The sequence below is a fragment of the Caretta caretta genome, chromosome 2 (assembly GCF_965140235.1).
Source record: "Caretta caretta isolate rCarCar2 chromosome 2, rCarCar1.hap1, whole genome shotgun sequence".
Taxonomy (NCBI): Eukaryota; Metazoa; Chordata; order Testudines; family Cheloniidae; genus Caretta; species Caretta caretta.
In genome coordinates, this window is record NC_134207.1 from 137,069,071 (window position 1) to 137,140,993 (window position 71,923).

At 49.0% G+C, this 71,923-nt stretch overlaps 1 long non-coding RNA gene across 1 annotated transcript; it reads right to left on the reverse strand.

Moving 5' to 3' along the window:
* Nucleotides 1–3,265: 3,265 nt before the first annotated feature.
* Nucleotides 3,266–28,897, reverse strand: LOC125631042 (uncharacterized). The gene is made up of 3 exons (XR_012666752.1): nt 28,659–28,897; nt 4,615–4,751; nt 3,266–3,933 (listed from the first exon to the last, which is right to left on the reverse strand). It is a non-coding gene; the product is annotated as an uncharacterized LOC125631042 (long non-coding RNA).
* Nucleotides 28,898–71,923: the final 43,026 nt, after the last annotated feature.

Consider the following 71,923-nt stretch of genomic DNA (forward strand, 5'->3'; position numbering starts at 1 on the left):
TACAGATTATATAGTAAAACTTGAGTTCTGCTTAGCTATACCTTAACCAATCATTTTCCTGAAATTTAACGAACCAATCCTAACATATTGTAACATGATTATGTAACCAATTATATCCCACCACCTTAATTAGTTTACACCCAGCAAAATTAATTATACAGCAGACAGGAACAATCACAGAACCAGACAGAGATTATACAGACAAACAATAGCGAAGTGGGAACTACAATGACAAGACAACACAGAAGTGAGGATTTCACATCCCAGCTATTGATAAGTGAGTTCTTGCCAGACAGGATGCTATCAAACTAAGTTTCCTTTTACATTTTCTAGGCACTTCCCTTTCTCTGGAGGTGATAGGAATACAATCCTGTCCTGATAGTGCCTAACAGCCCAATAGCACTTTATTTCAATGTGACTAGTTTGGAATGTGAGGATGTGACCGTTTGCTTCCCAGCTTATGGCTGCCTCTGCTGCTTAGCCAAAGGCCTTAGCCTAAGAACAGGGCCTCAGACTGTCACAGTAAGAGAAGGCCCTTACACCAGCAGATAGTGATTTTGATTCTTTTATACCTCTATAATTAGCCAAGTGATAAGAATACACCTAAATTCTTAGAGTATAGGCCTTTACAGACAGGCATGAATATCTATATCCTAACACCAGGGACCTAGCAGGGTATGGAACAGCCAAACTGCAATGAATGGGAGCCAGGCGCCCAGACAGAGTCCAGACAGCAGAGGACAGAATGAGGAGGAAAGGAGAGGATCTGCCAAGGACGGGAAACACTACCCCCTCTGGAGGGAAGGGGCCCTCCCTGCCATTTTCTTAACCCCCGGGCCTGTTCCCAGCTCTGCTCACCCCTCCCCTACTCTCAGCAGTTCCACCAAACCAAGGGAGTAGGTCGAAACCACAGGCCACTCCTGCTCCTGCAACAGAGAAGTAGGATGGTGATCTACCCGGAAGTGGGCGGTGTCCTTCCCTGGGCGCATGGTAAAAACACTGCACAGGACAGCTCGCAGGAGGCCTGAGTCCAGCTCCAGGTCCAGTTTGCTGGCAGGAAAGAGGAGCCTCGATTCGACTTTGCAGCACCAGAGTGGTGGTGGCACCACCATGGACATGAAACATGAGGGAAATAGGCACCGGCCAGCAAAAACGGAAATGAAGGTGCCAAGGAGCGCAGTGACCTGGCTGAAGTCACAGACCCAATCAGTGGCAGGGCTGCAATAGGGCCCATTCCCCTGATCTCACCACTGGACCCTGCTGCCCCTGTTATCTCTGCCCCCGCCCCCCCGGTGATCCTCTCCCTAAGGCCACTGTAATGTCACTGGAGTAAAATCAACCACACAGCCAGGAAAGAGTGAACATTCCCGCCTCCTCGGCCGGAGGATGAGAACACCCACAAATAACCTAGGAGTGGGGGGATCTGTGAGTCCCAGGTCTCAGCCTGAACAGCACCAGGGTTAGGGAAACTGGACGGGAGGGTCCGCGTACCTGGACGTGGCAAACCGAGGCCATAGAGCTGGAGAGGATGGAGCTTGACTCAGAGCCCAGCGGAAGGTATTCAATCAGCTCCTGGGAGACCCAAAGGAGACAAAACAGCAGGTGGATTCTGGCCCTGATTACCCATAGGCACTTCCCAGAGAGGAGGCCAAAGTGCGCTGCAGACACAGCCAGCATATCCCCCCGCACACACACATCCAGCTTCCCAGTATTCAGCCCCAGGAATCCCTGTCCTCTGCTGCCCCCTCCAGCCCCACCATCTCCCCACACTGGTGCAGGGGAGGCTTCTCTTCGTCCCACGTCTGGCCCCCTCCCCCAAGGGGCTGGGCACCGGTCTCGCTCACAATGCTCTCCACAAGGGACGCTTTGGAGCTGTGCGGCCGCAGGGTGTCCTGCCCCTGCTTTTGTGCACGGAAGCACAGAGTGGGGATAGCGTGCAGGAAGCGGAGCTGCTTGGTCCTCTCCTGCACCTACTAGGAGTGGGGATGCGGGAGAGAGAGAGCCTGTTAGGTAGGGACCTCCCCACCCCACCCAAACTGGCTCCAGGGCTCAGGTCCTCCATGGGTTGGATAGGAAAAGCCCATACCACAGGGTCCTCCTGCACAGGCAGGGTTTGTAACTGGGACAGTGTCTGTGGGGAGAGGAGACCCTGTCCTGCGTGGGACAAACACCCCCTCTTGAGGGTCCCAGATAACATGGGAGAAATGCTAGGCAGAAAAGGAGAGAGGGTGACTTCTGCTGCTGCTGAGGGGAAGGACGGGGTGCAGTGGAGAGAGAAGGCTTAATGTGACCCCCTCCTCTGTAAAGAACCCCAGGGCAGAAAGGGCCTCACCCTGCCCCTCCCAGAGATGCCCTCAGCTCCATCAGTTTCAGGGCACCATGGCAGTCAGGCCACCCCCGCAACATCATGAGGGGTCCAGGAGGCTGGAGCCCCCCTAACTCCGCCGAGAATGCCCTGCACCAGGCATGGCTGTGCCACACCCACTGGTGTCAGTGGGGCTCACGTAGCTGAGGACTGACAACTTAGTGAACCAATGGCACAGGGTGTTACAAGCCCCCCCGCCCCAGTCACTCTCCCTTTCCCTTGGGTCTCCCCTCACCAGTACTGTGGGAGCCTCCAGCCTCAGGGCTCTCACACTCCTCGGAGGTGCTGCTGGCGCCTTGGGTGTAGGTGGAGCTGCTGGTGCTAGAGCAGGTGTCAAGGTTCCTCCCCCACTCTGAACTCTAGGGTACAGATGTGGGGACCTGCATGAAAACCTCCTAAGCTTACTTTCACCACCTTAGGTTAAAACTTCCCCAAGGTACAAATTAATTTTATGCTTTGTCCCTGGATCTCCACTGCCACCACCAAATTCTAACTGGGTTTACTGGGAAACGTAGTTTGGACACGTCTTTCCCCCCAAAATCCTCCCCACCCTTGCACCCCACTTCCTGGGACAGATTTGGTAAAAATCCTCACCAATTTGCATAGGTGACCACAGACCCAAACCCTTGGATCTGAGAACAATGAAAAAGCATTCAGTTTTCTTACCAGAAGACTTTTAATAGAAGTAAAGAAATCACCTCTGTAAAATCAGGATGGTAGATACCTTAGAGGGTAATTAGATTCAAAACATAGAGAATCCCTCTAGGCAAAACCTTAAGTTACAAAAAAGACACACAGACAGGAATAGTCATTCTATTCAGCACAGTTCTTTTCTCAGCCACTTAAAGAAATCATAATCTAACACATACCTAGCTAGATTACTTACTAAAGTACTAAGACTCCATTCCTGGTCTATCCCCGGCAAAAGCAGCATACAGACAGACACAGACCCTTTGTTTTTCTCCCTCCTCCCAGCTTTTGAAAGTATCTTGTCTCCTCATTGGTCATTTTGGTCAGGTGCCAGCGAGGTTACCTTTAGCTTCTTAACCCTTTACACGTGAGAGGATTTTTCCTCTGGCCAGGAGGGATTTTAAAGGGGTTGACCCTTCCCTTTATATTTATGACAGCAGGGGTCGCCCATCTCCTCCCCTAGGCAGGCTGGGGCCTCTTCAGTGGCCAGGCAGGGGGGTGGCTTCTCCTGGGCCCTGGCGCTGGGCTCCTGGATCTTCTGCTTCCTGGAGAGGAAGCCACAGAGTCCCCTTGCCAAGCTTCTGTCCCGTCCTGGCTCCCTCCTGCACAGATGCACCCTGGGCCACCTCCATTTTGCCCCAGAAGATGCCTCAGGGCCTCCTCTGGGAGCTGGTGTCTCCCTCCTCCAGAATGCCAGGCACATCCACCGCTTGGCCTGGCCACAAGCTACTTCCCCTCCAGTGGGGACAGAGGGGCTGCTCTCCTCCTGGGGAAGCTGGCAGCTGCTTCCCACTGGCTCTGGAGTGAGCTGCACAGCCTTCTTCTGCAGCATTTGCCTGAGCCTCTCCATCATCGGCCTGAGCCTCTCCATCCTGGAACTGAGTGGGGAGAAGCCATGAGTCTGGGGTCAAGGCAGGCTCTCACTAACGGGCCTGTCTGCTCTGTCCCCCTGTTCCTCCCCCCTCACTGCACGCCCCACCATGGGGCACAGGGACTACAATCTACACACGCTGGCAGCAGCTCACAGCACAGGCTGCTCCCAAAGCTCCCTCTCCCTTCTGAGGCACTGTGACACAGGGGGAGTCTCATCCGTTCAGAGCAGTGGGGTTTTCAGTCTGTTTGGACAAGCAGCTCCCTCCTCCCGCCCAGGCTACCTGCCCTCCCTGGCTAGAGAAAGACCAGAACCCGGGAAGGAGTCTGAGTTTGGCCTGGGAACTTGTCCCCAGCTAAACTTCACAAGGTCCCAATCATATGAGGCATGAGTCCCCCTCAGTTCCCACAGAGTTCAGTGCAGTAGTGGGTGGTCAGCAGCTGCTGGGGTCTGACCCCCCAGAGACTCCTACAAGGGAAGAGCTGGGAGCTCTATTGCTGGGCTGGAGATGGCTCTGGAGAACACCCTGCAAGAAACACGCTGCCCAGGCCCAGAGCAAACGGCTGCAGGGGGCTGTGTTAGCAAATCTAGTCTCACTGGGAGGAGATCCCCCCTCCTCCTCCCACCATTTCTGCCTCTCCCCAAGCAGAACGGGGAAGCCTCTGAAGAAATGCTACCTGCCACTCACTCGGTCTAGATGGTGCAGTGCTGGTTGGCAGATGCTCAGAGTTGGTCTGTTCCTGGCCCTCTTCCTCGTTTTCCCGCACCAAATTGGGCTGAAAAGGGAGCTGCACAATGCCCTGCCAGCAGGGAGACCAACAGCGGCTGTGAAAACAAAAACATGTTTTATTGCCAAACGATGGATAAACTCAGGCTAGCAGCCAGGGTCCAGAACTCTGACATACTGTGGGCAGGACACCTCCCATCTCAAGGTCTCCTAGCACCTCACACACATTCCTGAAGCCTGACAAGCCAAGGGCTGTAGGGGAGGGACTCCAACACCACTGATAGAAAACTGTGGCCTGGGCAGGGGAAGCCACTGCCTCAGGGTCACACTGGGAGTCAGTGACAGAGCCAGGGGTGGAGCCCAGGAGCCCTGTGTCAGGCCCCTACACTAACCACTAGAGGAATGTTCCTTTCCAGAGCTGGCAGTTGCAAGTAGGACCCTGTTCCCAGTCTCCCTGGCTCTGAGAGGGAGTGTGACCGGCTGGAGGGACCGAGGCAGGGGATTGGGAGTCAGGACTCCTGGCTTTCAGTGACCATTTTCCTATTGACCTATGGGACCTCGGACAAGCCATTCCCCCTCTCTGTGTTTCAGTCCCCAGCAGTAAAATGAGGATCTAATACTTACTCACTTATTGTAAAGTGCTGAGATTTACCCAGGAAAAGTCGTTCTGTAAGTGCTATGCAGCACTGGACCCTCATCGGTCAGATCCAAATTCCTAGAGTTTAGATTTGGGCTTTCAGTTCAACCCCGTACAGAGTGAGGAGCCCAGCTCTAGACCTTGGATTGAGGATCAGCCCTTCTTGGTGGGAATTGAGCTAGGAGGCTTTTCCGTCCCTCGCCAGGTGGATTAACAATAGAGGGTTTTTAAAATATGAACCGGGTTTTTCAAATTAAACTCACCATGGGTTTTTTCGTTAAAAATAAGCCTGCTTCAAATTCAATTTGAATTTGACAATCTATGTTAAGGACTAAATTTGTTATCATCTCTTAAAATAATTTCAAGAGACGAGAAAGAAATCCATCTTAAGTAGGACATGTTTACTGCCAAGTTTTAAGGAGAGTCAAACGACTGAAGCACCCGGAAGCAGAGTTCGTGGAAGTGCTAGAACAGCTTTCGACAGCAGCAGCCCTTCCTGTGAAAGTGCAGAAGGAATCGTTTCTTCCTTTCAGTTTATCCATCTCGTTCAGTTCAATGACTAGTTAATGGAATTTGAAAAGAACACTGGGAGTTGGCAAAGAAGGCAAACTTGTTTGCTTCCTTCAATCGAGGAATAAACACTGGGTGTGAGGGGATGAGATCTACCCATTGAAAAATCTGGAAGAACATGGTGACCAGAATGTATCAATTCAGTTCACTAACTACAGCTAATATTTCCTTTCTTTAAGAAATCGGGTAGTTTTAAATGCAAAACATTTTTGATGAATGTTTTTTTCTTATGCTTCTCTTTCTGGCTCGGCCACAGCATTGCTGTGTAAACACCTCTTGCTCTTTCCCTCAGTTTCACCACCTCTGTTTGGGATAGAGACACTTCTCTAACTCCTAGCAGAAGTGCGATTTGAGTAGGTCATGAGTGTTAGACACCTTTGAGCTCCAAAGGACAATGGGTGATTTGTCAAGAATCCCTGATGATTTCCTGCTTCTCCCCCATCCAGAGCCAATATCACATCTTTGGGTTTTGAAATTCTCAGCACCCCTCAGTCTCCTGCTGCCTTCAGTTGTTCCTCAGATTTAGAGGCTTGGATGCTAGCAGGACTGGAATTTGTTCCTGGGTTCCTGTCTGTGTCTAGTCAATGAGGGTCTCAGTCTGGTCTCCTAAATTCAGAATCCCAGAAGTAGACATCTGGGTGGATTGATTTAAATCATTGATTTTAATCATGTTTTGCATTTGTACTTTTTAGTTATTTTCCTCATGATAGGTTGATTCTCATTAATTGAGAATCATTCAAAAATGTTGGTTTCAGAGTAACCGCCGTGTTAGTCTGTCTTTGCAAAAAGAAAAGGAGTACTTGTGGCACCTTAGAGACTAACCAATTTATTTGAGCATGAGCTTTCGTGAGCTACAGCTCACTTCATCGGATGCATACCGTGGAAACTGCAGTAGACATCATATACACACAGAGACCATGAAACAATACCCCCTCCCACCCCACTGTCCTGCTGGTAATAGCTTATCTAAAGTGATCATCAAGTTGGGCCACTTCCAGCACAAATCCAGGTTTTCTCACCCTCCGCCCCCCCCCACACAAACTCACTCTCCTGCTGGTAATAGCCCATCCAAAGTGACCACTCTCCTGAAGGTCGAAACAGCAGACTGGACTTCTATATAGAGTGCTTCCGCCGACGTGCACGGGCTGAAATTGTGGAAAAGCAGCATCACTTGCCCCATAACCTGAGCCGTGCGGAATACAATGCCATCCACAGCCTCAGAAACAACTCTGACATCAAAATCAAAAAGGCTGACAAAGGAGGTGCTGTTGTCATCATGAATAGATCGGAATATGAACAAGAGGCTGCTCGGCAGCTCTCCAACACCACTTTCTACAAGCCATTACCCTATGATCCCACTGAGAGTTACCAAAAGCAACTACAGCATTTGCTCAAGAAACTTCCTGAAAAAGCACAAGATCAAATCCGCACAGACACACCCCTGGAACCCCGACCTGGGATATTCTATCTACTACCCAAGATCCATAAACCTGGAAATCCTGGGCGCCCCATCATCTCAGGTATTGTCACCCTGACAGCAGGATTGTCTGGCTATGTAGACTTCCTCCTCAGGCCCTACGTTACCAGCACTCCCAGCTACCTTCGAGACACCACTGACTTCCTGAGGAAACTTCAATCCATCGGTGATCTTCCTGATAACACCATCCTGGCCACTATGGATGAAGAAGCCCTCTACACCAACATTCCACACAAAGATGGACTACAAGCCGTCAAGAACACTATCCCCGATAATGTCACGGCTAACCTGGTGGCTGAACTTTGTGACTTTGTCCTTACCATAACTCTTTTACATTTGGGGACAATGTATACCTTCAGATCAGCGGCACTGCTATGGGTACTCGCATGGCCCCACAGTATGCCAACATTTTTATGGCTGATTTAGAACAACGCTTCCTCAGCTCTTGTCCCCTAAAGCCCCGACTCTACTTGCGCTATATTGATGACATCTTCATCATCTGGACCCATGGAAAAGAAGCCCTTGAGGAATTCCACCATGATTACAACAATTTCCATCCCACCATCAACCTCAGCCTGGTCCAGTCCACACAAGAGATCCACTTTCTGGACACTACAGTGCTAATAAACAATGGTCACATAAACACCACCCTATACCGGAAACCTACTGACCGCTATTCCTACCTACATGCCTCCAGCTTTCCCCCTGACCACACCACACGATCCATCGTCTACAGCCAAATTCTGCGATACAACCACATTTGCTCCAACCCCTCAGACAGAGACAAACACCTACAAGATCTCTATCAAGCTTTCTTACAACTACAATACCCACCTGCGGAAGTGAAGAAACAGATTGATAGAGCCAGAAGAGTTCCCAGAAGTTACCTACTACAGGACAGGCCTAACAAAGAAAATAACAGAATGCCACTAGCCGTCACCTTCAGCCCCCAACTAAAACCCCTCCAACGCATTATTAAGGATCTACAACCTATCCTGAAGGATGACCCAACACTCTCACAAATCTTGGGAGACAGGGCAGTTCTTGCCTACAGACAGCCCTGCAACCTGAAGCAAATACTCACCAACAACCACATACCACACAACAGAACCACTATCCCAGGAACCTATCCTTGCAACAAAGCCCGTTGCCAACTGTGCCCACATATCTATTCAGGGGACACCATCACAGGGCCTAATAACATCAGCCACACTATCAGAGGCTCGTTCACCTGCACATCCACCAATGTGATATATGCCATCATGTGCCAGCAATGCCCCTCTGCCATTTACATTGGTCAAACTGGATAATCTCTACGTAAAAGAATAAATGGACACAAATCAGATGTCAAGAATTATAACATTCATTAACCAGTCGGAGAACACTTCAATCTCTCTGGTCACGCAATCACCGACATGAAGGTCACTATCTTACAACAAAAAAACTTCAAATCCAGACTCCAGCGAGAAACTGCTGAATTGGAATTCATTTGCAAATTGGATACTATTAATTTAGGCTTAAATATAGACTAGGAGTGGCTGAGTCATTATGCAAGGTAGCCTATTTCCCCTTGCTTTTTCCTACCCCCCCCCCCCCCCGACGTTCTGGTTAAACTTGGATTTAAACTTGGAGAGTGGTCAGTTTGGATGAGCTATTGCCAGCAGGAGAGTGAGTTTATGTGTGTGTGTGTGTGTGTGTTCCCGGGGGGCGGGGAGGGGTGAGAAAGCCTGGATCTGTGCTGGAAATGACCCACCTTGATTACCATGCACATTGCAGGGAGAGTGGTCACTTTGGATGAGCTATTACCAGCAGGAGAGTGAGTTTGTGTGTGTATGGGGGTGGGGGGGTGAGAAAACCTGGATTTACGCTGTAAATGGCCCACCTTGATTATCATGCACATTGTAGGGAGAGTGGTCACTTTGGATAAGCTATTACCAGCAGGAGATTGAGTTTGTGTGTGTGGTTTTTGGAGGCGGGTGAGGGGGTGAGAGAACCTGGATTTGTGCAGGAAATGGCCCACCTTGATTATCATACACATTGTGAAGAGAGTGGTCACTTTGGATGGGCTATTACCAGCTGGAGAGTAAGTTTGTGGGGGAGGGGGGGTGGAGGGTGAGAAAACCTCGATTTGTGCTGGAAATGGCCCAACTTGATGATCACTTTAGATAAGCTATTACCAGCAGGACAGTGGGGTGGGAGGGGGTATTGTTTCATGGTCTCTGTGTGTATATAACGTCTACTGCACTTTCCACGGTATGCATCCGATGAAGTGAGCTGTAGCTCACGAAAGCTCATGCTCAAATAAATTGGTTAGTCTCGAAGGTGCCACAAGTACTCCTTTTCTTTTTTTAAAAAATGTTGATTTGCAACTAAATATAGTCTTTACACTAAATTTGGTGCTTTTTCTTTTGCTAACCATGATGGTAAAGTATATCTATGTACATTTATGTAAGCAGTTATGTGGCTTAATTTACATTTCTTGTGTCTAATTTTTACATTTTAATTATGTTGGAAAATGGCAAACAATGCATTTATTTCCAAGACTATGATGGATTTTTTACTTATGATTTGTCCACGCACTATTTCGATGAAAATTAAAATGCACTTAAAAATGCACAAAAACAGCATTTTCAATTGGCTTATTAATTGAACAAAACTACCTTAAATGTGCTGGATACATAAGAACAAAAAAATTTACTGAAACATATTTTTCATTTAAAACTAACTGATTTTAGGAAGTATCTGCAGTTAATGAAATGAACTGATTGTATCTGGTCTTCGTGTCTCTCAGATTTTAGAACGAATAGGTCTGACCCCCTCACGTCTAGTTTTTATTTATAGACTGGAAGAGGAAAACAAGCTTTCCTTCTTTTTCCACTCCCAGTCAGTTTCTGAAATTGGAATGAAATTGTTATTGAACTGAACTAGCTGAATCAACTTAAATTAAAAAAATATTCTTTCTGTGCCTGCAGAAGAGGCTACTGCTGTCAAAAGCTGGTTTACCATTTCAATAAACCAAATAAACCATTTCCAGCCAAAGACTGTCATCAGTTCAGTGGTTTGATTACCATTAAAACTTGGCAGCAACCATGGACTTGTAAATATTTATTACTTAATTTAAATGACTTTACTAAGCTATTGCAAGTTTAGGCATTAACATGGGTTGTCATAATTTCAAATTTAATCTCCAATAGATTTGCTTTTCAAAAAATAAACCTGTTTTTAATTTAAATAAAAAGAATCCAATTTAACTTTTAAAAAATCCCTTTTTGGGTTTCTTGGTTTTGAAACAAGCATTGATTTTTATTCATCTTGATTTTAGGAGAACTACTACATTCATGAGAATCATAAACTGCTCATATGCCATTGAAGGAGAGAAGGCAGCAAAAGTCATCATATCAATAATTTGTTATGAATTATTGACTCAGTCTTAAAAGAGACTAACTAGAGGGTTGGACACTTGTTTGTTTATGTAGGGCCAGTTTCTACCTCTGAACCAGTAGCAATTGCACTGGATAATGCTGTAAAACCTACATTTTATTGTCAAATCGTCTAAGCCATTCCTCTTCTGCTCTTCTTGGTTTATAAGTTTCAGATCAACAAAATCTTCCCCTTGACAGTCAGTCACTGCCCATGTGGCTCTGCAGGCAGAGTAGCCTGAGCAGTAACATTGTGACATCCAAGGTAATTCAGCCACCCATCACTCACTCACTCCAATAACCTTGACCTTAAATCCTAACCCTACGGCCTCTGCCTTGGTCATCTCTCCTATTGAAACCTGCAGGATCATTTGCTGATTCCTTTTAACCAATGGGGTTTAATGATGCAAATCATCTGCACAGGATTAGCATTGACTGGCTAAGTTAACTCTGATGTCACAATGTGCCTCTACCTGCAGCACCAACTAAATGGGCACAGTGTGGAAATCAAGCTTTCCTGGTGGTAGTGGTTTCCAGTTGTCACTAAAATCAGCAAAAAGAAAATCAAGTGACTTCAAGTGAGCTCTAGCTCATGAAAGCTTATGCTCAGATAAATTGGTTAGTCTCTAAGGTGTCACAAGTCCTCCTTTTCTTTTTGCGGATACAGACTAACACGGCTGCTACTCTGAAATAAAATCAACAAGGTTCTTTCCACCAATGCCTAGAAATTCCCTGAAATTTTGGAATCAATAGGACGTAGTCTTCAAAAATTACCGCATTACAGACTGACAAAGAAATGCCATTGAATTGTGCTTTAGACCTCACTGCTCTCAGCCAACAATGACTTGAATCTCCTCCCTTTTAACTCAGTAATAATCCCCAGCTCACCCAATCAGCATGGAGACTCTCAGGGACTGGAGGCTGAGCATTCTCAACAGATGGCCAAAAGAAAGCACTAGTCATGACAGGAGATCACTCTGGTGGAGATCTCTGTCAGTGCACTATTCCACCCCACCTCTTTGTGAGGGCCTCCTACAATGACAGCTGGAGAACAGCCCCACCTGCCTCAGGAAGAAGAGCAGCAGAGAGAAATGGAACAAGAGAAGAGAAAAGAAAAGACATGAGGAAGGGCGGAAAAGAGAAGAAAAAAATGGACAAATTCCAAACGCCTCAGTGAGTCATAGATTTCAAGGTCAGAAAGATCCACTCTGACCATTTAGTCTGTATAACATGGGCCATAGAACTTCCCTTAAAATAATTCCTGTTTGAATTAGAGCGCATATTGTAGAAAAACAGCTAATCTTGATTTTAAAAACGCTAGTTGTGGAGGATCCATCACAATCCTGGATTAATTACTTCAAACGCTGATTGTTAAAAATGTTTGCCTTATTTCCAGTCTGAATTTGTCTAGCTTCAACGCGCAGCCATTGGATCTTGTTATACCTATTTCTGCTCAAATGAAGAGCCCATTAGCAAATAGTTGTTCCCTTATGCTCATCTTTTAACCCTCTCTTTGTTAAGCTAAATAGATTGAGCTCCTTGAACCTATCTTTATAAGGCATGTTTTCTAATCCTTTAATCTTTCTTGTGGCTCTTCTCTGAACCCTCTCAAATTAATCAGCATCTGTCTCAAATTGTGGACACCAGAACTGGACACAATATTCCAGTAGTGGTCGCACCAGTGCCCAGTACAGAGATACAGAACCTCTCTACTTCTACCGGAGATTCCGCTATGGATGGGTCCCAGGGTCGCATTTGCCCTTTTGGCCAAAGTGTCTCAGTGGAAGCTCATGGTCAGTTGATCATCCACCATGAGCCCAAGTCTTTTTCAGGGTTACTATTTCCCATGATAGAGTGCCCCCAGGACAGAGTCCTCCTCTTGTACATATAGCCTATATTTTTTGTTCCAAAAGGGAAACTTTACATTTGGACATATGAAAATATATGTTATTTTTTTGTGCTCCGGTAACTCAGCAAGCAAGATGGCTTCATATGAGTGACATGTCCTCTTCATTATTTACCACTCCCCCGATCTTTCTGTCATCGGCAGATTTTACAGTGATGATTGTATATTTGCTTCCAAGTCACTGATCAAAATTTTAGGTAGTGTACATCCAAGAACCAATCCCTGCAAGACCCTACTAGAAAGACACTCGCTCGATAATGATTCCTTATTTAAAAGGACATTTTGAGACCTATTAGGTAGCCCGTTACTAGGGGGCGGAGTCCGAGTTGGGACATTTTTCTGACAACTTTACTTGTGTTTTCCGAACCTAGAACTCATCTGGCAACGTATGGATCAGGCTGAATTGGTTCCAACCCTCACTGAGAATCTTAACTTCTACACAGGGGATATCTGCTTTCTGCAAAATCAACACTGAAAGGAGAAGCACTTCCAAAGAAGCTCCTCCTTAGCACTCAGGTGCGTGAACAGAAATCCTCTCTTAGTCCTCTAGGAGAGACTACAAGAAGGAGGCTTGCTGCAGCAAGTCTACAGGGGTCTCCCAGGTTCCCCCTGCCCTGCATCCCTGTCCTGCCTGGCTGATGTCAAGGGAGCTCTGTGAGGTCACAGCCTCCTCACCACCTCTGCCCAATAGGCTGAGTTCCTGCCAAAGCCCTTGTGAAGTCACTGCCACACCCACCTCTCCCTTGCAGGGCTGATGTCTGCCCCTGGACAGCCCAGTAGGATGTTTGAGCTGCTCCCCAGATCACCCCACATGCTCATTATTGATTCTGGGGAGCAAATAGGCTACCCAGAGTCTGTTCCTCACCCCACACTGAGTTTTTCAAAGATTCATAGATTTTCTTTTAGGCCATTAGATCTCCTAATGAGGCCTCTATTTCACAAACCATGAAATTTCACACCCTACCCCCATATTAAGCCCAATAGCTTGTGTTTCACTGAAACACACCTTCCAAAAAGGCAGCCAAGTGTGATGTGAGGCCATCAGGAAACAGAGAATCCACCTCTTCCCTAGGCAATTTCTTCCACTCATTAATCTCCCTCACTCCTAGATTAGGACTGGGCATTTGCTGTATTCAAATGTGTTGTTTGAATGGGCTGACTTGTCCTCATCATTATTTACCACGACACCAATCTTTGTGCCACCTGCAGATGTTACCGGCTGTGATGTGATATTGACTTCCAGATCGTTGGTGTAAATGCTGAAGACAGTTAGTGGCTGAGAGTCTGTTCACCCCCTGCCGTCCCCCAGGCACCACACACCCACTCCACCCTGTAGTACAGGAAAAGGGCATCCAGCCCTACTCTCATATGGTTTCAAAAACATGCTTCGCAGCAGTTTCAACCATGGGGTTATGAACCACGCATGGGGGTCCCCTGGTAACAAACACACTTCACATCTAGCGTGTCAACAGGCTGCAGTTCTATGCATCTGAGTTTCCCGCCTTCTAAACTGGTATGATAAACCCACCTTGATGATCTTCATTTAAAATTGGGGAGACTGTATGGCACAGGGAAATGAAGTGACTTGCTTGTGGTCACACAGTGATTGAATGGAAAAGCCTGGATGAGAACAATGTATTTGTTCTGGTTCCCAGACCAGGCCCTGGTCCCTTGTGTTCCTTGCCTCTCTGGTGTAAAATTCAGGAAGCATCTTACTGGATGCTTTTCCTTCTTCTCCATTTCGCTTCGCTCCACATCCCCAGCGAGGAAGGATTTTTTGTTACCCAGCTGGCTCTAACATATGTGGTTATTGTCACAGACTGAGTCCCCCTGGTGGACACTTATCAGACTGCACCAATCGGACCCAACCTCTGGACCCACCTCTGTGGATCTTTTCGGGGGGTGGGGGTTGGGGAGGGTTTGCTGATTGTTCCATCGGGAGGAAGTCCTGTTGGGAGGGCAGGGGAGCAGAGAGATGGGGGAGAAAGCGATAGGGTGTGCGTCTGGAGGTCCAGACAGAAGGGCTGCAGCAAGCAGGCCCTCACAGATTGAAGTAGCGGAGAACCTGCCTGAAGCCTGGGAGGGACAGAGCTGGGGATCAGGGACACCCCAGGACAGGAGCCAGGAGGAGCACTGCGCTAGGGTGGATTTGCATGAGAAGGGCAAATCGGAGCTGGATCAAGTATCAGGGCTGCCCAGGGCTGTATGGGGCTGTGAGTACTGGGGCTTGTGACTTTGCATTGGGAATCAGGAGGGAGGCTGTTAGCTAGTTAAGTGGGGAGGTTGTCACATGTCGCTCTGTGTGGCTTTGCAGAGAGCAGCAGAAGACGACACTGGAGGGGTTTTTTGGGAAACTTTACTGGCACCAAAGACGACCAGGAGCACCCAAGACTTACCACTGGACAGGAACTTTGCCCAGGACTCCTGAACTCTGTGTGCAGACACATTGCTCGGTGTCAGCCCTTTCAGAGTGTGGTACCACTGGGCCTGTAGGGCCTTGTGTTGAATGTAACCCTGTTTTACTGCTTCCCCTATCTTTGCCCCTGTTGTTTTTCTCCTCTGTAAATATCTGTTTCCCTTTCCTGTAGGCATTGTACTCTTCCAATGTGTGTGTGTGCTCACTCTATTGGAAGAGAAGGTTAAAGGACTAGGGAGGCAAGTATCAACCCTGTGCTGCATCAGAGAACATGAAGGTTTTCTGGATAGAAGTCTGTTTGGTGCTTGAAGCACAATATGCTGAAGAATCAAAGAGTGCAGTGCAGAACGGGGGAGAATATTGGCAGCATGTGACCTCCAGAAGAAGAAAGAGGAGAACCTATGTACCCCCAATGCAGATAGAGGTGCAAAACCGTTTTCAGGCTCTCTGCACAGCAAATGCAAAAAAGCAAATGCAATATGGGTTGCATAAAGAGAGGTATACCATGCAAGTCATAGGAGATGATGGTACTGCTCTACTCAGCGCTGGTTAGGGCTCAGCTGGAGTACTGTGTCCAATTTTGGTCACTGCTGTATGAAAAGGATGTAGAGAAACTGGAAAGGATCCAGAGGCGAGTGACAAAAATGATCAAAGGTGTGGAATGTATGTCATATGAGCAAAGGCTGGATGAATTGGCATGTTTAGATTGGAAAAGAGGGAAATGATAGCAATCTTCAAAAACTTGAAAGGCTTTCATAAGGAAGATAGAGAAAAATTGTTCTCTTGCCACAGAGGGCAGGACAAGAGGCAATGGGTTCAAACTATAGCATAGCGGATTTAGATTAAATCTCCAGAAATACTTCATAACCAAGATTTTACCAATGATGATTGTATATTTGCTTCCAAATCACTGATCATAATGTTAAATAGCATTAGCGCCAAGAACCAATACCTGCAGGATCCAGAATAGGTAGCCCGTTACTAAGGGGAAGAATCCTAGGCGGGACATTTTTCTGCCCATTTACCTTTTGTTTTCCGAGCCTAGAGCTTGGCTGGCAATGCATGGAGAAGACTGAAGAAGTTCCAACTCTCACTGAGAATCTTACCTTCTACACAGGAGATTTCTGCTTTCTCCAAAATCAACACAGGAAGGTGAAAACTCCCAAAGAAGCTCCTTCTTAGCACTCAGGTGCGTGAACACAAATCCTCTCTTGGTCCTCAAGGAGAGACCGTGAGAAGGAGGATTGCTTCAGCAAGGCTTCAGGGTTCTCCGAGGTTCCCCCTGACCTGCACCGCTGTACTGCATGTCTGATGTCAAGGGAGCTCTGTGAGGTCACAGCCTCCTCACCACCTCTGCCCAATAGGCTGAATTCCTGCCACAGGCCCTTGTGAAGTCACTGCCACACTCACCTCCCCTTTGCAGGGCTGATGTCTGCTCCTGGACAGCCAGGTTGGATGTTTGAGCTGCTCCCCCGATCACCCCACTTGCTCACTCTTGATTCTGGGGAACAAGCAGGCTTTCCAGTAAAACAGCAGAATCTGTTCCTCATCCCTCACTGAGTTTTTCATAGATTTGTAGGCCATTAGATCTCCTAATCCAGCCTCTATTTCACAAGTCATGACATTTCAGACACTTACCCCATATTAAGCTCAATTCCTTGTGTTTCACTGAAACCCAGCTTCCAGAAAGACAACCAGTTGTGATGTGAGGCCATCAGGAAACAGAGACTCCACCTCTTCCCTTGGTTATTTGTTCCATTGGTTTGTCTCCGTCACTGTCAAAAATTCTTGCCTCACTTCTAATTTGAATTTCTCTGGCTTCAGCTGACAGCCGTTGCTTCTTGTTGTGCCTTTCTTGACTAGATTGAAGAGCATTTTGGTACTCATTATTTTCTCCCCATGAAAGGAGTTCTATACCGAAATAAAGTCATCTCTCAACCTACTTCTATAGCTAGGCCCCTACCAATTATAAAGGACAGTGAAATTAGCCCTGCCCTGTGAAATCCCATCTTCCCGTGCTGGCTTGGAGCATCCCGCTAGTCCGCTGGGCTGGGGACAGGACAAGATTTTCCCCTGCACAATTGCACTTGGTGGGGCTATCCTCACCTGTAGACGCAGCGCATTAGTGAGGTTGGTACACCCTCAGATCTGTGCTGCAGCAGCCCCAGAGTTGGGCTCAGGGCTTTGGCCCTGGCAGCTTCTGCCCAGGCTTGGGGATTCTGCCCCCACCCCCACCTGCCCCTGTTCCGGCCAGGGCTCTGGGTGCCCAGGGTCAGGGCTTCTGGCCCCTGAGGCTGCAGCCAGGGTTTGGGGCACCCAGACTCATGTCTTGAGCTCCCGAAAACTCCAGCCAGGTGCCCGGGCTTGGGGCTTCTGCCTCCCCCCTACACACACACACTCCTGCCAGGGATCTGGGCACCTGGGCTCAGGGCTTCTGCCCGGCAGCTGCAGTGGCCGCTCGAGGCTTCAGCCCCCACGGCTGGAGCCAGAACTTGAGGCACTCAGGCTCAGGGCTTCTGCTCCGCAGCTGCAGCAGGGACTGGGGTGCCAGGCTTCAGGCTTCCATCCTCCAATTCTCTCCTGCCAGGGCTCTGGCTGCCCTGGCTCGGGGCTTACTCCCCCTGTGGCTCCTGCTGGGGCTCAGGTGCCTATTTTTCTGGGGCCCCCAAAATTGGCCGGGGCCCCTGCATTAATCTGCCAGGGAACCAGTAGCTAGGAGCCCCAGCTGAGGTGCTCCCACCAGCTGGGACCCACCTCCACATCCGGGAGCCTCCTCTCGCTTCAGGAAGGTTAGTGGCTGCTGCCTTCAGAGTCCAGCACTGAAGGCAGCACAGAAGTGAGGGGGGAAATGCTGCGACACCTCCCCCAAACAACTTTTGACCTCCCCGCATTATCCCATTTTGGGTCAGGACTCCCATGGTTTCAGCACTGTGAAATTTCAGATGTAAACATCTGAAATGGTGAAATTGACTAATTTAAAACCCCTCTGCCCGTGAAATTGACCAAAATGGTGCGTGAATTTGGTAGGACCCTACTTATTATGGATGCCCTAGCAGCTTTGCACTCCCAGTTCACCTGAAAGACCATTGACAATTCATGCTACATGAGAAATTTCCTAGAATAAACTACCAGGATTGGGAAAAAATGAAGGAAATCAACCAAAGCCTAAGCTAGGATGGAGAGCATTCATCCAAGCAGTGTTTCAACCCCTCCACTCCCACCTGTCTGCCTGCCGTGAAATGGGGGGATACAGAGGGGCATGGATTTCTGTTTGTGAACTTTCTAAAGACTAGGAGTACTTGTGGCACCTTAGAGACGAACACATTTATTTAGTCTCTAAGGTACCACAAGTCATCCTTTTCTTTTTGCAAATACAGACCAACACGGCTGCTACTCTGAAACCTTTCTAAAGACTGTAGGGTTCAGCACCAACCATACAGCCCAGACTCTGAATTCTTGAAAAAACATCCATTTTGGATTGTGCACAGCAGAGGCTGCTTGAAGGGGAGGGGAAGGTGGAGGAGGGAGGGTGAGGGGACAGGCTGGGCAAATGGCATGGCGTCTGCACTATATCACAGACACACACACACAACGATGCATGGAATATTATCCAGGACAGTAAATTATTTGGCCTGAGTCCTGAGTTTTGAAAGTACAATTTATCCAGGAAAAAAATCGGGGTTGGGGGAGGAGAGTTGCAGTTACCAGCCTGGACTTCCAGTCTCTGGTCAGGCGCATCCCCCTCTTTAGGGTTTTCACCGGTGTCTTCTCCAAACTGCTCCTTCTGATATAATTCGATGACCACGTCCTGGCCTTCAGGGTCATTTGCAGGATCTTCATTGTTCCCAGCTGCAGCACCCCCCTCCTTATCCTGTCTGATAATGAGCCCGCTATGGTTCAGCAAAATGGCACGTGCCATGATAGGCCCTCTGCTGAGAGCCCTCAATGTAGGGATAATACTCCCTTTTTTTTTTTTTAATAAGTTCTTTCCCTTGTTTCCTATGAGTTGCCCTGTGTAACCGTTTGTTGTCCTATGATATCTATTCTGCCTAGTAACAGAGCGAGAGAGAGACCCCACCCTTTTTGGTGCCACGTGCCACGCAGGAAGTGTGCTGTGTGCAGAAAGTCAGTTGGCTGTCAATGGACTGGCACTTGGCTGACAGTTTGTTGCTCGCGGCTCAGGGACAGCTTGGGCGGAGCAATCAAGGTGCTGCTGTCAATTCCACCACTTCAGAGGCAGAGGAGGTCCTTGAATTGTCCTTACCCACGCACACTGCCCGTTATAGCGGCAGCATACCGCACTCACTCTGCCCAGCGGCGGTAATTTGCTCAACCTCTTGAAGATAAGCGGAAGAGGAGGAGAGAGACGTATCTTGTGAAGGGATCTTACCTTTCCCCCCCACTCTTCTCTTTCTCTCCTCTTTTATTCCTGCCACTATCATTTGCTTGTTAGGGAATTGGCAACTGCCAAACTTATTATCTTTGTTATTAAGGTGTTATTAAGGCCTCTGCAAATGCCGCAAATGTGGCCACGCCAGTGCGCTTGCAGCTATCAGTGTGGACAGGCTGCAGCGCTTTCCCTACTGCGCTTTACGAAGGTGGGTTTAACTCACAGCGCTCTACATCTGCAAGTGTAGCCATGCCCTAAGAGTAAAGTGTCTATGTTTAAGAAGTTACTTTGCAAATCCTGTGGTTCCTCCCTTTAACTGCTCTGTGGTCCCTGAGGGGCTAAACTGGAAAGAGAAGTAAACAGAGATGAAGGGGGAATCTGGGAAAATGTGGAAAGTGCCTGGAGAGCCTTGGGATGTCCCAGCACTGGCTTTAGTTGCAGTCTCAAAGACAAACAGTCCCAGTTGTCCTCCTCCCATCTCCTCATCTGGTCTGTCTCTCTCCAGCATCCTGGCCTCCTGTACCAATCTAACTCCCCAGGCTCCTCATCCATTCGCAATCTCCAGCCCCAGGTCCTGCTTTCAATCTCTTTGCCCAGCCAGTCCCAGTTCTCCAGAATCCCAGCTCTTCATCAGATCCATCTGCCATTCCCCCTCACCTTCTTTCTGCTCATGGTATATGGAGGTACGAATGACATAGGGAAGGATAGGAGAGAGGTCTTGGAGGCCAAATTTAGGTTGCTGGGGAAGAGATTGAAGTCCAGGACCTCCATGATAGCTTTCTCTGAAATGCTATCAGTTCCACACGCAGGGCCAGCTAGACAGGCAGAACTGCAGGTTCTCAATGCATGGGTGAGACAATGATGTAGGGAGGAGAAGTTTAGATTTATTAGGAACTGAGGAATCTTTTGGGAAAGGGGGAGCCTAAACAGGAAGGATGGGCTCCGCCTAAACCAAAGTGGAACCACATTGCTGGCACTTAAAATTAAAAACGTTGTAGAGTAGTTTTTAAACTAAGGGCTGGGGGAAAGCTGACATATGTGGAGGAGCATGTGGTTAGAACAGAGACATCTCTTAGGGGAGGATCTATTAATGGAGATTCTTTGTGTTCTAGTAAGGAGGAGAGGATGGACGATAAAATACTGCTAGGATTGGATGAGAAACAATCAAATGAAAAAGAGTCCCATTCATTTACATCACAAAATGGCAGACAGCTGAAAAGTAACAATTTTAAGTGCTTATATACAAATGGTAGAAGTCTAAATAATAAGACTGCTGAACTAGGGTGCCTCATCTTAAATGAGGATATTGATACAGTAGACATCACAGAAACTTGGTGGAATGAGGATAATCAATGGGACACAGTAATACCAGGCTACAAAATATATCGGAAGGACAGAACAGGCCGTGCTGGTGGGGGAGTGGCACTATATGTGAAAATAAAAATAGAATCAAATGAAGTAAAAAGCTTAAATGAACCAAACTGTGCCATACAATCTCTATGGAAAGTTATTCTATGCTTGAACAATAAGAATATAGCGGTGGGGATATACTACAGACCACCTAACCGGGATGGTGATAGTGACCGTGAAATGCTCAGGGAGATTAGAAAGGCTACAAAAATAAAAAACTCAATAATAATGGGGCATTTCAACTATACTGACGGGATACATGTCACCGCAGGACTGGATGCAGAGAGAGTTTCTTGACACCTTAAATGACTGCTTCTTGGAGCAGCTGGTCTTGGAACCCACAAAAAGAGAGGCAATTCTTGATTTAGTCCTAAGTGGAGCACAGGATCTGGTCCAAGAGGTGAATATAGCTGAACCGCTTGGTAATAGTGGCCATAATATAATTAGATTTAACATCCTCGTTGCAGGGAAAACACCTCAGCAGCCCAACAGAATAGCACTTAATTTTGGAAAGAGGAACTTCACAAAAATGAGGAAGTTAGTTAAACAGAAATTAAAAGGTACAGTGCCAAAAGTGAAATCCCTGCAAGCTGCATGGAAACTTTTTAAAACCCCATAATAGAGGCTCAACTTAAACGTATACTCCAAATTAAAAAACATAGTAAGAGAACCAAAAACATGCCACCGTGGCTAAACAACAAAGTAAAAGAAGCAGCGAGAGGCAAAAAGGCACCCTTTAAAAAGTGGAAGTTAAATCCTAGGGAGGAAAATAGAAAGGAGCATAAACTCTGGCAAATGAAGTGTAACACTATAATGAGGAAGGCCAAGAAAGAATTTGAAGAACAGCTAGCCAAAGACTCAAAAAGTAACAGCATTTTTTTTTAAAGTACATCAGAAGCAGGAAGTCTGCTAAACCACTAATGGGGCCATGGACAATCGAGATGCAAAAGGAGCACTCAAGGACCATAAGGCCATTGCAGAGAAATGAAATTAATTCTTTGTATCGGTCTTCATGGCTAAGGATGTGCGGGAGATTCCCAAATCTGAGCCATTCTTTATGGTGACATATCTGAGGAACTCTCCCAGATTGAGATGTCATTAGAGGAGGTTTTGGAACAAATTGATAAATTATACTGTAATAAGTCACCAGGACCAGATGTTATTCACCCAAGAGTTCTGAAGGAACTCAAATGTGAAATTACAGAACTGCTAACTGTGGGAGATTAAATCAGCTGCTGTACCAGATGACTGGAGGATAGCTAATGTGATGCCAATTTTTAAAAAAGCTCCACAGGTGATCCTGGCAATTACAGGTTGGGAAGCCAAACTTCAGTACCAGGCAAACTGGTTGAAACTATCGTAAAGAACAGAATTATCAGATACATAAATGAACATGATTTGTTGGGGAAGAATCAACATGTTTTTTGTAAAGGGAAATCATGCCTCACCAGTGTACTAGTATTCTCTGAGAGGGTCAACAAGCATGTGGACCACGATCCAGTGGATATAGCGTACTTAGATTTTCAGAAAGTCTTGGACAAGGACCCTCACCAAAGGCTCTTAAACAAAGTTAGCTGTTATGGGATAAGAGGGAAGGTCCTTTCATGGATCGGTAATTGGTAAAAAGATAGGAAACAAAGGATAGGAATAAATGGTCGGTTTTCAGAACGGAGAGAGGTAAATAGCGGTGTCCCCCAGGGGTCTGTTCTGGGACCAGTCCTATTCAACATATTCGTAAATGATCTGGAAAAAAAGGGTAAACAGTGAGGTGGCAAAATTCGCAGATAATACAAAACTACTCAAGAAAGTTAAGTCCAAAGCAGACTGTGAAGAGCAACAAAGCGATCTCACAAAACTCGGTGACGGGGCTACAAAAATGGCAGATGAAATTCAGTGTTGATAAATGCAAAGTAATGCACTTTAGAAAACATAATCCCAACTATACATATAAAATAATGGGGTCTGAATTAGCTGTTACCACTCAAGAGAGAGATCTTGGAGTCATTGTGGATAGTTCTCTGAAAACATCCACTCAATGTTCAGCGGCAGTCAAAAAAGAGAACAGAATGTTGGGAACCATTAAGAAGTGGCTAGATAATAAGACAGAAAATAACATATTGCCTCTATATAAATCTATGTTACACTCACATCTTGAATACTGCGTGCAGATGTGGTTACCCCATCTCAAAAAATATATATTGGAATTGGAAAAGGCACAGAAAAGTGCAATAACAATGATTAAGGGTATGCAAGAGCTTCCATAAGGAGCAATTAATAAGACTGGGACTTTTCAGCTGTGAAAATAGACGACTAAGGGGGGCTATGATAGAGGTCTATAAAATCATGACTGGTGTTGAGTAAGTAAATAAGGAAGTGTAATTTACTCTTTCTCATAACACGAGAACTAGGGGTCACCGCCTGAAATTAAAAGGCAGCAGGTTTAAAACAAACAAAAGGAAGTATTTCTTCACACCATGCACAGTCAACCTGTGGAACTCTTTGCCAGAGGATGTTATGAAGGTCAAGACGATAACAGGGTTCAAAAAAGGACTAGATAAATTCATGGAGGATAGGTCTACCAATGGCTATTAGCCAGGATTGGCAGGGATGGTGTCCCTAGTCTCTGTTTGCCAGAAGCTGGAAATGGGCAGCAGAGGATGGTGCTCACTCAGGTCTACTCTCCGCCCTCCCCTCAACTCCAAATGCCAGTTTTTTTCACCTCCTGCCAGCTTCCAGCATCCCTTAGGCTTTTTCTCCCAACCTACTCACCCCTGTCCCCTAGTCTCTGCATTTGAATCTAGTACTTCCTTGTCTGGGCCCAGTGGGATGGGGGAGGTGGGTAATTGAGAGCACAGGAGAGACAGGCTCTCTGCTCTCAGTTCAGGTATCTGGACCCAGCACAGACCGCAGCAGCTGAGAGCTGCAATTGTAGGGAAAGTCCTGCTCAGCCCCAGGCTGGAGCATGCCAGTGCAGACACAATTGCCAGGGGGAATGGAGCTGCTAACCTCAAAGAAGCCTCTATTGGGTCTGTGTGAACTCTGACTTTTCAAAGACTTCTCATTTGGTCAATTTAGGTAGATATTTGGAGACAACAAAAGCCGCATCCCTGGCACAAAGGCCACCTCCTTGGGAAATTTCAAGTCCCTGCTCCAAAGCCTGGGGGCACTAGAGCTTTTCAAAGAAAATGTCATCAGAAGTGTTTAGCATTGGTAAGCACTGTCTACATAGACTAAGGCCAGAAGGGACCACTGTGGTCATCTCGGAGAGTTGATTGTTCTATGAGGAGAAAGTCCTGTTGGGAGGGCAGGGGAGCGGGGAGTGGGGAAGAGCACGACAGGGTATTTAAGCCCTCCTGCTGGTGTCCCATCTTTTTGCTAAAAACGGTCCAATTATCACGTATTTTCTGTCTCCCCCCCAGTCAGTACTGGTGGGTCCCGCTGCTGGCTGGATCCCTGCTTGCCAGCCGCCTGCCCACCAGCATTGAGTGGGGGAACCCAGTGCCTGACAATGGGGGTGGGTGTGCAAAGCTGGTGGCAGGGTGTTCCCCCTCTCGCTGTCCTCTCCCTGCTTTGCCCCTTCACCTTGACCCCAGCCCTGCTGCTCCTCCATATCTGCACCAGCGGGGAGTGTCCCGCTCCCAGCACTGTGCGGAGAACCAGCCCCTGTTCGGAGTGCTCAGCTCACCAACAGCCGGGCCAGCAGGCTACTTCTTTCCCCCACTGCTTCTGGCTGGGCTGGCCCCGCAGGAAAGCTCAAGACCCTCGGCTTGGGGTGTTGGCCAGGAGGAGCCAAGCCCTGCATGTGCCAAAGCCCCAGGCAGCCGTGGCACAGGGAAGCCTTTCTGCCCCTCAGCTAAGCTCTGGAGCGGCAGCGGGGGGTGGGGGGAGAAGCGATTTCCAGCCTGTTTGCATCCCGACCCTGCAGACTCCACAGCAGTCCCCCGGACAGAGGCCTAGCACCCTCTGCACCCACCCCCACCGCGGAGCACAGGGTTTGGTCCGTCCCCTAGGCACCCTCCCCTGCTGAGCCACCTCACTGGCCAGGTTCACTCAAGCCCCTGCAGTCAGGTTCCCTGGGCACAATGCATCCGTAGGGCTTAATCCCTTCCTGCTTGTGCTGTAGCCAGGGGACAGGAGGCAGCTGGGTTATATCCGTGGCCAGCAGCAGCCTGGAGGTGTCAGCTGCCTTTCGACACCGTGTGGGCAGGAAGGAGCAAGGTGCTTCCAGCCACAGTCAGGGGGAGAGGGGGAAGAGATGAGCTCTGCAAAGACATGGGCCAGGTCATTCCTCCCCACCCCCCTCCTCCGCTGTGGCTGGAAGCAGCTTCCATCCTTTCCCCCCAGCATAGTGCGGAAAGGCTGTTGCTGGCCACATTCTGGTGTGAACCCTGGCAGAAATCTGGGGTGGGGGGGCATGTGAACTTGTGTGCCACCCCACACACACACACACACAGGTTGCCTTGGGAAGATGTGGTACCAGGTACCAGGAGAGGCGGGTCCGGCCCAGGGGCCCAGCCAGGCATGGAGGGCGGAGAGCACCAAGCAGGGAGGGTCGAGCCTGTTGGTCACCCGTCACCTCCCTGTGTCAGAGAGATGAACGGGAGTGTGTGTGTGTCACCTCTCTCCATGTGAACCCTAAAGCCTAAAAGATAAGAAGGGAAATAAAAGGAATCCAACTACTCAGTGTTTCTTTTTAACAGGGGCTCAGTCAACTTGATGTTAATTTTAACATTTGTACTGCATCGTTCTGACTGATTGCAGCTGAACTTGCTTGAATACGAGTAATTTTACCAGGTGTCCCGTATTCAGCATAGGGAAATATGGTCACCCTAAATAAGAGGGAGACTGTTAGCTTGTTACGTGGGGAGGCTGTCACTCTGTGTGGCTTTGCAGAGAGTGACAGAAGAGGGCACCAGAGAGGTTTGTTGAGGAAACTTTACTGGCGCTGAACACAACCTGGAGCACCCAAGACGCACCACTGGACTGGAACTTTGCTCAAGACTCCTGAACTTTGTGTGTAGACACATTACTCGGTGTCAGCCCTTTCAGACTGTGCTACCACTGGGCCTGTGGGGCCTTGTGTTGAATGTTTTTGACCGTTCCCCCTAGCTTTCCCCCTGTTGTTTTTCTCCTTTCATCCCTCTCTAAATAAATATTTCCCTTTCCTGTATTCATTGTACTCTTCTGGTTCACACTGGGGACAGGTGTCTCTGGGGTGGAAGGGGCTTTCCCTGATGCATTCCTGCATGTGCCTTTTCTTGGCCAGAGCTACCTGCAGAGCAGACTCTATGTTGGCCACGAGGGCGCTAAAGTTACACAACCACAAAAACAGGAGAGAAATTTCTCTCTAAAGATCAAAAAATAACAAAGAAGGAAGAACCCAGAACCACTGGAACTACAACCAAAAGGCTAGAAATCCCCTTGAAAAGGAACTAATGATGAGTTTATATTAAGCAGGAGGGGCAGGGTAATTGGTGGTTGAAGGCAGGAGGACACTGTCTGTCCCTTATTTCTCTGATGCTCCCACCTGGGAACTGTTCTTAAACATTTACAAATGTTCCTTTTCTCTCTCTTGGTGCTTCTGAGTGCACGCCAGAAGCACTTCAACTCAGAAATGGGATTCTGGCTGAAACACCTTTTGGGTAAATCAATAAATCAGACATTGTTCTTCAATGGAGGGAAGGGATCTTCTTATTGAGCATGAGAGACTATTAAGGGTATTGAAAAGGCTGCACATTTGCTTCATTTACTTCAAGGAGCAACATGCCCTATATCTGGCCACTACCCTACATTTAGCTATATGCAGGACTAAGCTCTTATAATGACAAGCACGGGGTGACTGGCCCCTTTAAAAAGAAGCTGTGCCCAGTGCCACTGTGACTGAACCTGCTGCCCAACTGGGCTTAAAGAAAGGCACCTGAGGAAGTGGTGGCAGAGAGTTAGAGGCTCCTACAGATGAGTTTGATACCCCAGGGGAACAAAACTTCAGCCAGGTAGGGCTGGAAATGGCCTCCTAAAAAGAACAAGGGGCCAGGAAGAAGAGAAACTTTGGCTTTCTTCCTTGATGGCCGCTAGCCTATGTAGGTTTTTATACCATGCTAATCACCACAGTGTCTGAGCACCTTCCAGTAGTGCATTAAGGACCGTAACCACACGTGTGTCGAGTTGGGGTAGTGCCTTGTTTAAAAATAGAAAATACTTGTAGCTATCAGTTTATATGAGAAAAGGTTGCTTTCTTCAGTGTTGATTGGACGATTGCGGGTTTGAAGAAGGAAGGGGAGACTCGGCTCTCAGACCCAGCAGGGTTGAACACTCAGCATATAGGGACAGTTGATATAAGCAGTGCTTGTAGCACAGCCAACAATCCAGAATCTTGCTAAAGTTCTAAGTTCTGCATATTGATCACCCACACAGAGAGAAGCAACACGAAAATCATTCCGGTTGCAAAGTCAAGCACTCAAAAGTTGGGAAATGCCAGACACAAGGCTGCCACTGCAGCAGGTGACTTTAACAGTCCAGTCATGCAAGTCATGCCCCCAGGTTTCAATAATACCAACTCTATCAAATGTAGTTATCAATGAGAACGTTTAGTTCCTCCTGCTTCTTACCCAGTCTCCTAGCAATGGTGCATAAACAATTCAGTTTCTTCTCTTCACATTTCTTTACCACCTCTAGTCAATATCTTCCCAACACCCTGAGTTAGAACCCCATTTGACAGCTTAGTACCCTCCCTTTGTACTGTTAGAGGAATGTCCTCCTAGCTGCGTCACTAGTCTCCAAACCGTGAGATTATCCCCCACTTCTGAGATGCAGCCTGCCCCATTGGTACAGACCCTCTCTCACTGGAACATGCCACTATAGCCCTGAGGCTGCAGTACAACCCTGGAACAGCTTAGCTCCACTCGCCGGCTTGTGGTCGAGGAACCCATTCCCTGAGAGTTTCTGTGAGCCAAGCCCTGCGGGGATGGGGGAGGGAAGGTTGGCTCATCACAGGCTCAATACACTCTGAAAGGGGCCTAAGAGAGCAATGCTCATCAATGATATTTGGCCATCACTCCACAACAGTGCTAACAGCATTCCGAGGTTGAGTGTCATGCATGCTGTGTACAGTACACCATAGCATTTCACTGAGAGCAAGGATGGGTTATCTGTAGCCAGGGAGAAATTCACAAGGTCAGACGCTTCCCTCCATTGGCAGTGTAGGGGGAGAAAGACAACGACTCTGCATCTGCAGTAGCACGGGATTGCTGGCTTTGCAGCATGCTCTGTAACGGGACTCTCCACTCACCGCTCGTCAGGCACCTCGCCCTGGCCGTTCTGGTGAATCATGTTCTGGTGAATTTACTTCCCACCTGCCAGCCATCCAAACTGCAGTTGCTGAGATGATCTTCCTCTCCTGGTGCTGTCTTCCCCACTTTCCCAAGTCTGGCTCTGGCTGCCCTTTTTCCATGTCCAGTTTGGACTTCTCCTTCTTACCTCCAAAGCTCCCTATGCAAATATCTCCCTGTGTAAAAATATCTCCACCTCAGTCATCTGCTCCTCTCCTCCCACTCCCACCTTACAGGCCCTTCTTCCTGCAGCATCCTGCTGCTACTGGGAAGGACCCAGCAACCTCCGCTCAGGCTCCCCTTTCTATTCATTCCATCAGACTCACCCGGTATCTCTCCTACACTCCAAGAGTGACCCCTTTAGCTTGAGTGAGAGGGGCTTGTGCTGATGGACCCTGGTTCAATCCACACCAATGCCTGTGGTGTCTGTATGTGGCCAGGGTTTTACTTACCTATCACTGTAGGTTGTTCAGCCCATTCCCAGCGATCTGTGGTACATCTTTTGCTTCTTGCCATCTCTGTGATGTCGGTCCTTCATCTGTACAAGGACACGGCATATCAAGGCCAATCCAGCAGCTCCCATCCGGTCTTCACCTCCATGATAGACAGCGCATCCCAGCCTGACCACAGAAAGACAGGGTGGTGTTCTTCAGGGGAACCTGCTGGAGCTCCAGTCTCCCCTGATCCACCTCACCCCACACACTAAGGGTTTTCAGAAGATACTGCTAATCTCAGCTAAACAAAGCAGCTAAAATGAGGTCACTGTGGGTGGATTTACTGAATAGACTGGTTCTAAGGGAAGAGGAGATTCCTTCTCTGCTCTCATGAGATTCCCATAGGAAAAGTATCTGATGACAGGGTGGGGACAATACAAGCCCTCAGCCCCTGGAAAGGCAGGAAATCAGGACTCTGGGAGTTAAGGCTTGTCTCTGTCCTGCTGGGGGGAGCAGAGCTGGAGACCAGAAAGGGCACTGGTGTAATTGTATGAAAGACAGTGACCTCTACCTGCAAAGGTGGCTGAAGCTTCTTGCAAGCAATAGAGTCCAGGATCCTTACGCCTCCTTTGGCGATGCTTTTCCTAGGAATAAAATCAACACAGTACAATGAGAACAACGTCTGAGTCCCAGGCTGGGATCCAGGGATAAGGGCTGCTCTCAGCCAGGCTGCGTACCAGGAACTGGATCTTTGTCCCAAGAGCTGCAATCACCCAGATGAGTGAGTAGTTCCTACCTCTGTGAGGGGGGTGTGGTTTTCCGGCTAAGCATCACTGAGAGCCAGCTCCTCTCAGTTTGACAGGATGAGGTCATTGCTCCCCAAGCTGGGGCAGCTGCAGGCTGCATTGATGTAGGAGGCATGGACAGATCCCAAAGCCTGGAAGACAGAGAAGGGAGGAAGCCTCTGCTCATTTACCGTTCAGGGAAGGGAGAGGAGAATGAAGGGGGGAAGTGAAGCTGCCCTGTGGGGAGGGCACTAGAGTAGAACCCAGTCCCGTTCCCAGATCCACCCCATGTTTGTAGGTGTGACCTTAGAGAGTTCCATCACCTTCATTCCCTGTCTGTAAAATAGAGATAATAGTTTCTTCCACAAACACACAGGAGGTAAGGGGAGGACAGTCCCATTATCTGCATGGGGCTCAGGCAGTCTGTGCACAGATTGTGCCAGAGTGAGGGAAGAGACCCAGATTTTGCTCCCTACAAGCAGGAGAAGAGATGGGATCAGAAGACCAAGGAAGGGGGATGGGGTTGGAACTGCTGCCACAAACGGGGCTTATGGATTTGGTCAGTGCCAGACCCTTGGTACCTCCTTTCAGTAAATGGTTTCCCTACTGAGAAGACTGGCCCCTCCTGTTATCGGCAGTCCACATACTATTTGAAGACCTTCCTAGTGTCCTCAAATGCCCCCTTAGTTCTTCTTGAATGTGATAGATTCGTTGAACCAGATTGCTAGCCAGGAATTTCGGAGAGGCCATTGCTGTGTACGATGAAATCGGGGGAAATCTATAGTTAGCAAAAAAAAAAAAAAAAGGTGTCATTGGTAAATTTGGAGCTGATCTGTCCTTTCAGCGGAAGGTACACAGTCACAGGAGGATGAAGCGTGCCATCTTGGTTAGTAGTTCTATGATAATCAGTTCCACCACGTGGCCATTTGATTCAGGGAGTTCTACAATGAAATCCCTGGCAATGGCTGCCCCTGGCCGGGGCAGGGTCTCCAGAGGCATGAGGCGCCAAGAATTTTGGTGTGTGGTGCCTTGGTAAGAGCTCAGAAGTCACTAGTCAACATGTCTGAATTTCAGCCCACATCCGGCACCACCAAACGGAGCAGGAGGTTACATCCCCTCTTCTGGGGAGAGGATGTACCCCAAAAACTCCATGGAGAGCTGGCTAGAGGTACACTTTTCCAATTTTGTATAGAGACCATGCTGCCGCAACATTTCTGGGGTCTGTTGTGGGGCACATGCTGCTCTGGGTTCTCCAAAAAGAGAAGTATGTCATCTAAATAGATGACAATGTATTGATCCAGAATGTCCCCAGTCATAGTCATAGTCTTGGTGCAGAGGTAATGTGTCCTCCTTTCTTTCAAAGATGTCCACATAATCCTGGTATTTATCAGGAATGTCGGGTGTCAGAGCCAAGAATGGTGGAGTAGGTCCAGGGGCAGAGGCTGGTTAAGGAAACCCCTACATTTTCAGTCACCTCCATTGAGCCATTCCGGCAGGGGCAGCACAGGGCCAGGCTCAGGTAGCAAGGCCTTGAGTCACACCTGGAATCCCCATTTACGTACAGGCCACTTACTTCTGGAAAGCCTCCTTTTCTGCAAACAGTCGCACCACCTGATGTCACATGTTGCATCTGATAATTAGGTCTAGTGGTTGGAGCTGAGATCACAGCTAGACATAGGATTGCACCTAGGCTAAGAGTGGTGCTAGAATCAAGATCCAGGAAGACGCCGGAGATGATGATGTGATCAGAGTCTGTAGACAAACCAGAATCAGAACTGGAGCCAAAGTCCAAGTGCAGGCCAAGGGTCAAAGCCGGGTGATCAGAGTCCAAAGTTAAGCCAAGTCGATATCAAGCCAGAGTCCAGATTCAGGCAGAAGGTTGAAGCCGGGTAGTCAGAGTCCGAGGGCTTGGGGAGGATCAAGAGGAGGAGGCAAGGCTGGAGCGGGTCAGTTGTGGGGCTGGAGCAAGGCTAGAATACGACAAGGATAATGCTGAGCCAGAGTTGGTAGCCAACGTCGAGAGCCAAGAGTCACGCCGAAGTCAGCAGCAAGAGACTGGAGCCGAGGGTCAAGACGGTCAATAGCCGGGAACTGGAGGGTAGGGCAGGGCGGTGCATGCAGGCAGAAACCAGGAATAACATGGGGACTGTCTCAGCAGCAGGGCAAGCTCTGCCTTGTTGTCCAGATGACTTGAGGGTACTCCCAGGCACTGCCCACCCGGAGCCCTAGACACCTGGGTTCAAGTCCCACGCATCCTCATCTGGGGACTCTCTTCCGAGGAATAAAAGAAGGACAGCAGGATGACAAAGATGTCTCTGTCCTTGGGCTGGGATCCAGGCCAACGGGAGCTCCCACCAAGGCTAGTGTCACAGCCTCCTCACCATCCCTTGCTCCTGTTCGTTTCACACTCAGAGACGCCCGAGCAGGAGGGAAGAATAAAGGGCAGAAAGTGAAGCTGCCCCTGGGGGGAAGGCACTAGCCTGGGACCCAGTCCAGTTCCCAGAGCTACACCCAGGATTGTGAGACCAGGCACCACAGCCCTTCCTCTGTGTTTTTGTCCCCACCTGTCAGATGGGGAGGATCCTTCACTTCCCAGGGTGCTTGGGGGGAGTTTCATTCCTGGCTGGGAAGAGTTCAGATACAATGTGGGTGGACCGGGCCCCCGGTGCAGGGTTCATCGGACATTCACTAGCTCAAAGGTGACACGGGCCAGGGGAACCTCTGAGCAGTGAGCACAGGGGAGGGGTTCCACATCAGGCCACCACTCCCAGACTGCAGTGGTTACTGATGATAAACCATGGTTCTACCAATGTTCTCATTTGTAGTTGTCCTGGGCTGGGCCAGCCCCATGGTGCTGAAAGCCTGATGCTTCATAAAGGCCTCTGGGCATGGGGCAGGAGGGTCGGGGAGGGCGTGTGGTGAGAGGGAGGTGGCGTTCTAGGTTTGGCTCCCTGAGGGCAGATTCCTCCTGTGGCCCCTTGGCATGGAGGAGGGACTGAGGGGCCCCGCCACAGCAGCCCCGGTCAGGAATTGTTTCAGATGTGACACTAGGCCATTCCCCCTGCTCTAATGCAGAGCTTTCAGAGCTCCACTGGGGGACATGGGCCTAACATGCAGGCCCTTCTGCATCAGGCTGGGCAGGGAGAAGGGGCGATGGCAGAGAGGCCAAGGCCAAGAAAAAGAGGGTGGGGAGAACCTCATGCCCCAGACAAAGGGGATTTGGCAGCACAGGGAAGGCCCCCCACCCCCCACCCAGAAGGGAGAGGGTTTCACTCAGTGCTGTCACCTCTATCTCCACTCCCACTAGCCCCCCTCCCCCATGTATAGTGAGACAGAGCAGTACCTGCAGCAGGGAGTGTGAGCTGCTGGGCATGTGAGGTGGGGGCCCTTTAAGGGTGTCCCATGGGGCAAAGCGCATGCAGTGCCTTGGGCACCTGGCACAAACACAGGATGTAAAATAGGTGGGCCATCACTTTGTCTGTAATATCCTCCTCCTGCAAGGGAACAAGGATTAGTCAGAGATTCAGACACTCCCGGCAACAAAGGGTAATAACGGCACCTGGAGCCAGCTAAATTTCCACCCAGCTCCTCGCCACATCTGAGGGATGGATTCTCCCACCCAACCCCCGAGATGAAGTCTTGTCTCCTCTCTAGTGACCTCCAATCCCACTCCCCCAATTGCAGAATGAACTCCTTCCCCATTCCTCTCAGTCCCCGCATTAGAGCTGTTCTACCTCCAAACCCATCTGGGGAACGAGCTCAGCTCCCCAGCATCCTCTCAACCAGCCCCTACCCCTGCAGCTATGGGTTTGGGAGGCTTCTGGCAGCAGGGAAGTTGGGTGAGAGGAAGTTGACATCTTTCCCCAAGTGACCCCTGGTCCTTACGGTGAAGCCGTGGACGGTAGCTCTGGTGAATGGGCCACATGGGTGGCTTCTGATGACTGAATCCTCCAGGTCTCCCAGAGGAGGTCCAGCCTGGCCAGCAGCAGGGCAAACTTTCCCCGGCCCATGTGCTCCAGCCCAGCCTGGTTAGGAAGGTCATGCCTGACTAATCTAATCGCCTTCTATGATGAGATTACTGGTTCTGTGGATGAAGGGAAAGCAGTGGATGTATTGTATCTTGACTTTAGCAAAGCTTTTGACACGGTCTCCCACAGTATTCTTGTCAGCAAGTTAAGGAAGTATGGGCTGGATGAATGCACTATAAGGTGGGTAGAAAGTTGGCTAGATTGTCAGGCTCAACGGGAAGTGATCAATGGCTCCATGTCTAGTTGGCAGCTGGTGTCGAGTGGAGTGCCCCAGGGGTCGGTTCTGGGGCCGGTTTTGTTCAATATCTTCATAAATGATCTGGAGGATGGTGTGGATTGCACTCTCAGCAAATTTGCGGATGGTACTAAACTGGGAGGAGTGGTTGATATGCTGGAGGGCAGGGATAGGATACAGAGGGACCTAGACAAATTGGGGGATTGGGCCAAAAGAAATCTGATGAGGTTCAATAAGGATAAGTGCAGAGTCCTGCCCTTAGGACGGAAGAACCCAATGCACAGCTACAGACTAGGGACCGAATGGCTAGGCAGCAGTTCTGCGGAAAAGGACCTAGGGGTGACAGTGGACGAGAAGCTGGATATGAGCCAGCAGTGTGCCCTGGTTGCCAAGAAGGCCAATGGCATTTTGGGATGTATAAGTAGGGGCATAGCGAGCTGATCGAGGGACGTAATCGTCCCCCTCTATTCGACATTGGTGAGGCCTCATCTGGAGTACAGTGTCCAGTTTTGGGCCCCACACTACAAGAAGCATGTGGATAAATTGGAGAGAGTCCAGCAAAGGGCAACAAAAATGATTAGGGGTCTGGAACACATAAGTTATGAGGAGAGGCTGAGGGAACTGGGATTGTTTAGTCTGCAGAAGACAAGAATGAGGGGGGATTTGATAGCTGCTTTCAACTACCTGAGAGGTAGTTCCAGAGAGGATGGTTCTAGACTATTCTCAGTGGTGGAAGAGGACAGGAAAAGGGGTAATGGTCTCAAGTTTCAGTGGGGGAGGTTTAGGTTGGATATTAGGAAAAACTTTTTCACTAGGAGGGTGGTGAAACACTGGAATGCGTTGCTTAGGGAGGTGGTGGAATCTCCTTCCTTAGAAGTTTTTAAGGTCAGGCTTGACAAAGCCCTGGCTGGGATGATTTAATTGGGTATGGGTCCTGCTTTTGAGCAGGGCGTTGGACTAGATGACCTCCTGAGGTCCCTTCCAACCCTGATATTCTATGATTCTATGATTCTATGATTCATGGCACTTTCAATCCCTGGGATCCAAGGCTGCCAGTGATGGGGCAGCTCTGGATGGTGGTTCAGATGACGTAGACACTAGACCACTAGGAACTGGCCTGAGACCCTGAGGGGAAGAAAGGCTCATAGAGGTCATAAGGGGCACTAGCACGAGCAATGGCAGCTTGTCCTGTTGATGTGATGCCTGTTATGAAATAGCCTTGCTGGAGAGCTGGGTCTGAACTGCTTTGATCTGCTGAGGGGACAAGCTGGCGCCTAACAATGGCACCTGCCGTGACTCATTCATCTCCTTCCTCCCAGGTCAGCAAATGGGGATGGGATGGCAGTGACCTTCTGTGGACTGGAGGTGAAAGGCCCTGGGTCCCTTCCAAAAGCTAGATTAATCCTCCTCTGGTTACCTCGTTCCCTATCAGCTGGCCGCCTTCCCCCATGATGGAGAAAGCTAGGACCAGCCCAGCCTGGCTGACATGTAGCCGGGAGTTGTGGATGGCCAGCACAGCCACCTGCAGGAAGGATCTTCTCTGCCCTTCTGAGAAGATCTCTCCAAAGACCTAAAACCAACAGCACGAGAGCCATTGGCAATTGCCCAGAACCAGGCTCCAATCCAGCTCGTGGCTCATGTGGAGAGTCGGAGTCCTGCTGCAGCCAAGCCAGCTAATTCCCCACGAGGACCTTTGGGGTCCCATGGCCCAGGGAACCCCCTTCAGTGAGAGGTTGCAGGCACTGAGGCCTCTCATTGCTCTTTCTGGAGCAGGATTCAACGCAGGTGCCATGACATGCTGGGAATGCGCCCATGTGCATGAGCCTGGCGCGCTCTGGAACGTAGCTCACAAAGACCACTCAGGACCCTCTACTGCGTCCAGCAGCGATATCTCCTGGAGCTCACATGCGAGAGGTATGGGCCTTTCAGAACTGCCTCCGTTCCCCACTCCCCACCCCACTGACATTTCCATGAGCCTTACGTATGGTGAAGTAATTCAGCCCAGGGTAGGAGCTCAGTGTCTCTGACCCAAGCCCCAGGGCAGGCGCAGATACTGCTTCCTGACTCATGATGATGCTCAGCAAACTCCACACCCTTCTTGTTCTTCCACAGGGTGCAGGAATCCAACAAGGTTCTGGTCACGCAATAGCTGGGTGTATCCTTCCCAACTCACTGACCCAGTGGCTCCCATCTCGGATACTCAGGTGTCAGCCAGGGAGTCACTGAGCGAAGCCGGATCCCTCGAGATACCATCCGCCATTAACTCAAGGTCCTAGAGGTTTCCTGTTTTGCCACTTATCAATGGATCCATGTAACACACACAAACCGTGGCCGTTAGCAAAGCTCCAACCCAGGATCCTCAGCCTCTTGCAGCTGAACACTGTCAGCTGGAAATAAGGAGTAGGCTCTGGCCCTGTATCCAGGACACAGCCACTGCAGGGAGACACAGCTCCGCATCTGAGCTGCTGCAATGCACCAGCTGAGAGTCCTTACCTCCCCCACCTTGGCCATATTCCTGTAACCAAGGCGCTTGGTGATCTCGAGCCCCTCCCGGCACCACAGCTCCTTGGCATCTCTGATGTTCAGCCCTTGGAGAGAAAGACACGCAGGTTTGTGAGGTTTGCCATTCTGGTTTCAGTGCCTGTCTCCTTCTGTTCCCACTGCTGGGTACACACTGGCTGGGGCTTCGCAGCATCCATGCCCCCATGAAATCGCAGGGTCACCACCAGGTGGTTTAGTACCTGGAGGGGGATTTGTCCCATTCATCACAGAAATCAGGTGACCCTTACGGTCATTGTGTTCTGGGAGTGGGTGCCTGAAAATGACGGCATCTAATGCTGAGAACCCCCCACTCCCAATGTAATCAAGATCTGGCCCTAGGTAACCAACTGGTGACATCCTACAAGTTTTGTGTGCGTCCCCTGTAGTCCCTGCTCCTGACCCTGACTTCCCTATGGGCTCTTTCCCTCCATGTGTTCCAATAGCTCCATTCCTGTCCCCTCACCAGCTGGTGAGCCCCATGGATGGACTGATTTTCCTGGGGTGGGGGACAGAGCTGGGCTCTGAGATAAAACAGCCAATTTCCCTGGCACTTTCACGCTCATCTCCCTGATTCAGGGAGCAGGGAAGAGAAATAATCAGCATCTACACTGAGGTCCATCTCAGAGGAGGGGGCTTCTTTCTATAGGCTCCCATTGCCCAGCAAAATGAGTCCCAAATGAGGGACCTTGTTTCTATTGGGGTCCCTCTGCCCAGTTCCGGTTGGTCTACAAGGAGAGGCCTTAGTTCTATAGGAGTCTCAATGTCCATCTGCAGGTAGTCTCTGAGGATTCATTTCTATAAGGTGCCATTGCCCAGTTGGGTTTCTTACCCCTCTTCTGCAGCAGTAGCTGGTAGAGCCAGTAAATCCCACCCTTGGTTTGCCGGCTGATGTCATCTGGTGGGTCAGTGATATACAGACCCAGCTGTGCCACAAGGTAGCCCACCTTGGGGAAGTCAGATGAGCTCTGATGGAAGGAGGAGGAGAGGGGAATCCTTCAACATTCTACCTTCAGCTCTTCATCTGCCCTGGGCCAGGAGTCTCTCTCCTCCCACTCCATCTGTAGGAGGGGCTGGGGGAGAGGAGCTACAGCTAGAGATCTCATTCTCTCTGCCCCCAGGGGAGCTTGGAATAAAGGGACCAAGGAAAGGGCCCTCTATGAGGATTCGCTCCTCAGCTGCTCCAGAATGACAAGGGCCCTGAGGCCAAGCATGAATCTGCCAGCCAGTGGGCTCTGGAGCACAGTCCCTTACAGACCCAGGGGGAAAAACTTAGCCAGGAGATGAGGGACGTGACTCAAGCATGGTTGAATCTCAGTTCTGACTCTGGCTCCACACAGGAGCCATCAAAATCTCGAACCCCTGCAGATGCAAATCCAACAGCCTGTCAGAGCCAGCCCTGCCTCTGCAGGATGCCGGGGTCAAAGGTCACTTACATCAAATCCAGGGAGGCAAGCAGTGAATTGCAGCAGGGCAGTGCTACTCCGTATGGCCCTGGCTCTCTCTTGCTTCTCTCTGGAGTGCATCCAGAAATTGACATGCTGTGGGAGAAGGAGGCAGGTGAGGGTCAGGAGGCAGGTGCACATGCTCTACAAATGAGCTTGTCGTCCTCCCCATGGGGCTGAGACATTGTGCTCTGGGTGGAAGAGCTGACTGGCTGATCACAGATCTTTAAAAGGGACTTCTTGCAACCAGGACGCTGCCCAGGTCCTGCTGGGCACAGGCTGTCATTGTCTCTCTAGATGGGGAAAATGTTAGGCCTGGGGCTGGTCCATCCTCTCTGTACCTGATCCATGAACAGCACATCAGGATCAAGGCACATGCCCTGGCCCTTCCTCAGATGCAAAGGCCTTGGTGGGATGGAGGGAGTGGCCGTGAGGACAATCCCTTTGGGAACTGCAGCGTCCATATCAGAAGAGCTGATTCCCTGAGGATCCTCTTCTACTCAGGGTCTTCCTAGAAAGGAGCCAGTGACTTTTCTTAGAGGCCCATGTCCTGGATCTCACAGGACTTTCAGTCTCTCAGTCCCCAGCCAGGTCTGGTGCCCACTGTTAGTGCTTAACAGAACTATGCAGAGCTCTGGCTTACAGTCCCAGATCTTTCCCTTTATCCCCTGAAAGGCAGAAGAGTCCCAACATTGCACTGCACAGACAGCTCTGGCAAAGTCTGGCCTCCTGGGTCCCCGCTGGGAGGACACAATGGAAATGTGGCTCTTCCAGTCTCTCCTTTGCAGCCCTCCCACGGGGCTAAGGGGAAATTCCCCCCAGACCCTGCCATTGTGCTCACCTCCAAGAGGTGCTCCAGCTTGTCCATGGTGGGGGTTTCTGTCAGCAGGCTCCTCAGCATGACATCCATGCTGTCTGTATAGGCCTTGGGCAGAGCCTGCAAGAGGAGGGAGCACCCGTCCATTATGGGATCTGGGGCTACGCTGGTCAGGGGATGATTAGAAGGGTTCTCTGGGGAACCCTGGCAAGACCCCAAAGACACATCCTGGCCTCTCCCATTCAAATCACCCCAGGGACACGAAGCAAGAGTTCATGGCCGGATGCCAGCTGGCTCTTCAATCCTTGCCCTTAGCAGTTCTCTGCAGAGGGCCAGGGACCTAGCAGGGTATGGAACAGCCAAACTGCAATGGATGGGAGCGAGGCGCCCGGACAGAGTCCAGGCAGCAAAGCACAGAATGAGGAAGGAGGGAGAGGATCTGCCAAGGGCGGGTAACACTATCCCCTCTGGAGGGAAGGGGCGCTCTCTGCCATTTTGTTAACCCCCGGGCCTGTTCCCAGCTCTGCTCACCCCTCCCCTATTTTCAGCAGCTCCACCAAACTAAGGGAGCAGGGACCACAGGACCGCTCCTACAACAGAGAAGTAGGATGGTGACCTACCCGGAAGTGAGCGGTGTCCTTCCCTGGGCGCATGGTAAAAACACTGCACAGGACAGCTCGCAGGAGGCCTGAGTCCAGCTCCAGGTCCAGTTTGCTGGCAGGAAAGAGGAGCCTCGATTCGACTTTGCAGCACCAGAGTGGCATCACCATGGACATGAAACATGAGGGAAATAGGCAGCGGCCAGCAAAAACGGAAATGGAGGTGCCAAGGAGACTAGTGACCAGGCTGAAGTCACAGAGCCAGACACTGGCAGGGCTGAAACAGGGCCCGTTCCCCTGATCTCACCCTGGACCCTGCTGCCCCTATTATATGTCCCCCGCCCCGATGATCTTCTCCCTAAGGCCACTGTAACGTTACTGGAGTGAAATGAACCACCCAGCCTGGAAAGAGTGAACGTTCCCGCCTCCTTGGCCAGAGGATGTGAACAGCCACAACTGGAGGGGGAGTGGGAGGATCTGTGACTCCTGGGTTAGGGCAGCTGGACAGGAGGGGTCCTGGTACCTGAGGTGGCAAACTGCAGCCATAGAGCTCGAGAGGATGGAGCTTCGCTCAGACTCCAGGGGTACGTCTTCAATCAGCTCTTGGGAGACCCAAAGAAGACAAAAGAAGCCAATCCAGCTGGGCCCCCACATTCCTTCCACCTTTCAAACTTACTCCCTCCCTCTCCAGCTGGGACCACCCAATTGTTTCCTCCCCTCAGCCGCCCCTCCTGCCCTACAATTCCCCACTGCCAGCTCTGTGTCTGTGACAGAATTTCCCCTTCCCCTGCTCCCCAATCCTCAGCCCCAAGAATCCCTGTCCTCTGCTGCCCCCTCCAGCCCCACCATCTCCCAGAACTGGCCCAGGGGAGGCCTCTCTTGTCTCATGTCTAGCTCCCTCCCCATGGGGTCTCATTCACCGCAATGCTCTCCACAAGGGACGCTTTGGAGCAGTGCGGCTGCAGGGTGTCCTGCCCCTGCTTTTGTGCAGGGAAGCACAGAGTGGGGATAGCGTGCAGGAAGCGGAGCTGCTTGGCCCTCTCCTGCACAGATGAGGAGTGGCATTGGGGGAGAGAGAGAGCCTGTTAGGTAGGGACCTCCCCACTCCACCCAAACCGGCTCCAGGGCCCAGGTCCTCCTTTGGGTTGGACAGGAAAAGCCCAAAATCACAGTGTCCTCCTGCAAGGCAGGGCTTCTAACTGGGACAATGGCTGTGGGGAGAGGAGACCCTGGCCTGCATGGGACAAACACCCTCTCTTCGGGGTCACAGATAATGGGGGTTATGGCTTCTCTGGGACAGGGCCCCCCCCGGAAGGGCTGGCGGGGGCAGGATAGACTCGATTGTACCTCATCTCTGCCCTGGCGATGCTGCTGGATGACCCTGATGACAGCTTCCTCTGGGGACACGTCCTCCTCTTCCTCCTCAACCTCCAGCCGGACACTGGGGCTCCCTGCACCAGGCAGAGGAGGACAGAGGGTGACTCCTGCTGCTGCTGAGGAGAAGGACGGGGTGCAGTGGAGAGAGAAAGCTTAATGTGCCCCCCTCCTCTGTAAGGAACCTGTTAGCCGACGGCCAAGGATGTTTGGTGAGGTGCCAGCTATGCCCGTTTATACCATCCGTGACTTTAACGGCTAGGATGCACTGTCCCTTCGCGGCGGGCAGCCCGGGCTAGGCTGACGGATGCCCCAAGGTCCTAACCACCCGTGACTTTAACTGCTAGAGCTCAGAGCTCCTTCGCAGCGGGCAGTCAATACTGACTGACAGGTGCCCCAATGCCAGCACAAAGAGCCTCTCCACACCCGTGACTTTAACTGCTCGAGCTCAGAGCTCCTTCGAAGCGGGCAGCCAGGATTGACTGACAGGTGTCCCAAGAGTTTGCCCCGTGGAGGCGGCACAACTCAACGCTAGGCTCTTAGTACTCTCACCTAATGGCCAGGCTTTAGAGCCAAAATGGCTGAGGTTCTTTAATTGTGTCGGCTGCTTTACAGTAAACCAGAGAAACAAGTCAGGCTTATGCACAAATGGTTACCAAAATTTATTAGGCTAGATTCTAATCATGTGGTTACAAAATTGCTAGTGCCTACTTATTTAAATGTAGAGATGTTACACACACAAACAAGTTACAAAACTGAAGCCACAATCCCAAAGAAAGAAAACAAAGTATAGAGCTCTATTTCAAAATATGTGTACACTAAAGATAGGAGATCAGGTGTGGGTGCTTCTTACCCTCCTTGCATCTCTCGATTCCAGCGGTGCCAAGCCAGGATCGGTCACTCAATTCCGCGGAAAGACGAATGAGGGACAAGGCTTAGGGACCCTCTTAGCTGCAGAAGCCTTGGGAGGCTGTCACTTATCTGACCAGCAGATAGATAGTGAAAAGCACTCAAAAATCATGGTGCTGTAGGTCCCCTACTTATACCTCTGTACTCCTTTATTCTCTTTCTCCTTTCTTATGCCAAATTGAGGCTGGTCTGTCTGGGTGACGCCAGCTTTCGCAAGAGTAGTTTACACTTGCAAGGGAGAGAAACAATAAGTGTCGACTACTGGACATTTCTTTTATCAGGGTAAATAATTTTCCCACCTAGGATGTTGGTGTGTGTGCATCACGCTATTTAGTAGGGGCTAAGAGCCATGTCTGTCACAGGGCCTCTGCCTGCTGTGAGCTTAACCCTCCTATCTGTTCCCAGAGGCACATTGTAGCAGCACACCTGTGCTTTCACAGCTTCAAAGGCTGTGCTGGAATATATGTTAAGTGCCCTGTTCCGGCTTCCTCCTGTGTTTCCAGCAATGCTGGTCTGAGGGGGGGGGGGGAGGGGCGGGCTGGCTGTCTGGCTACAGAACCCCAGGGCAGAAAGGGCCTCACCCTGCCCCTCCCAGAGATGCCCTCAGCCCCATCAGCTTCAGGGCCCCATGGCAGTCAGGCCACCCCCGCAAAATCATCAGGGGTCCGGGAGGCTGGAGTGCCCCCGACTCCGCCAAGAATGCCCTGCACCGGGCATGGCTGTGCCACTCCCACTAGTGTCAGCAGGGCTCACATGGCTGAGACCTGACGCCTTTCTGAACCAATGGGCACACGGTGTTACTCGCCCCCCGGCCCCAGTCATTCTCCCTTTCCCTTGGGTCTCCCCTCACCAGTACTGTGGGAGCCTCCAGCCTCAAGGCTCTCACACTCCTCGGAGGTGCTGCTGGCCCCTTGGGAGTAGGTGGAGCTGTTGGTGCTAGAGCAGGGGTTGCCCCATCTCCTGTCCTAGGCAGGGTGGGGACTCTTTAGTGGCCAGGCAGGGGCATGGCTCCTGCTGGCCCTGGCGCTGGGCTCCTGGCTCCTCTGCTTCCTGGAGAGGAAGCCCCAGAGCTGCCTTGCCCGGCTCCCACCCTGTCCTGGCTCCCTCCTGCAGAGCTGCACCCTGGGCCACCTCCATTTTGGCCCCGAAGGTGTCTCAGGGCCTGCTCTGGGAGCTGGTGTCTTCCTCCTCCAGAACGCCAGGCACGTCCACCACTTGGCCTGGCCACAAGCTGCTTCCCCGCCAGCGGGGACAGAGGGGCCGCTCTCCTCTTGGGGAAGCCGGTAGCTGCTTCCCACTGGCTCTGGAGCCTTCTTCCCAGCATCTGCTTCAGCCTCTTCATCCTGGAACCGAGTGGGGAGCAGCCGTGAGTCTGGGGTCAAAGCAGCAACTCACTAATAGGCCTGTCTGCTCCGCCCCCACCTCTCCTCCACTGGGGCAACTCCCCGTCACTGCACGCCCCACCACGGGGCACAGGGACTGCAATCTACACACACTGGCAGCAGCTCACAGCACAGGCTGCTCCCAAAGCTCCCCCTCCCTACTGAGGCACTGTGACACAGGGGGAGTCTCATCCTTTCAAAGCAGTGGGGTTTTCAGACTGTTTCGACAAGCAGCTCCCTCCTCCCGCCCAGGCCACACGCCCAGTTTAACTTCACAAAGTTCCAATCATATGAGGCATGAGTCCCCCTCAGTTCCCACAGAGTTCAGTGGGAAAGTGGGTGTTCAGCAGCTGGCAGGGTCTGACCCTCCAGAGACTCCTACAAGGGAAGGGCTGGGAGCTCTATTGCTGGGCTATTTCCACCATGCTGGAGATGGCTCTGGAGAACACCCTGAAAGAAACATGCTGCCCAGGCCCAGAGCAAACGGCTGCAGGGGGCTGTGTTAGCAAATCTAGACTCACTGGGAGGAGATCCCCCCTCCTCCTCCCACCATTTCTGCCTCTCCCCAAGCAGAACAGGGAAGCCTCTGAGGAAATGCTACCTGCCACTCACTAGGTCTAGATGGCGCAGTGCTGGGTGGCAGTTGCTCAGACTTGGTCTGTTCCTGGCCCTCTTCCTCGCTCTCCCGCACCAAGGTGGGCTGAAAAGGGAGCTGCACAATGCCCTGCCAGCAGGGAGACCAACAGTGGCTGTGAAAACAAAATCATGTTTTATTGCCAAGGGATGGTTAAACTCAGGCTAGCAGCCAGGGTCCAGAACTCTGACATACTGCGGGCAGGACGCCTCCCATCTCAAGGTCTCCTAGCACCTCACACACATTCCTGAAGCCTGACAAGCCAAGGGCTGTAGGGGAGGGACTCCAACCCCGCAGATAGAAAACTGTGGCCTGGGCAGGGCAAGCCACTGCCTCAGGGTCACACTGGGAGTCAGTGACAGAGCCAGGGATGGAGCCCAGGAGCCATGTGTCAGGCCCCTACACTAACCACTAGAGGAACGTTCTTTTCCAGAGCTGGCAATTGCAAGCAGGACCCTGTTCCCAGTCTCACTGGCTCTGAGAGGGAGTGTGACTGGCTGGAGAGACTGAGGCAGGGGATTGGGGGTCAGGACTCCTGGCTTTCAGTGGCCATTTTCCTATTGACTTATGGGACCTCGGGCAAGCCATTCCCCCTCTCTGTGTTTCAGTCCCCAGCAGTAAAATGAGGATCTAATACTTACTCACTTCTTGTAAAGTGCTGAGATTTACCCAGGAAAAGTCGTTCTGTAAGTGCTATGCAGCACTGGACCCTCATCGGTCAGATCCAAATTCCTAGAGTTTAGATCTGGCTTTCAGTTCAATCCTGTACGGAGTGAGGAGCCCAGCCCTAGACCTTGGATTGAGGATCAGCCCTTCTTGGGGTGGGAATTGAGCTAGGAGGCTTTTCCGTCCCTCGCCAGGTGGATTAACAATAGAGGGTTTTTAAAATATGAACTGGGTTTTTCAAATTAAACTCACCACGGGTTTTTTCGTTAAAAATAAGCCTGCTTCAAATTCAATTTGAATTTGGCAATCTATGTTAAGGCCTAAATTTGTTATCATCTCTTAAAATAATTTCAAGAGACGAGAAAGAAATCCATCTTAAGTAGGACATGTTTACTGCCAAGTTTTAAGGAGAGTCAAACGACTGAAGCACCCGGAAGCAGAGTTCGTGGAAGTGCTAGAACAGCTTTCGACAGCAGCAGCCCTTCCTGTGAAAGTGCAGAAGGAATCGTTTCTTCCTTTCAGTTTATCCATCTCGTTCAGTTCAATGACTAGTTAATGGAATTTGAAAAGAACACTGGGAGTTGGCAAAGAAGGCAAACTTGTTTGCTTCCTTCAATCTAGGAATAAACACTCGGTGTGAGGGGATGAGATCTACCCATTGAAAAATCTGGAAAAACATGGTGACCAGAATGTATCAATTCAGTTCACTAACTACAGCTCATATTTCCTTTCTTTAAGAAATCGGGTAGTTTTAAATGCAAAACATTTTCGATGAATGTTTTTTTCTTATGCTTCTCTTTCTGGCTCGGCCACAGCATTGCTCTTTACCTCAGTTTCACCACCTCTGTTCGGGATAGAGACACTTCTCTAACTCCTAGCAGTAGTGCGATTTGAGTAGGTCATGAGTGTTAGACACCTTTGAGCTCCAAAGGACAATTGGTGATTTATCAAGAATCCCTGATGATTTCCTGCTTCTCCCCCATCCAGAGCCAATATCACATCTTTGGGTTTTGAAATTCTCAGCACCCCTCAGTCTCCTGCTGCCTTCAGTTGTTCCTCAGATTTAGAGGCTTGGATGCTAGCAGGACTGGAATTTGTTCCTGGGTTCCTGTCTGTGTCTAGTCAATGAGGGTCTCAGTCTGGTCTCCTAAATTCAGAATCCCAGAAGTAGACATCTGGGTGGATTGATTTAAATCATTGATTTTAATCATGTTTTGCATTTGTACTTTTTAGTTATTTTCCTCATGATAGGTTGATTCTCATTAGTTGAGAATCATTCAAAAATGTTGGTTTCAGAGTAACAGCCGCGTTAGTCTGTCTTTGCAAAAAGAAAAGGAGTACTTGTGGCACCTTAGAGACTAACCAATTTATTTGAGCATGAGCTTTCGTGAGCTACAGCTCACTTCATCGGATGCATACCGTGGAAACTGCAGTAGACATCATATACACACAGAGATCATGAAACAATACCCCCTCCTACCCCACTGTCCTGCTGGTAATAGCTTATCTAAAGTGATCATCAAGTTGGGCCACTTCCAGCACAAATCCAGGTTTTCTCACCCTCCGCCCCCCCCCCACACAAACTCACTCTCCTGCTGGTAATAGCCCATCCAAAGTGACCACTCTCCTGAAGGTCGAAACAGGAGACTGGACTTCTATATAGAGTGCTTCCGCTGACGTGCACGGGCTGAAATTGTGGAAAAGCAGCATCACTTGCCCCATAACCTGAGCCGTGCGGAACACAATGGCATCCACAGCCTCAGAAACAACTCTGACATCAAAATCAAAAAGGCTGACAAAGGAGGTGCTGTTGTCATCATGAATAGATCGGAATATGAACAAGAGGCTGCTCGGCAACTCTCCAACACCACTTTCTACAAGCCATTACCCTATGATCCCACTGAGAGTTACCAAAAGCAACTACAGCATTTGCTCAAGAAACTTCCTGAAAAAGCACAAGATCAAATCCGCACAGACACACCCCTGGAACCCCGACCTGGGATATTCTATCGACTACCCAAGATCCATAAACCTGGAAATCCTGGGCGCCCCATCATCTCAGGTATTGTCACCCTGACAGCAGGATTGTCTGGCTATGTAGACTCCCTCCTCAGGCCCTACGCTACCAGCACTCCCAGCTACCTTCGAGACACCACTGACTTCCTGAGGAAACTTCAATGCATCGGTGATCTTCCTGATAACACCATCCTGGCCACTATGGATGTAGAAGCCCTCTACACCAACATTCCACACAAAGATGGACTACAAGCCGTCAAGAACACTATCCCCGATAATGTCACGGCTAACCTGGTGGCTGAACTTTGTGACTTTGTCCTTACCATAACTCTTTTACATTTGGGGACAATGTATACCTTCAGATCAGCGGCACTGCTATGGGTACCCGCATGGCCCCACAGTATGCCAACATTTTTATGGCTGATTTAGAACAACGCTTCCTCAGCTCTCGTCCCCTAAAGCCCCTACTCTACTTGCGCTATATTGATGACATCTTCATCATCTGGACCCATGGAAAAGAAGCCCTTGAGGAATTCCACCATGATTTCAACAATTTCCATCCCACCATCAACCTCAGCCTGGTCCAGTCCACGCAAGAGATCCACCTCCTGGACACTACAGTGCTAATAAACAATGGTCACATAAACACCACCCTATACCGGAAACCTACTGACCCCTATTCCTACCTACATGCCTCCAGCTTTCCCCCTGACCACACCACACGATCCATCGTCTACAGCCAAGCTCTGCGATACAACCGCATTTGCTCCAACCCCTCAGACAGAGACAAACACCTACAAGATCTCTATCAAGCATTCTTACAACTACAATACCCACCTGCGGAAGTGAAGAAACAGATTGATAGAGCCAGAAGAGTTCCCAGAAGTCACCTACTACAGGACAGGCCTAACAAAGAAAATAACAGAACGCCACTAGCCGTCACCTTCAGCCCCCAACTGAAACCCCTCCAACGCATTATTAAGGATCTACAACCTATCCTGAAGGATGACCCAACACTCTCACAAATCTTGGGAGACAGGCCAGTCCTTGCTTACAGACAGCCCCTGAACCTGAAGCAAATACTCACCGACAACCACACACCACACAACAGAACCACTAGCCCAGGAACCTATTCTTGCAACAAAGCCCGTTGCCAACTGTGCCCACATATCTATTCAGGGGACACCATCACAGGGCCTAATCACATCAGCCACACTATCAGAGGCTCGTTCACCTGCACATCCACCAATGTGATATATGCCATCATGTGCCAGCAATGCCCCTCTGCCATTTACATTGGTCAAACTGGACAGTCTCTACGTAAAAGAATAAATGGACACGAATCAGATGTCAAGAATTATAACATTCATAAACCACTCGGAGAACACTTCAATCTCTCTGGTCACGCAATCACCAACATGAAAGTCGCTATCTTAAAACAAAAAAACTTCAAATCCAGACTCCAGCGAGAAACTGCTGAATTGGAATTCATTTGCAAATTGGATACTATTAATTTAGGCTTAAATAGAGACTAGGAGTGGCTGAGTCATTATGCAAGGTAGCCTATTTCCCCATGCTTTTTCCTACCTCCCCCCCCCAGACGTTCTGGTTAAACTTGGATTTAAACTTGGAGAGTGGTCAGTTTGGATGAGCTATTGCCAGCAGGAGAGTGAGTTTATGTGTGTGTGTGTGTGTGTTCCCGGGGGGCGGGGTGGGTGAGAAAGCCTGGATCTGTGCTGAAAATGACCCACCTTGATTACCATGCACATTGTAGGGAGAGTGGTCACTTTGGATGAGCTATTACCAGCAGGAGAGTGAGTTTGTGTGTGTATAGGGGTGGGGGGGTGAGAAAACCTGGATTTACGCTGGAAATGGCCCACCTTGATTATCATGCACATTGTAGGGAGAGTGGTCACTTTGGATAAGCTATTACCAGCAGGAGATTGAGTTTGTGTGTGTGGTTTTTGGAGGCAGGTGAGGGGGTGAGAGAACCTGGATTTGTGCAGGAAATGGCCCACCTTGATTATCATACACATTGTGAAGAGAGTGGTCACTTTGGATGGGCTATTACCAGCAGGAGAGTGAGTTTGTGTGTGGGGGGGGGGGGGGGCGGAGGGTGAGAAAACCTGGATTTGTGCTGGAAATGGCCCAACTTGATGATCACTTTAGATAAGCTATTACCAGCAGGACAGTGGGGTGGGAGGGGGTATTGTTTCATGGTCTCCGTGTGTATATAATGTCTACTGCAGTTTCCATGGTATGCATCCGATGAAGTGAGCTGTAGCTCATGAAAGCTCATGCTCAAATAAATTGGTTAGTCTCTAAGGTGCCACAAGTACTCCTTTTCTTTTTTTAAAAAATGTTGATTTGCAACTAAATATAGTCTTTACACTAAATTTGGTGCTTTTTCTTTTGCTAACCATGATGGTAAAGTATATCTATGTACATTTATATAAGCAGTCATGTGGCTTAATTTACATTTCTTGTGTCTAATTTTTACATTTTAATTATGTTGGAAAATGGCAAACGATGCATTTATATCCAAGACTATGATGGATTTTTTACTCATGATTTGTCCACACACTATTTCGATGAAAATTCAAATGCACTTAAAAATGCACAAAAACAGCATTTTCAATTGGTTTATTAATTGAACAAAACTACCTTAAATGTGCTGGATACATAAGAACAAAAAAATTTACCGAAACATATTTTTCATTTAAAACTAACTGATTTAAGGAAGTATCTGCAGTTAGTGAAATGAACTGATTGTATTTGGTCATCGTGTCTCTCAGATTTTAGAACTAATAGGTCTGACGCCCCCACGTCTAGTATTTATTTATAGACTGGAAGAGGAAAACAAGCTTTCCTTCTTTTTCCACTCCCAGTCAGTTTCTGAAATTTGAATGAAATTGTTGTTGAACTGAACTAGCTGAATCAACTTAAATTAAAAAAATATTCTTTCTGTGCCTGCAGAAGAGGCTACTGCTGTCAAAAGCTGGTTTACCATTTCAATAAACTCTGGTTCCAGCCAAAGACTGTCATGAGTTCAGTGGTTTGATTACCACTAAAACTTGGCAGCAACCATGGACTTGTCAATATTTATTACTTAATTTAAAAGACTTTACAAAGCTATTGCAAGTTTAGGCATTAACATGGGTTGTCATAATTTCAAATTTAATCTCCAATAGATTTGTTTTTCAAAAAATAAACCTGTTTTTAATTTAAATAAAAATAATCCAATTTAACTTTTAAAAAATCCCTTTTTGGGTTTCTTGGTTTTGAAACAAGCATTGATTTTTATTCATCTTGATTTTAGGAGAACTACTACATTCATGAGAATCATAAACTGCTCATATGCCATTGAAGGAGAGAAGGCAGAAAAAGTCATCATATCAATAATTTGTTATGAATTATTGACTCAGTCTTAAAAGAGACTAACTAGAGGGTTGGAAACTTGTTTGTTTATGTAGGGCCAGTTTCTACCTCTGAATGGACAAATTCCAAACGCCTCAGTGAGTCATAGATTTCAAGGTCAGAAAGATCCACTCTGACCATCTAGTCTGTATAACATGGGCCATAAAACTTCCCTTAAAATAATTCCTGTTTGAATTAGAGCGCATATTGTAGAAAAACAGCTAAACTTGATTTTAAAAATGCTAGTTGTGGAGGATCCATCACAACCCTGGATTAATTACTTCAAACGCTGACTGTTAAAAATGTTTGCCTTATTTCCAGTCTGAATTTGTCTAGCTTCAACGCGCAGCCATTGGATCTTGTTATACCTATTTCTGCTCAAATGAAGAGCCCATTAGCAAATAGTTGTTCCCTTATGCTCATCTTTTAACCCTCTCTTTGTTAAGCTAAATAGATTGAGCTCCTTGAACCTATCTTTATAAGGCATGTTTTCTAATCCTTTAATCTTTCTTGTGGCTCTTCTCTGAACCCTCTCAAATTAATCAGCATCTGTCTCAAATTGTGGACACCAGAACTGGACACAATATTCCAGTAGTGGTCGCACCAGTGCCCAGTACAGAGATACAGAACCTCTCTACTTCTACCGGAGATACCGCTATGGATGGGTCCCAGGGTCGCATTTGCCCTTTTGGCCAAAGTGTCTCAGTGGGAGCTCATGGTCAGTTGATCATCCACCATGACCCCAAGTCTTTTTCAGGGTTACTATTTCCCATGATAGAGTGCCCCCAGGACAGAGTCCCCCTCTTCTACATATAGCCTATATTTTTTGTTCCTAAAGGGAAACTTTACATTTGCACATATTAAAATATATGTTATTTGCTTGTGCTCCGGTAACTAAGCAATCAAGATGGCTCCATATGAGTGACATGTCCTCTTCATTATTTACCACTCCCCCGATCTTTCTGTCATCGGCAGATTTTACAGTGATGATTGTATATTTGCTTCCAAGTCACTGATCAAAATTTTAGGTAGCATACATCCAAGAACCAATCCCTGCAGGACCCTACGAGAAAGACACCCGCTCGATAATGATTCCTTATTTAAAAGGACATTTTGAGACCTATTAGGTAGCCTGTTACTAATAGGCGGAGTCCGAGTTGGGACATTTTTCTGACAACTTTACTTGTGTTTTCCGAACCTAGAACTCGGCTGGCAACGTATGGATCAGGCTGAATTGGTTCCAACCTCACTGAGAATCTTACCTTCTACACAGGGGATATCTGCTTTCTGCAAAATCAACACCGAAAGGAGAAACACTTCCAAAGAAGCTCCTCCTTAACACTCAGGTGCATGAACACAAATCCTCTCTTAGTCCTCTAGGAGAGACTGCGAGAAGGAGGCTTGCTGCAGCAAGGCTACAGGGGTCTCCCAGGTTCCCCCTGCCCTGCATCCCTGTCCTGCCTGGCTGATGTCAAGGGAGCTCTGTGAGGTCACAGCCTCCTCACCACCTCTGCCCAATAGGCTGAGTTCCTGCCAAAGCCCTTGTGAAGTCACTGCCACACCCACCTTTCCCTTGCAGGGCTGATGTCTGCCCCTGGACAGCCCAGTAGGATGTTTGAGCTGCTCCCCACATCACCCCACATGCTCATTATTGATTCTGGGCAGCAAATAGGCTACCCAGAGTCTGTTCCTCACCCCACACTGAGTTTCTCATAGATTCATAGATTTTCTTTTAGGCCATTAGATCTCCAAATGAGGCCTCTATTGCACAAACCATGAAATTTCACACCCTTACCCCATATTAAGCCCAATAGCTTGTGTTTCACTAAAACACGCCTTCCAAAAAGGCAGCCAAGTGTGATGTGAGGCCATCAGGAAACAGAGAATCCACCTCTTCCCTAGGCAATTTCTTCCACTCATTAACCTCCCTCACTCCTAGATTAGGACTGGGCATTTGCTGTATTCAGATGTGTTGTTTGAATGGGCTGACTTGTCCTCATCATTATTTACCACGACACCAATCTTTGTGCCCCCTGCAGACGTTACCGGCTGTGATGTGATATTGACTTCCAGATGGTTGGTGTAAATGCTGAAGACAGTTAATGGCTGAGAGTCTGTTCACCCCCCGCCGTCCCCCAGGCACCACACACCCACTCCCCCCTGTAGTACAGGAAAAGGGCATCCAGCCCTACTCTCATATGCTTTCAGAAACACGCTTAGCAGCAGTTTCAACTATGGGGTTATGAACCACGCATGGGGGTCCCCTGGTAACAAACACACTTCACATCTAGCGTGTCAACAGGCTGCAGTTCTATGCATCTGAGTTTCCCACCTTCTAAACTGGTATGATAAACCCACCTTGATGATCTTCATTTAAAATTGGGGAGACTGTATGGCACAGGGAAATGAAGTGACTTGCTTGTGGTCACACAGTGATTGAATGGAAAAGCCTGGATGAGAACAATGTATTTGTTCTGGTTCCCAGACCAGGCCCTGGTCCCTTGTGTTCCTTGCCTCTCTAGTGTAAAATTCAGGAAGCATCTTACTGGATGCTTTTCCTTCTTCTCCATTTCGCTTCGCTCCACATCCCCAGCGAGGAAGGATTTTTTGTTACCCAGCTGGCTCTAACATATGTGGTTATTGTCACAGACTGAGTCCCCCTGGTGGACACTTATCAGACTGCACCAATCGGACCCAACCTCTGGATCCAGCTCAGTGGATCTTTTCGGGGGGTGGGGGTTGGGGAGGGTTTGCTGATTGTTCCATCGGGAGGAAGTCCTGTTGGGAGGGCAGGGGAGCAGAGAGATGGGGGAGAAAGCGATAGGGTGTGTGTCTGGAGGTCCAGACAGAAGGGCTGCAGCAAGCAGGCCCTCACAGATTGAAGTAGCGGAGAACCTGCCTGAAGCCTGGGAGGGACAGAGCTGGGGATCAGGGACACCCTAGGACAGGAGCCAGGAGGAGCACTGCGCTAGGGTGGATTCGCATGAGAAGGACAAATCGGAGCTGGATCAAGTATCAGTGCTGCCCAGGGCTGTATGGGGCCGTGAGTACTGGGGCTTGTGACTTTGCATTGGGAATCAGGAGGGAGGCTGTTAGCTAGTTAAGTGGGGAGGTTGTCGCATGTCGCTCTGTGTGGCTTTGCAGAGAGCAGCAGAAGACAACACTGGAGGGGTTTGTTGGGGAAACTTTACTGGCGCCAAAGACAACAAGGCACACCCAAGACTCCCCACTGGACAGGAACTTTGCCCAGGACTCCTGAACTCTGTGTGCAGACACATTGCTCGGTGTCAGCCCTTTCAGAGTGTGGTACTACTGGGCCTGTAGGGCCTTGTGTTGAATGTAACCCTATTTTACTGCTTCCCCTATCTTTGCCCCTGTTGTTTTTCTCCTCTGTAAATATCTGTTTCCCTTTCCTGTAGGCATTGTACTCTTCCAATGTGTGTGTGTGCTCACTCTATTGGAAGAGAAGTATCAACCCTGCGCTGCATCAGAGAACATGAAGGTTTTCTGGATAGAAGTCTGTTTGGTGCTTGAAGCACAATATGCTGAAGAATCAAAGAGTGCAGTGCAGAACGGGGGAGAATATTGGCAGCATGTGACCTCCAGAAGAAGAAAGAGGAGAACCTAAGTACCCCCAATGCAGATAGAGGTGCAAAACCATTTTCAGGCTCTCTGCACAGCAAATGCAAAAGAGCAAACGCAATATGGGTTGCATAAAGAGAGGCATACCATGCAAGTCATAGGAGATGATGGTACTGCTCTACTCAGCGCTGGTTAGGGCTCAGCTGGAGTACTGTGTCCAATTTTGGTCACTGCTGTATGAAAAGGATGTAGAGAAACTGGAAAGGATCCAGAGGCGAGTGACAAAAATGATCAAAGGTGTGGAATGTAAGTCATATGAGCAAAGGCTGGATGAATTGGGTACGTTTAGATTGGAAAAGAGGGAAATGATAGCAATCTTCAAATACTTGAAAGGCTTTCATAAGGAAGATAGAGAAAAATTGTTCTCTTGCCATAGAGGGCAGGACAAGAGGCAATGGGTTCAAACTATAGCATAGCGGATTTAGATTAAATCTCCAGAAATACTTCATAACTAAGATTTTATCAATGATGATTGTATATTTGCTTCCAAATCACTGATCAAAATGTTAAATAGCATTAGCGCCAAGAACCACTCCCTGCAGGATCCTACTAGAAAGATACTTGCCTGAGAATGATTCCTCCTTTACAATTACATTTTGAGACCTATTAGGTAGCCTGTTACGAAGGGGAAGAATCCTAGGCGGGACATTTTTTTGCCCATTTACCTTTTGTTTCCGAGCCTAGAGCTCGGCTGGCAATGCATGGAGAAGATTGAAGAAGTTCCAACTCTCACTGAGAATCTTACCTTCTACACAGGAGATGTCTGCTTTCTCCAAAATCAACACAGGAAGGTGAAAACTCCCAAAGAAGCTCCTTCTTAGCACTCAGGTGCGTGAACACAAATCCTCTCTTGGTCCTCAAGGAGAGACCGTGAGAAGGAGGATTGCTTCAGCAAGGCTACAGGGGTCTCCGAGGTTCCCCCTGACCTGCACCGCTGTACTGCATGTCTGATGTCAAGGGAGCTCTGTGAGGTCACAGCCTCCTCACCACCTCTGCCCAATAGGCTGAATTCCTGCCAAAGGCCCTTGTGAAGTCACTGCCACACTCACCTCCCCTTTGCAGGGCTGATGTCTGCTCCTGGACAGCCAGGTTGGATGTTTGAGCTGCTCCCCCGGTCACCCCACTTGCTCACTCTTGATTCTGGGGAACAAGCAGGCTTTCCATTAAAACAGCAGAGTCTGTTCCTCATCCCGCACTGAGTTTTTCATAGATTTGTAGGCCATTAGATCTCCTAATCCAGCCTCTATTTCACAAGTCATGAAATTTCAGACACTTACCCCATATTAAGCTCAATTCCGTGTGTTTCACTGAAACCCAGCTTCCAGAAAGACAACCAGTTGTGATGTGAGGCCATCAGGAAACAGAGACTCCACCTCTTCCCTTGGTTATTTGTTCCATTGGTTTGTCTCCGTCACTGTCAAAAATTCTTGCCTCACTTCTAATTTGAATTTCTCTGGCTTCAGCTGACAGCCGTTGCTTCTTGTTGTGCCTTTCTTGACTAGATTGAAGAGCATTTTGGTAGTCATTATTTTCTATAGCTAGACCCCTACCAATTATAAAGGACAGTGAAATTAGCCCTGCCCTGTGAAATCCCATCTTCCCGTGCCGGCTTGGAGCATCCCGCTAGTCCGCTGGGCTGGGGACAGGACAAGATTTTCCCCTGCACAATTGCTCTCGGTGGGGCTATCAGACTCACCTGTAGACGCATCGCATTAGTGAGGTTGGTACACCCTCAGATCTGTGCTGCAGCAGCCCCGGAGTTGGGCTCAGGGCTTTGGCCCTGGCAGCTTCTGCCCAGGCTTGGGGATTCTGCCCCCACCCCCACCTGCTCCTGTTCCGGCCAGGGCTCTGGGTGCCCAGGCTCAGGGCTTCTGGCCCCTGAGGCTGCAGCCAGGGTTTGGGGCACCCAGACTCATGTCTTGAGCTCCCGAAAACTCCAGCCAGGTGCCTGGGCTTGGGGCTTCTGCCTCTCTCCTACACACACACACTCCTGCCAGGCATCTGGGCACCTGGGCTCAGGGCTTCTGCCCGGCAGCTGCAGGGGCCGCTCGAGGCTTCAGCCCCCATGGCTGGAGCCAGAACTTGAGGCACTCAGGCTCAGGGCTGCTGCTCCGCAGCTGCAGCAGGGACTGGGGTGCCGGGCTTGAGGCTTCCACCCTCCAATTCTCTCCTGCCAGGGCTCTGGCTGCCCAGGCTCGGGGCTTACTCCCCCTGTGGCTCCTGCTGGGGCTCAGGTGCCTATTTTTCTGGGGCCCCCGAAATTGGCCGGGGCCCCTGCATTAATCTGCCAGGGAACCAGTAGCTAGGAGCCCCAGCTGAGGTGCTCCCACCAGCTGGGACCCACCTCCACATCCGGGAGCCTCCTCTCGCTTCAGGAAGGTTAGTGGCTGCTGCCTTCAGAGTCCAGCCCTGAAGGCAGCACAGAAGTGAGGGGGGAAATGCTGCGACACCTCCCCCAAACAACTTTTGACCTCCCCGCATTATCCCATTTTGGGTCAGGACTCCCATGGTTTCAGCACTGTGAAATTTCAGATGTAAACATCTGAAATGGTGAAATTGACTAATTTAAAACCCCTCTGCCCGTGAAATTGACCAAAATGGTGCGTGAATTTGGTAGGACCCTACTTATTATGGATGCCCTAGCAGCTTTGCACTCCCAGTTCACCTGAAAGACCATTGACAATTCATGCTACATGAGAAATTTCCTAGAATAAACTACCAGGTTGGGAAAAAATGAAGGAAATCAACCAAAGCCTAAGCTAGGATGGAGAGCATTCATCCAAGCAGTGTTTCAACCCCTCCCCTCCCACCTGTCTGCCTGCCGTGAAATGGGGGGATACAGAGGGGCATGGATTTCTGTTTGTGAACTTTCTAAAGACTAGGAGTACTTGTGGCACCTTAGAGACGAACACATTTATTTAGTCTCTAAGGTGCCACAAGTCATCCTTTTCTTTTTGCGAATACAGACCAACACGGCTGCTACTCTGAAACCTTTCTAAAGACTGTAGGCTTCAGCACCAACCATACAGCCCAGACTCTGAATTCTTGAAAAAACATCCATTTTGGATTGTGCACAGCAGAGGCTGCTTGAAGGGGAGGGGAAGGTGGAGGAGGGAGGGTGAGGGGCAGGCTGGGCAAATGGCATGGCGTCTGCACTATATCACAGACACACACACACAACGATGCATGGAATATTATCCAGGACAGTAAATTATTTGGCCTGAGTCCTGAGTTTTGAAAGTACAATTTATCCAGGAAAAAAATCGGGGTTGGGGGTAGGAGAGTTGCAGTTACCAGCCTGGACTTCCAGTCTCTGGTCAGGCGCATCCCCCTCTTTAGGGTTTTCACCGGTGTCTTCTCCAAACTGCTCCTTCTGATATAATTCGACGACCACGTCCTGGCCTTCAGGGTCATTTGCAGGATCTTCATTGTTCCCAGCTGCAGCACCCCCCTCGTTATCCTGTCTGATAATGAGCCCGCTATGGTTCAGCAAAATGGCACGTGCCATGATAGGCCCTCTGCTGAGAGCCCTCAATGTAGGGATAATACTCCCTTTTTTTTTTTTTAATAAGTTCTTTCCCTTGTTTCCTATGAGTTGCCCTGTGTAACTGTTGGTTGTCCTATGATATCTATTCTGCCTAGTAACAGAGCGAGAGAGAGACCCCACCCTTTTTGGTGCCATGTGCCACGCAGGAAGTGGGCTGTGTGCAGAAATTCAGTTGGCCGTCAATGGACTGGCACTTGGCTGACAGTTTGTTGCTCGCGGCTCAGGGACAGCTTGGGCGGAGCAATCAAGGTGCTGCTGTCAATTCCACCACTTCAGAGGCAGAGGAGGTCCTTGAATTGTCCTTACCCACGCACACTGCCCGTTATAGCGGCAGCATACCGCACTCACTCTGCCCAGCGGCGGTAATTTGCTCAACCTCTTGAAGATGAGCGGAAGAGGAGGAGAGAGACGTATCTTGTGAAGGGATCTTACCTTTCCCCCCCACTCTTCTCTTTCTCTCCTCTTTTATTCCTGCCACTATCATTTGCTTGTTAGGGACTTGGCAACTGCCAAACTTATTATCTTTGTTATTAAGGTGTTATTAAGGCCTCTGCAAATGCCGCAAATGTGGCCACGCCAGTGCGCTTGCAGCTATCAGTGTGGACAGACTGCAGCGCTTTCCCTACTGCGCTTTACGAAGGTGGGTTTAACTCACAGCGCTCTACATCTGCAAGTGCAGCCATGCCCTAAGAGTAAAGTGTGTATGTTTAAGAAGTTACTTTGCAAATCCTGTGGTTCCTCCCTTTAACTGCTCTGTGGTCCCTGAGGGGCTAAACTGGAAAGAGAAGTAAACAGAGATGAAGGGGGAATCTGGGAAAATGTGGAAAGTGCCTGGAGAGCCTTGGGATGTCCCAGCACTGGCTTTAGTTGCAGTCTCAAAGACAAACAGTCCCAGTTGTCCTCCTCCCATCTCCTCATCTGGTCTGTCTCTCTCCAGCATCCTGGCCTCCTGTACCAATCTAACTCCCCAGGCTCCTCATCCATTCGCAATCTCCAGCCCCAGGTCCTGCTTTCAATCTCTTTGCCCAGCCAGTCCCAGTTCTCCAGAATCCCAGCTCTTCATCAGATCCATCTGCCATTCCCCCTCACCTTCTTTCTGCTCATGGTATATGGAGGTACGAATGACATAGGGAAGGATAGGAGAGAGGTCTTGGAGGCCAAATTTAGGTTGCTGGGGAAGAGATTGAAGTCCAGGACCTCCATGATAGCTTTCTCTGAAATGCTATCAGTTCCACACGCAGGGCCAGCTAGACAGGCAGAACTGCAGGTTCTCAATGCATGGGTGAGACAATGATGTAGGGAGGAGAAGTTTAGATTTATTAGGAACTGAGGAATCTTTTGGGAAAGGGGGAGCCTAAACAGGAAGGATGGGCTCCGCCTAAACCAAAGTGGAACCACATTGCTGGCACTTAAAATTAAAAACGTTGTAGAGTAGTTTTTAAACTAAGGGCTGGGGGAAAGCTGACATATGTGGAGGAGCATGTGGTTAGAACAGAGACATCTCTTAGGGGAGGATCTATTAATGGAGATTCTTTGTGTTCTAGTAAGGAGGAGAGGATGGACGATAAAATACTGCTAGGATTGGATGAGAAACAATCAAATGAAAAAGAGTCCCATTCATTTACATCACAAAATGGCAGACAGCTGAAAAGTAACAATTTTAAGTGCTTATATACAAATGGTAGAAGTCTAAATAATAAGACTGCTGAACTAGGGTGCCTCATCTTAAATGAGGATATTGATACAGTAGACATCACAGAAACTTGGTGGAATGAGGATAATCAATGGGACACAGTAATACCAGGCTACAAAATATATCGGAAGGACAGAACAGGCCGTGCTGGTGGGGGAGTGGCACTATATGTGAAAGAAAAAATAGAATCAAATGAAGTAAAAAGCTTAAATGAACCAAACTTTACCATACAATCTCTATGGATAGTTATTCTATGCTTGAACAATAAGAATATAGCGGTGGGGATATACTACAGACCACCTAACCGGGATGGTGATAGTGACCGTGAAATGCTCAGGGAGATTAGAAAGGCTACAAAAATAAAAAACTCAATAATAATGGGGCATTTCAACTATACTGACGGGATACATGTCACCTCAGGACTGGATGCAGAGAGAGTTTCTTGACACCTTAAATGACTGCTTCTTGGAGCAGCTGGTCTTGGAACCCACAAAAAGAGAGGCAATTCTTGATTTAGTCCTAAGTGGAGCACAGGATCTGGTCCAAGAGATGAATACAGCTGAACCGCTTGGTAATAGTGACCATAATATAATTAGATTTAACATCCTCGTTGCAGGGAAAACACCACAGCAGCCCAACAGAATAGCACTTAATTTTGGAAAGGGGAACTACACAAAAATGAGGAAGTTAGTTGAACAGAAATTAAAAGGTACAGTGCCAAAAGTGAAATCCCTGCAAGCTGCATGGAAACTTTTTAAAACCCCATAATAGAGGCTCAACTTAAAGGTATACCCCAAATTAAAAAACATAGTAAGAGAACCAAAAACATGCCACCGTGGCTAAACAACAAAGTAAAAGAAGCAGCGAGAGGCAAAAAGGCACCCTTTAAAAAGTGGAAGTTAAATCCTAGGGAGGAAAATAGAAAGGAGCATAAACTCTGGCAAATGAAGTGTAACACTATAATGAGGAAGGCCAAGAAAGAATTTGAAGAACAGCTAGCCAAAGACTCAAAAAGTAACAGCAATTTTTTTTTAAAGTACATCAGAAGCAGGAAGTCTGCTAAACCACTAATGGGGCCATGGACAATCGAGATGCAAAAGGAGCACTCAAGGACCATAAGGCCATTGCAGAGAAATGAAATTAATTCTTTGTATCGGTCTTCATGTCTAAGGATGTGCGGGAGATTCCCAAACCTGAGCCATTCTTTTTAGGTGACATATCTGAGGAACTCTCCCAGATTGAGATGTCATTAGAGGAGGTTTTGGAACAAATTGATAAATTATACTGTAATAAGTCACCAGGACCAGATGTTATTCACCCAAGAGTTCTGAAGGAACTCAAATGTGAAATGACAGAACTGCTAACTGTGGGAGATTAAATCAGCTTCTGTACCAGATGACTGGAGGATAGCTAATGTGATGCCAATTTTTAAAAAAGCTCCAGAGGTGATCCTGGCAATTACAGGTTGGGAAGCCAAACTTCAGTACCAGGCAAACTGGTTGAAACTATAGTAAAGAACAGAATTATCAGATACATAAATGACAATGATTTGTTGGGGAAGAGTCAACATGTTTTTTGTAAAGGGAAATCATGCCTCACCAATTTACTAGTATTCTCTGAGAGGGTCAACAAGCATGTGGACCATGATCCAGTGGATATAGCGTACTTAGATTTTCAGAAAGTCTTTGACAAGGACCCTCACCAAAGGCTCTTAAACAAAGTTAGCTGTTATGGGATAAGAGGGAAGGTCCTTTCATGGATCGGTAATTGGTAAAAAGATAGGAAACAAAGGATAGGAATAAATGGTCAGTTTTCAGAATGGAGAGAGGTAAATAGCGATGTCCCCCAGGGGTCTGTTCTGGGACCAGTCCTATTCAACATATTCATAAATGATCTGGAAAAAAAGGGTAAACAGTGAGGTGGCAAAATTCGCAGATAATACAAAACTACTCAAGAAAGTTAAGTCCAAAGCAGACTGTGAAGAGCAACAAAGTGATCTCACAAAACTGGGTGACTGGGTTACAAAAATGGCAGATGAAATTCAGTGTTGATAAATGCAAAGTAATGCACTTTAGAAAACATAATCCCAACTGTACATATAAAATAATGGGGTCTGAATTAGCTGTTACCACTCAAGAGAGAGATCTTGATGTCATTGTGGATAGTTCTCTGAAAACATCCACTCAATGTTCAGCGGCAGTCAAAAAAGAGAACAGAATGTTGGGAACCATTAAGAAGTGGCTAGATAATAAGACAGAAAATAACATATTGCCTCTATATAAATCTATGTTACACTCACATCTTGAATACTGTGTGCAGGTGTGGTTACCCCATCTCAAAAAATATATATTGGAATTGGAAAAGACACAGAAAAGGGCAATAAAAATGATTAAGGGTATGCAAGAGCTTCCATATGAGGAGCAATTAATAAGACTGGGACTTTTCAGCTGTGAAAATAGACAACTAAGGGGGGCTATGATAGAGGTCTATAAAATCATGACTGGTGTGGAGCAAGAAAATAAGGAAGTGTAATTTACTCTCTCTCATAACACGAGAACTAGGGGTCACCACCTGAAATTAAAAGGCAGCAGGTTTAAAACAAACAAAAGGAAGTATTTCTTCACACCATGCACAGTCAACCTGTGGAACTCTTTGCCAGAGGATGTTATGAAGGTCAAGACGATAACAGGGTTCAAAAAAGGACTAGATAAATTCATGGAGGATAGATCTACCGATGGCTATTAGCCAGGATTGGCAGGGATGGTGTCCCTAGTCTCTGTTTGCCAGAAGCTGGAAATGGGCAGCGGAGGATGGATCACTTGATGATTACCTGCTCTGTTCATTCCCTCTGAAGCACTTGGCACTGGCCGTTGTCCAAAGATAGGCTACTGGGCTAGATCAACCTTTGGTCTGACCCACTATGGTCGTTCTTATGTTCTTCCACCCACCCCACTGGTTCTCACTCCTCTCTGCTCTCTGGCTGCAAGTCTCCTTGCTCACTCAGGTCTACTCTCCGCCCTCCCCTCAACTCCAAATGCCAGTTTCTTTCACCTCCTGCCAGCTTCCAGCATCCCTTAGGCTTTTTCTCCCTACCTACTCACCCCTGGCCCCTTGTCTCTGCATTTGAATCTAGTACTTCCTCGTCCGGGCCCAGTGGGATGGGGGAGGTGGGTAATTGAGAGCACAGGAGAGACAGGCTCTCTGCTCTCAGTTCAGGTATCTGGACCCAGCACAGACCGCAGCAGCTGAGAGCTGCAATTGTAGGGAAAGTCCTGCTCAGCCCCAGGCTGGAGCATGCCAGTGCAGACACAATTGCCAGGGGGAATGGAGCTGCTAACCTCAAAGAAGTCTCTACTGGGTCTGTGTGAACTCTGACTTTTCAAAGACTTCTCATTTGGTCAATTTAGGGAGATTGTCGGAGACAGCAAAAGCCGCATCCCTGGCACAAAGGCCACCTCCTTGGGAAATTTCAAGTCCCTGCTCCAAAGCCTGGGGGCACGAGAGCTTTTCAAAGGAAATGTCATCAGAAGTGTTTAGCATTGGTAAGCACTGTCTACATAGACTAAGGCCAGAAGGGACCACTGTGGTCATCTCGTCCCCGCCTATAACAGACCCATAACATCTGGCCTAGCCTCATTCTCACTAACAGCTGAATGACTTTGACTGAATGTTTCAGGAAATATTCAGCCTCAAGGCAGACACCCAGCATGGGAAATTTCAGCCCAGCCAGTTACAGTTTGACAATGTTATAAGCAACTGAAAACAAAGGCGTATCGTGGGAAGCACTGGGCAACCTTAATAACAGGCAGTGCTGGCAGCGACCCCTGTAATGTGAGGCACTCACAGCTGGGCTGGAGCGATGGGATGTCAGTCAGGGCCTGCAAAGGTCAGGATGTCAGAAATCCTCCTGATTTGAATTCACACGCCAGAAATCTTCTTTGCAGCACTCTACAGCTCCTCCCCAACTTCAAAAACAACTTTTGACACCTAGCTCCAGGGTCTGACCCCTCCAGGTGCTTGGCTCAAAGGGCTGAGCAAGCCAATCCCCATGGGGTGCAATGGAAGTCGGGGCGCTGAACACCTGCCATGACTCGGCCTTTGGTATGTCATACAGCCAGTCGGTGGAAACCCTACCACACTCTGCCAGTTCAGCCCGGCCACAAGCAGGGGTGACCCCTGTTAACTGCTAGTAGATTGGCCACTGCTTACACCTGGGTTGAAGTTGGTCTTTTATGTTAGCTCTGTTTTCTTTGTACCATCTTGTGCCATCAGATTTTTTGCTGCCTGCCCAAGGTAAATAAGATGCAAGAGCAGAATCATGTCCAGAGTCCAAAAAACAGCAATTAATCCAGAAACAATAAATTAATTATAAAATGCTGTTAATACCTGGAGTGACCCCACCAGGAAGCCAAATAGCCTGAAGACAAACCACGGAGCAGGTACTTTAGGAATGATTCTTTAGAGTTGGTATTCTAAAGGCTGGTGCCGGTGTCAGGAAGGGCAGGGCGGGTCACTTCTCTCCACAACCTGCCTAAACACCCACTGTAACCCCTTTGGGGTTTAGAGAGCATGGCCCCTTTAAATCTTTTCCCAGGGGATGGGGAGTTGATTGTTCTATGAGGAGAAAGTCCTGTTGGGAGGGCAGGGGAGCGGGGTGGGGGGAAGAGCAGGACAGAGTCTTTAAGCCCTCCTGCTGGTGTCGCAACTTTTTGTTAAAAACGGGCAAATTGTCACGTATTTTCTGTCTCCCCCGAGTCGGTTCTGGTGGGTTTTGCTGCTGGCTGGATCCCTGCTTGCCAGCCGCCTGCCCACCAGCATTGAGTGGGGGGACCCAGTGGCTGACAGTGGGGGTGGGTGTGCAAAGCTGGTGGCAGGGTGTTCCCCCTCTCGCTGTCCTCTCCCTGCTTTGCCCCTTCACCTTGACCCCAGCCCCGCTGCTCCTCCATATCTGCACCAGCGCGGAGTGTCCCGCTCCCAGCACTGTACGGAGAACCAGCCCCTGGTCGGAGTGCTCAGCTCACCAACAGCCGGGCCAGCAGGCTACTTCTTTCCCCCACTGCCTCTGGCTGGGCTGGCCCCGCAGGAAAGCTCAAGACCCTCGGCTTGGGGTGTTGGCCAGGAGGAGCCAAGCCCTGCATGTGCCAAAGCCCCAGGCGGCCGTGGCACAGGGAAGCCTTTCTGCCCCTCAGCTAAGCTCTGGAGCGGCGGCGGGGGGTGGGGGGGAAGCGATTTCCAGCCTGTTTGCATCCCGACCCTGCAGACTCCACAGCAGTCCCCCGGACAGAGGCCTAGCACCCTCTGCACTCACCCCCACCGCGGAGCACAGGGTTTGGTCCGTCCCCTAGGCACCCTCCCCTGCTGAGCCACCTCACTGGCCAGGTTCACTCAAGCCCCTGCAGTCAGGTTCCCTGGGCACAATGCATCCGTAGGGCTTAACCCCTTCCTGCTTGCGCTGTAGCCAGGGGTCAGGAGGCAGCTGGGTTATATCCGTGGCCAGCAGCACCCTGGAGGTGTTAGCTGCCTTTCGACACCGTGTGGGCAGGAAAGAGCAAGGTGCTTCCAGCCACAGTCAGGGGGAGAGGGGGAAGAGATGAGCTCTGCAAAGACATGGGCCAGGTCATCCCTCCCCACCCCCCCCCACCTCCGCTGTGGCTGGAAGCAGCTCCCATCCCTTCCCTCCTGCACAGTGCGAAAGGCTGTTGCTGGCCACATTCTGGTGTGAACCCTGGCAGAAATCTGGTGTGGGGGGGCATGTGAACTTGTGTGCCACCCCCCCCACACACACAGGTTGCCTTTGGAAGATGTGGTACCAGGTACAAGGAGAGGCAGGTCCGGCCCAGGGGCCCAGCCAGGCATGGAGGGCGGAGAGCGCCAGGCAGGGAGGGTCGAGCCTGTTGGTCATCCTGTCACCCCCCTGCATCAGGGAGATGAACGGGAGTGTGTGTGTGTCACCTCTCTCCATGTGAGCCCTAAAGCCTAAAAGATAAGAAGGGAAATAAAAGGAATCCAACTACTCAGTGTTTCTTTTTAACAGGGGCTCAGTCAACTTGATGTTAATTTTAACATTTGTACTGCATCGTTCTGATTGATTGCAGCTGAACTTGCTTGAATACGAGTAATTTTACCAGGTGTCCCGTATTCAGCATAGGGAAATATGGTCACCCTGAATAAGAGGGAGGCTGTTAGCTTGTTAGGTGGGGAGGCTGTCACTCTGTGTGGCTTTGCAGAGAGTGACAGAAGAGGGCACCAGAGAGGTTCGTTGAGGAAACTTGACTGGCGCTGAAAACAACCTGGAGCACCCAAGACTCACCACTGGACTGGAACTTTGCTCAAGACTCCTGAACTCTGTGTGTAGACACATTACTCGGTGTCAGCCCTTTCAGACTGTGCTACCACTGGGCCTGTGGGGCCTGGTGTTGAATGTAACCCTGTTTTTGACCGTTTCTCCTAGCTTTCCCCCTGTTGTTTTTCTCCTTTCATCCCTCTCTAAATAAATATTTCTCTTTCCTGTATTCATTGTACTCTTCTGGTTCACACTGGGGACAGGTGTCTCTGGGGTGGAAGGGGCTTTCCCTGATGCATTCCTGCACGTGCCTTTTCTTGGCCAGAGCTACCTGCAGAGCAGACTCTATGTTGGCCACGAGGGCGCTAAAGTTACACAACAAAAAAACAGGAGAAAAATTTCTCTCTAAAGATAAAAAAATAACAAAGAAGGAAGAACCCAGAACCACTGGAACTACAACCAAAAGGCTAGAAATCCCCTTGAAAAGGAACTAATGATGAGTTTATATAAAGCAGGAAGGGCACGGTAATTGGTGGTTGAAGGCAGGAGGGCACTGTCTGTCCCTTATTTCTCTGATGCTCCCACCTGAGAACTGTTCTTAAACATTTACAAATATTCCTTTTCTCTCTCTTGGTGCTTCTGAGTGCACGCCAGAAGCACTTCAACTGAGAAATGGGATTCTGGCTGAAACACCTTTTGGGTGGCGGCCATTAGATCAATAAATCAGACATTGTTCTTCAATGGAGGGAAGGGATCTTCTTATTGAGCATGAGAGACTATTACTGGTCTTGAAAAGGCTGCACATTTGCTTCATTTACTTCAAGGAGCAACATGCCCTATATCTGGCCACTACCCTACATTTAGCTATATGCAGGACTAAGCTCTTATAATGACAAGCACGGGGTGACTGGCCCCTTTAAAAAGAAGCTGTGCCCAGTGCCACTGTGACTGAACCTGCTGCCCAACTGGGCTTAAAGAAAGGCACCTGAGGAAGTGGTGGCAGAGAGTTAGAGGCTCCTACAGATGAGTTTGATACCCCAGGGGAACAAAACTTCAGCCAGGTAGGGCTGGAAATGGCCTCCTAAAAAGAACAAGGGGCCAGGAAGAAGAGAAACTTTGGCTTTCTTCCTTGATGGCCGCTAGCCTGTGTAGGTTTTTATACCATGCTAATCACCACAGTGTCTGAGCACCTTCCAGTAGTGCATTAAGGACCGTAACCACACGTGTGTCGAGTTGGGGTAGTGCCTTGTTTAAAAATAGAAAATACTTGTAGCTATCCATTGATATGAGAAAAGGTTGCTTTCTTCAGTGTTGATTGGACGATTGCGGGTTTGAAGAAGGAAGGGCAGACTCGGCTCTCAGACCCAGCAGGGTTGAACACTCAGCATATAGGGACAGTTGATATAAGCAGTGCTTGTAGCACAGCCAGCAATCCAGAATCTTGCTAAAGTTCTAAGTTCTGCATATTGATCACCCACACAGAGAGAAGCAACACGAAAATCATTCCGGTTGCAAAGTCAAGCACTCAAAAGTTGGGAAATGCCAGACACAAGGCTGCCACTGCAGCAGGTGACTTTAACAGTCCAGTCATGCAAGTCATGCCCCCAGGTTTCAATAATACCAACTCTATCAAATGTAGTTATCAATGAGAACGTTTAGTTCCTCCTGCTTCTTACCCAGTCTCCTAGCAATGGTGCATAAAGAATTCAGTTTCTTCTCTTCACATTTCTTTACCACCTCTAGTCAATATCTTCCCAATACCCTGAGTTAGAACCCCATTTGACAGCTTAGTACCCTCCCTTTGTACTGTTAGAGGAATGTCCTCCTAGCTGCGTCACTAGTCTCCAAACCGTGAGATTATCCCCCACTTCTGAGATGCAGCCTGCCCCATTGGTACAGCCCCTCTCTCACTGGAAGGTGCCACCACAGCCCTGAGGCTGCAGTACAATCCTGGAGCAGCTTAGCTCCACTCCCTGGCTTGTGGTGGAGGAACCCATTCCCTGAGAGTTTCTGTGAGCCAAGCCCTGCGGGGATGGGGGAGGGGAGGTTGGCTCATCACAGGCTCAATACACTCTGAAAGGGGCATAAGAGAGCAATGCTGATGAAGGATATTTGGCCATCACCCCTGTCATAAATATAAAGGGAAGGGTAAACCCCTTTAAAATCCCTCCTGGCCAGAGGAAAAATCCTCTCACCTGTAAAGGTTAAGAAGCTAAAGGTAACCTCGCTGGCACCTGACCAAAATGACCAATGAGGAGACAAGATACTTTCAAAAGCTGGGAGGAGGGAGAGAAACAAAGGGTCTGTGTCTGTCGGTATGCTGCTTTTGCCGGGGATAGACCAGGAATGGAGTCTTAGAACTCTTAGTAAGTAATCTAGCTAGGTATGTGTTAGATTATGATTTCTTTAAATGGCTGAGAAAAGAACTGTGCTGAATAGAATGACTATTCCTGTCTGTGTGTCTTTTTTGTAACTTTAGGTTTTGCCTAGGGGGATTCTCTATGTTTTGAATCTAATTACCCTGTAAGGTATCTACCATCCTGATTTTACAGAGGTGATTCCTTTACTTCTATTTACTTCTATTTCTATTAAAAGTCTTCTTGTAAGAAAACTGAATGCTTTTTCATTGTTCTCAGATCCAAGGGTTTGGGTCTGTGGTCACCTATGCAAATTGGTGAGGATTTTTACCAAACATTTCCCAGGAAGCGGGGTGCAAGGGTTGGGAGGATTTGGGGGGGAAAGACGTGACTAAACTATGTTTCCCAGTAAACCCAGTTAGAGTTTGGTGGTGGCAGTGGATATTCCAAGGGCAAAGGATAAAATTAATTTGTACCTTGGGGAAGTTTTAACTTAAGCTGGTAAAAGTAAGCTTAGGAGGTTTTCATGCAGGTCCCCACATCTGTACCCTAGAGTTCAGAGTGGAGGAGGAACCTTGACAACCTCACAACAGTGCTAACAGCATTCTGAGGTTGAGTGTCATGCATGCTGTGTACAGTACACCATAGCATTTCACTGAGAGCAAGGATGGGTTATCTGTAGCCAGGGAGAAATTCACAGGGTCAGACGCTTCCCTCCATTGGCAGTGTAGGGGGAGAAAGACAACGACTCTGCATCTGCAGTAGCACGGGATTGCTGGCTTTGCAGCATGCTCTGTAACGGGACTCTCCACTCACCGCTCGTCAGGCACCTCGCCCTGGCCGTTCCGGTGAATCATGTTCTGGTGAATTTACCTCCCACCTGCCAGCCATCCAAACTGAAGCTGCTGAGATGATCTTCCTCTCCTGGTGCTGTCTTTCCCACTTTCCCAAGTCTGGCTTTGGCTGCCCTTTTTCCATGTCCAGTTTGGACTTCTTCTTCTTACCTCCAAAGCTCCCTATGCAAACATCTCCCTGTGTAAAAATATCTCCACCTCAGTCATCTGCTCCTCCCTTCCCACTCCCACCTTACAGACCCTTCTTCCTGCAGCATCCTGCTGCTACTGGGAAGGACCCAGCAACCTCCGCTCAGGCTCCCCTTTCTATTAATTCCATACTATCATTGTAGGTTGTTCAGCCCATTCCCAGCCATCTGTGGTACATCTTTTGCTTCTTGCCATCTCTGTGATGTCGGTCCTTCATCTGTACAAGGACACGGCATATCAAGGCCAATCCAGCAGCTCCCATCCGGTCTTCACCTCCATGATAGACAGCGCATCCCAGCCTGACCACAGAAAGACAGGGTGGTGTTCTTCAGGGGAACCTGCTGGAGCTGCAGTCTCCCCTGATTCACCTCACCCCCACACACTAAGGGTTTTCAGAAGATACTGCTAATCTCAGCTAAACAAAGCAGCTAAAATGAGGTCAGTGTGGGTGGATTTACTGAATAGACTGGTTCTAAGAGAAGAGGAGATTCCTTCTCTGCTCTCATGAGATTCCCATAGGAAAAGTATCTGATGACCGGGTGGGGACAATACAAGCCCTCAGCCCCTGGAAAGGCAGGAAATCAGGACTCTGGGACTTAAGGCTTGTCTCTGTCCTGCCGGAGCGAACAGAGTTGGAGACCATAAAGGGCCCTGGTGTAATTGTATGAAAGACAATGACCTCTACCTGTGAAGTTGGCTGAAGCTTCTTGCAAGCAATAGAGTCCAGGATCCTTACACCTCCTTTGGCGATGCTTTTCCTAGGAATAAAATCAACACAGTACAATGAGAACAATGTCTAAGTTCCAGGGCTGGGATCCAGGGATAAGGGCTGCTCTCAGCCAGGCTGCGTACCAGGAACTGGATCTTTGTCCCAAGAGCTGCAGTCACCCAGATGAGTGAGTAGTTCCTACCTCTGTGAGGGGGGTGTGGTTTTCCGTCTAAGCATCACTGAGAGCCAGCTCCTCTCAGTTTGACAGGATGAGGTCATTGCTCCCCAAGCAGGGCCAGCTGCAGGCTGCGTTGATGTAGGAGGCATGGACAGATCCCAAAGCCTGGAAGACAGAGAAGGGAGGAAGCCCCTGCTCATTTACCGTTCAGGGAAGGGAGGGGAGAATGAAGGGCAGAAAGTGAAGCTGCCCTGTGGGGAGGGCACTAGAGTAGAACCCAGTCCCGTTCCCAGATCCACCCCATGTTTGTAGGTGTGACCTTAGAGAGGTCCATCACCTTCATTCCCTGTCTGTAAAATAGAGATAATAGTTTCTTCCACAAACACACAGGAGGTAAGGGGAGGACAGTCCCATAATCTGCATGGGGCTCAGGCAGTCTGTGCACAGATTGTGCCAGAGTGAGGGGAGAAACCCAGAGTTTGCTCCCTACAAGCAGGAGAGGAGATGGGATCAGAAGACCAAGGAAGGGGGATGGGGTAGGAACTGCTGCCACAGATGGGGCTTATGGATTTGGTCAGTGCCAGACCCTTGGTACCTCCTTTCAGTAAATGGTTTCCCTACTGAGAAGACTGGCCCCTCCTGTCATCGGCAGTCCACATACTATTTGAAGACCTTCCTAGTGTCCTCGAATGCCCCCTTAGTTCTTCTTGAATGTGATAGATTCACTGAACCAGATTGCTAGCCAGGAATTTCGGAGAGGCCATTCCTGTGTACGATGAAATCAGGGGGAAATCTATAGTTAGCCAAAAAAAAAAAAAAGGTGTCTTTGGCAAATTTGGAGCTGATCTGTCCTTTCAGCTGAAGGTACACAGTCACAGGGGGATGAAGCGTGCCATCTTGGTTAGTTGTTGTATGATAGTCAGTTCCACCACGTGGCCATTTGATTCAGGGAGTTCTACAATGAAATCCCTGGCAATGGCTGCCCATGGCCGGGGCAGGGTCTCCAGAGGCATGAGGTGCCAAGAATTTTGGTGTGTGGTGCCTTGGTAAGAGCTCAGAAGTCACTAGTCAACATGTCTGAATTTCAGCCCACATCCGGCACCACCACCAAACGAAGCAGGAGGTTAGGCAGGAGATTTTGAAGCACCCAAAGTGCCCTGTTGGGAGGTGTCCTGTTTCAGATGTAGTACCTTCAACGGGGGACATCCTGGCAGAACATACAGGCAGTCCTCAGTAAATGTTATTGGGTCCCACATGGAATGTTGTTTCTCATTCCCTGGGCAGAATGTCATCCTAGGAGGCTGATTTAATAAGCATGATTAGAGCTTGAGGTATGGCAACATTAAGCACGTTGCGGGGCTTGAGGAGGAAGGGCTGTTCCTGACTAGCTTTCTCCCTTCTTAGAATCATAGAATATCAGGGTTGGAAGGGACCCCAAAAGGTCATCTAGTCCAACCCCCTGCTCAAAGCAGGACCAATTCCCAGTTAAATCATCCCAGCCAGGGCTTTGTCAAGCCTGACCTTAAAAACCTCTAAGGAAGGAGATTCTACCACCTCCCTAGGTAACGCATTCCAGTGTTTCACCACCCTCCTAGTGAAAAAGTTTTTCCTAATATCCAATCTAAACCTCCCCCACTGCAACTTGAGACTATTACTCCTCGTTCTGTCATCTGCTACCATTGAGAACAGTCTAGAGCCATCCTCTTTGGAACCCCCTTTCAGGTAGTTGAAAGCAGCTATCAAATCCCCACTCATTCTTCTCTTCTGCAGGCTAAACAATCCCAGCTCCCTCAGCCTCTCCTCATAACTCATGTGTTCCAGTCCCCTAATCATTTTTGTTGCCCTTCGCTGGACTCTCTCCAATTTATCCACATCCTTCTTGAAGTGTGGGGCCCAAAACTGGACACAGTACTCCAGATGAGGCCTCACCAATGTCGAATAGAGGGGAACGATCACGTCCCTCGATCTGCTCGCTATGCCCCTACTTATACATCCCAAAATGCCATTGGCCTTCTTGGCAACAAGGGCACACTGCTGACTCATATCCAGCTTCTCGTCCACTGTCACCCCTAGGTCCTTTTCCGCAGAACTGCTGCCTAGCCATTCGGTCCCTAGTCTGTAGCTGTGCATTGGGTTCTTCCGTCCTAAGTGCAGGACCCTGCACTTATCCTTATTGAACCTCATCAGATTTCTTTTGGCCCAATCCTCCAATTTGTCTAGGTCTTTCTGTATCCTATCCCTCCCCTCCAGCGTATCTACCACTCCTCCCAGTTTAGTATCATCCGCAAATTTGCTGAGAGTGCAATCCACACCATCCTCCAGATCATTTATGAAGATATTGAACAAAACCGGCCCCAGGACCGACCCTTGGGGTACTCCACTTGATACCGGCTGCCAACTAGATATGGAGCCATTGATCACTACCCGTTGAGCCCGACAATCTAGCCAGCTTTCTACCCACCTTGTAGTGCATTCATCCAGCCCATACTTCCTTAACTTGCTGACAAGAATACTGTGGGAGACCGTGTCAAAAGCTTTGCTAAAGTCAAGAAACAATACATCCACTGCTTTCCCTTCATCCACAGAACCAGTAATCTCATCATAAAAGGCGATTAGATTAGTCAGGCATGACCTTCCCTTGGTGAATCCATGCTGGCTGTTCCTGATCACTTTCCTCTCATGCAAGTGCTTCAGGATTGATTCTTTGAGGACCTGCTCCATGATTTTTCCAGGGACTGAAGTGAGGCTGACTGGCCTGTAGTTCCCAGGATCCTCCTCCTTCCCTTTTTTAAAGATTGGCACTACATTAGCCTTTTTCCAGTCATCCGGGACTTCCCCGGTTCGCCACGAGTTTTCAAAGATAATGGCCAATGGCTCTGCAATCACAGCCGCCAATTCCTTCAGCACTCTTGGATGCAACTCGTCCGGCCCCATGGACTTGTGCACGTCCAGCTTTTCTAAATAGTCCCTAACCACCTCTATCTCC